At 43.9% G+C, this 72,089-nt stretch overlaps 1 protein-coding gene across 1 annotated transcript; it reads right to left on the bottom strand.

The window, feature by feature from the left end:
- Positions 1 to 33,443: 33,443 nt before the first annotated feature.
- Positions 33,444 to 59,284, bottom strand: LMNTD1 (lamin tail domain containing 1). Its single transcript, XM_075416111.1, is given in 9 exon segments — positions 33,444 to 33,464; positions 36,447 to 36,541; positions 43,142 to 43,180; positions 43,183 to 43,313; positions 44,601 to 44,818; positions 46,129 to 46,248; positions 48,674 to 48,860; positions 55,069 to 55,276; positions 59,227 to 59,284. Coding segments are annotated over 9 exon segments (1,077 nt in total).
- Between the last annotated feature and the right edge of the window lie 12,805 nt (positions 59,285 to 72,089).

Genomic DNA, 72,089 nt, shown 5'->3' with positions numbered 1-72,089 from the left:
GGAGGGGTCACAGTTTTGGACTGGAGAGTTTTGGTTCCCTCTTGGCCATGCTCTAGGTAGCTACACGCACAATGCAGTCTCGCCCGCAGCCCGACTCCTGCAGGCAGTGCTGTGCCTCAGGCACGTACTGCAAATTGAAAAGGGCAAACAAGCGTAGCGGGCATGTGTGGCTCACTGCTAACTCCATGGATTGCAAATTGTCCGACTGGATCCTGCAAAGGAAAATAGAAGTGAGGCCTCATCAGAGCTGGGGGAACTTGTTGTGAGCTTAGAGCAAAGAGGCTTCTCCCTGCTGGAAGTGTCTGCAATAGCCAAGAAGGGAAAAAAATCTTCTTTGTATACAGTCTTTATAAATAAGTAGGTTACACCATGCTCGTAACTGACTCATGCTTTTGTCATCCAAGGGAAGCAGCTCGGCCAGGCTCTGAACTCTGGCTGCCCGCGCAGGATTACACGGAGATGCAGCTCAACTGGAGGGATTGGATTCAGCCGCACTACGCGACACAAACCCCAGTGCAGCGAGGAGGCCACGGCAAGCTCATCCGTAAATAGCACAGAACTGTAAAATTGCCATCTTCTCCGAGCTTTGAGAGACGAGCCTTGCTGTGCCCGATGCCCTTGCCACATTTCCCACCTGTTTGGTGAGCAGGCAGGGAGGAGAGACCACGCAGCCATGTAGCACAGGAAAGCTCTCCCCAGCCAGCCTGCCTAGGCAGGCAGTTTGCTGGGGGAAGGGACAATCCTTTAAGCTTTTGCCTCATTTACAAATAGAATCATAGAATCATTAAGGTTGAAAAAGACCTCTAAGATCATCAAGTCCAACCATCAACCCAACACCACCATGCCTGCTAAACCATGTCCTGAAGTGCCACATCTACATGCTTTTTAAAGACCTCCAGGGATGGGGACTCCACCACCTCCCTGGGCAGCCTGTTCCAATGTCTGACCACTCTTCCAGTAAAGAAATTTTTCCTAATATCCAATCTAAACCTCCCCTGACACAACTTGAGGCCATTGCCTCTTGTCCTATCACTAGATACCTGGGAGAAGAGACCAACACCCGCCTCACCACAACCGCCTTTAAATGAGCAGAGCATCGCTTCTGTCAGCTGCTCTAATTTCCAGTGACAATATCTACACCAGTAAACCAAAGAGGGTCGGGGCACGGCCTCACGCAGCAACATGCAGCCCTCCATGCTTTTTAACTGTTAGCACGTTCTCTGCCACAGTTTTGGCCCATGACACTCTGGGCTCTCCCAATTGGCAGCCCCGGGGCTGGTCCTGGCCGCAGAAGGGGTGAGCTTGCCCTGTCCTGGGGAGAAAGCCAGGTCAGACCCGACCACACGAGCTGGGCTCCGCGCACTCTGACTTGACCTCAGCGACAGAGAACAGGCCCTGGCCGATGAGCTCGCTACTACAGACGCTGCCAGCACAACTGATTTCTTGGATTGTTTTGCTAGGGAAGGCCTAATGGCACCGCACACCACAGGAGTTAGTTGTCTGATGCCATCCTTTTGACTGCTGAGGTGATCTCAGGGGCTGTCGCTCAATTTGCAAGCCTTCTGCAGAAAGCGGAGCAACCCTGACCTCCGTTTTGGCACCTGCGTGGTACGGATGCCTCCACAGTATCCTTCGAAAGTCCTCGTTGCACGGAGCTGGCATGCGAAGTTGCTTCTGAAGGCAAGTTACAGCGCTGCAGGTACGCAGGCGAGAGAGACGGCGCTTGCGCTGGGCCTGAGGAGCTGCAGCGGGTGAAGGTCTCCCACAGCCCTTCCCTACTGAAGTGTTAATGTGGATCAGAAAAGCACTTTCAAGCACTGTCCCCGGCTGCTCAGCACCGTCAGCTCTCCTGCGTCCTGACCGCCTTTTCCCAAAACTGCTGAGGAAGCACAGTCTGCCCCAGGAAAAGTCCTCAGAAACTTTCCTGAAGTTTAGCTGAACGCTTCACATTGCAAGCTCCAGCTGGCTGACGCGCGCTGCCGGTGGAGGGACGCTTCTGCCCACGTCCCAGTGCTCCCAGTCCAAACAGCAGCCAAGCACCACGCCTCGCACCGCCGCCAGCTCTTTGTTCTGCCAGGGTTCGAGGCCGTGTATCGAGGGGCTGAGGTCTCAAGCTACCTGGCAGGGAGCTGTCCCTTGGCACCAGGCACAGCCTGAGCCGGTCCAGTCCTTCCCCCCCCCGTCTGTCTCCCGCGAAGCGCAGGCTCCGCTCCTGCCCTGCGCAAGCCTAACCAAGGCTTTGGATTGCGAACACACAGCCGCCGCAGCTTTGAACCGAGGGAGGGACCACAGGGTGCCTTTGCAAGGGGTTAGGTTTGCAGCTGTGAAAAACAGAAGCAGCAGCTTAAGCAGGCTTGTTTGGGGCTCGAGAAGCAACCCAACACTTGAAGCCTGTCATGTATTCAGAAGTCTCGCCTCTATCAATGTCACCACCACCTGTGGAGTCGCTGCGTGTTGGTGCTCACGTTCTACGTTGTCGTTTTTTCCCCCCAGCACAACCACTGCATATCAGTGGGGATGTCACAAAATGCCTTCTCAAGGCTGGTGAGAAAGTGCAAAGGGGTGAGGAGCCAGGGAAAGCTGGGCACGGTGCTCCCATGGCATTTGAACAACAGAGCTGTGGACAGCCACCCAAAGCCAGGTTGTTGTCCTCTTTGCTGGTTCTCCAAGCATCTACTGAAACAAAATGAGCCCAGCTACACCCCTAAGGAACTGGCATTAGGTGTGTGGGAAACAGACAGAGGATGTTTAGGGACTTCCAGGACACTACAGAAGTCTCACCTGTTTTCACCGGAATTCAGATTATTTGTAACATACTAGCGATCACCTTGCATCTCAGCTAACAGGTGGTCTGTTAAGGTTTCTTGGATGCCGTTGCAGGAATAATACTTCTAGGCTTTACAAGCAGCATTCGTCATGGCTGGCGAGGTAATTTATGTGTGTCTTAAATACTTGTAATTAGGGTGCCTCATAGCTAGTACAGTGAGGAAGGAACAAAACAGATTTCAATAACACACAGATGAATAATTCAAAGCGCATTCCTTAAGAAAAAGCATTTGTTTTTCTCTCTGTTCCCATTGCCACTTTGAATTCCTTGATCTAAAAGCTGGGACCAGTCTCCCCAGGGTTTGCAGGTCACATAGCTGCCACCCGTCTCCCCGGGAAGTTAGGAATTTCAGAGAAAACCAAAGCATTTAGCAGGGAAAGAAGTTCTGTAATGTCAGCTTCTCTATTCTGGATGCGCCGGCTCCCAGCTGCTGCCTCTCCAATAGGTACTCCACCCAGCCCTCAGATAATAATCACAAGCTATTTTGCCAGCTCTGTTTCCTTCTACATTTTTGCTGTTAACTCCATCAGCTGAATTGATAGCGTGGTGGCTTACAAAGCAAAAGCCTGTTATTTGGGCTCCGGGCTATGAAAATTTTGACCCTTGTTCTGCAAAATGTGCAAGCACATGTCACTTCAAGGAGGCTGCTTGTAAGCATCAAGTTAAGCAGGAATCTAGAAGAAACTGGGCCAAAAATGCACAGGGTGCATTGCCAGGGCAAGCTGATTCGCTAAATAGATGTGGACATGTGCAATGTCACGTTCTTGGGAAAATCGCTGCCATACCCTATCGCTCAGGCTCTCTGGGGGATGAACAACCCTGCTGTCAAAGGGTCCAATGCTCCTGTTTCCACTCAGACAGAAATTCCACAGAGAGCAAGAGTAGATGTGGCTGAGCGAAAGTTGCAAAACTGGATTCAGTTTGGCGTGTGGTCAAAAGCCAGAAATCATAAAACATTTTGATTCCCCCCCCCCCAAAGCATGCATCAGTTTCTGAAGCAGATTTTATTTTTCAGAAGTGTTATTTCCTCCCTCAGTTGCTCATAGTTTCCCTCTTACACAGAATTATTTTAGCAGCCCAAAATACGTATCTGCATGTGCAAACTCCAGCAGCACGTTAAAGAGACACTGCCCAAAACACTTCAGTCCTCGTGAAGCGAAACGCATAGTGTCTGACATTGAAAGTTTCTATTAGTTTAAGCCTGAATAATTCAATCCATCTGTCACAGAGACCTAGTAAGGTTCCCTTTGCTGGACTGGTTTTCTCTAAGGCTTCCCTTCACACGAGCAGGTCTCCAGAGTGGCTCTTCCCGGCTTCCCCTGCCACATTTGCTGCAGACAAACAGCATCCACAGGCAGGACCTGGCATTTCCCAACAAAACTGTCCTCATGAACCCCAGGAGGGTCTTCCTTCTCCACCTACTGACACGATGTGGTTTCAGACCATCATCTCCGAGGGCATCCTGGCATACAACCCTCCTCTGCAGGGACCTGTGGAGCGGAAGAGATGCCTACATTTTTCCAAGGCATCAAAAAGTACTTCAGCCAGCATAGGAAGAAAATGCAAAGAATAATTATATCACATATATAATAGCACAAGAATCTCCTCACCATTTTGAGGGTTTCCTCTCAAAGTCCACTAAAGAGCTTCGCGTACTCTGTCACTCACAAGGTTTTCCTTGGGGTTGCAGTTGCTCAGATAGGGCAGAAGCCCTCAGTGCCCTGGGACAAGTACTCTGCCCCGCTGGCCAAGCGTGCTCTGCAGTAGTGACTGTTCCTTTCAAAAGCACCAGTGCCCTCCACTGGCAGATCCACGTTCCCCGTGTGGCAACCACTTCACCCCTTCCCTGGCATTCGGTGCCGAGAAAATGAATTCACCCTGGGCAGCAGCCATCTCCCCGTCCAAGGGGTCTCCGGCTGCCTGGAACGTCAGCCACGCTCGGGAGCTTTCCACCCGTGCTACCGTGCTGAGTGAAGGCGTTTGCACCTCTCACCTCTGGAGAGCTCCAGCTCGATGTGGCGGGGGAAGAGGTGGTGAACCAACCCTCAAAACTGGGCTGTCCTTCTGCCACAGCTGTGCTGAGAGAGGCCCCAGTATCAAGCAGACTTCACAAGGGCACATTTAGCAAAATCGTCCTTTCAATACCTAACAAATCAAAGCTTGCTGTCGGTCTGTGTCACCTCTTCAAAAGCACGTGCTTAATCTGGCGTAATTAGAAGCAGCATTTCAATATAGCCTTTATACACACCATTTAAACCTACAAATGGTATTTTAGTGGCATAAGTGGTTTCCAGGTGTGGCAGTATTTGGCAGGTAGGGAGAAGGAAACTCTCAGCTGGGTGCAGTCATTGCAGACAATTGGTGGCCGTGATTTTCAGCAACGCGAACACGGGGAAGGTGTCCTAGGCTTCTACCCAGGGCAACGGCGCTCCGGGCTACGTTCTGCCACATTTATTTATGCTGATTTCAATGAGATGAGTTGCAGGCTGAACTGCTTGCTGCAGGTCGATGACGCGCAGGGATGACCAGGGCTAGTCAGAGAGTTAGGCTTTTTCCTAGCTGATAGAAGCAGCTCAGATGTCTCTGTTCAGCTCCCATTTAAGGGGTTACTTGGGTGGGTAGCAGAACATCTTCTGCTTAATCGCATTGCCTGGTTAGTCCTGGTGTCCTATAGCACTGCTTTCTAGCAGCTACCTCGAAGACTAGAGTTTCCCAGCGGGGAAATGATTACAATAAAATCAGCTGCATTTTGCTATTAATTTCATGGCAGTAGGATTTGACTAGAGAAAATCTATACAAGTCTGTGAGTATTTTGGTTGTGTGAAGAGCACACAACTGGAAAAAAGACTTTATTCAAGAAAAATTTGCATAAGCAAAAGGAAATTCAGCTTAAAGTGAGAAACATGAGTCTGAACAAACTCGGAACAGCCAATATCTGCCAGTCTGATTTGTAGGCATGAAGCTCCAAAGATGATTGTTATTTGGTCAAGAACCAGAAGTTTGGTTGTCATTTATGAGCTAGATAATCAACATGAGTTGAGGCCAAGCCCTACAGTTTTTATAAGGCTGGGCTATTTCTTGCTTCACATTATTAGGCACAAGAGACAGAGCTGACTGAGATTTACAAAACCTTGGCTCAGACCCGACGACCATCAGCACGACTGCCGAGGATGAGCGTATTCTCCGTTAAGGCCCCTCCAGCCCTCCAGGAATTGGGACGTTTCACTGAGTTTGAAAAGCCCCACTCCAGCGGGAGATGCAGCGTTCATTTCTACGACCGCATCACTTGTGTGTTACGTTGGAGTAGCGTAAGATGACACATGGGGCGTTTCAGGTTTGGAGCCTTTTCCTAAGGTGGCGGGGGGGTGCTGCCTGTGGAAGTGGTGAGCAGGACTGGACAGGAGCACTGGGGCGGGACGCATGGCAGCAGCGGGAGAGGAGAGGGGGGCGAGGGATCGGCTGCAGGTGTGGAGCGGAGAGGCTCAAGGTCCCGGGAGGAAGGAACAGGGCAGAGAAGCCGGGGTGGGAAACGCTAAGCTGCCCTTGCTCACATTTGTTCCCCTCACCATAACTCTTGTGCTGAACGTGCAATTAATTTGTAGCACTGAAGAACTTGCTCAAATTTCTACCCGTAGTCCATAAATGAGAGTTAATGGCCCCAGCACAGATAGTCATGGGAAATAAAAGAACTACCTCCTCCTCGCAGGCCCTGCGACCCCTCTGCACTAAGCCCAGCGGTGCTCAACTAACCCCTCGTGCAGGAGCATCGTGCCGGTGACAGAGGCTTTGCATCACCGCGGGCTGGGGGAGCTGGTCCACCGCAACCTGGCTGTGGCCCCACGCAAGAAGCAGCGACGGGGCGCGGAGGAGGTGCCCGGCTGCTGATCTGCTCCATGGGTCCTTCACATGGAGTGGAGAAGTTTATTTGCGACGTCCAGCCCTGCAAACCGTCACTGCCATGTCAACGGGTGAGCCTGAGCCTTGGGCACGGCTCAGCCTGAGCTGGAGTGGCACAGTCCGGGCTGGGGGATCCCTCCTGCCTCCCTCCTTTGCTCACCACCAGAATTACCCGGCTAAGCAGCTGGAAGGGACGCCTGAGTCTGCCTTTTGAAGGTCAAAAGAGACCAACAGATCCTGTAGTCTGGCCTCTTGTGTGTGGACTTTCATCCAGACATTCTTCTGAGCTGCACAAGGTGCAGCTGGCCAAAGCCTGCACCCGAGAAAGGCATTCAGTCCAGACCGGTGGTTCCCAGGAATGGGCAATGCACCGTTTCCCTTGATCATTTGTTCCTGTGGGTCATCAGTCATTTTGAGATTAAAATATAAGCATAATCAGGACCTTGGTGATCCAGGATATAACCTGATCCAAAAATGTTTAATGAACAGTGCTTGACAGATATGCTACTAATTCTTTAAAGAAAAATTCTTAAAATATAAAATGGATTATCAAGTACTTACAAGATACTAATTTTTCCAAGGGGCCTGATGAGCTCCAGACACAGAGCAAACCCAACAGCAGGAGTCACCACTTGTTCCCTCAACTTTAACTTATATTCTTGTTGAAACTCAAGCCCTTTCGGGCAATGGCGTACGTTTTACAGAGCTCAGGTTTTAGTTACCCTTTGGAAGCTGTGACCGGGAAATGCCCCTGTAAGACACTGCAGATGGTTCTTTCCACACACTGCCTGGCAGACGCGCAGGAAAACTACGCTGGAAAGTTGGCTCTCAGCTGGGCTTTGCAGTGAGGCACTAACGCACGTGCTGTATCGCTTCATAATGACATGCTTTGGGTTGGGTTTTTTTTTGGTTTCTTTGGCAAATTATAAATGCAGTTGCGAGTTGGAAGCATGAAATCTTCCATCTTTACAAGAAGGCGAGCGGTGAGCTGAACCGATGTCGCCCAACCTGGAGCGGGGTGCTGCCTGCCGGGGTGCAGCTCTCCCCACAGGCACAGGCGCCGGGGCCATGCATAGGTGATAGAACAATGCTGGAGGCCTCCGCAGTCTCCCAGCACCTCCCCAGCCCCTGCATGCTCCCGTTAACCCTGATTTCTCTCGGTTGTTGTAACCCCTGGTCTCCTTCCCCCACTCCCTGTTTCTGGATACCATAGCCTCTCTTCTCTATTGCATTTTTCTGCAGCTCACCAGGACAGCCCCTTCCCCCACAACTGCGGGCTGAGGGACACCAGGATTTTCTTCTTGGCTGATGCCAGCCCCAGTACCCAGCTAACTGGGGACCAGATGATGCAAAATAACTTTCAATAAGGCAAAACACCCACCTGTCGATCTGAGACATAGCAAAATGCGCCGTCGCTTGCCAGGGTTTCCGTGGTCAGACATCAGGCTTCTCCTTGTGGCTGTCGTCAAACTCCCTACAAATATGAGCATTGCAACAGCCCTGCAACATGTCCTGAGGACCCAAAGTCTATCCAGGGAGCTGGGGGAATCCCCTCCTTCCCAAAACTGAAGCCTCTGGTCTGCACGCAGGGCTGGGGCACGCTGATGAGAAGCAAGCTTTGTCTTTGCGGCTGTTTGTCTGAGCCTCAAAGCCACCAGCGCTTTTCCATAGGCAAGGAGGTCCTTTTCCATCCTGCTTCCACTCTCCTCTTACATAGTTTCTCTATATGTGAGGGAGCAACTGGAATGCATTGAGCTTGGCCTGGGGGCAAATGAGGAACGAGTTGAGAGCTTGTGGGTTAGAATTAAGGGACAGGCTCACACGGGTGACATTACGGTGGGTGTGTACTACAGGCCACCTGACCAGGAGGAGGAAGTTGATGAGGCCTTCTACAGGCAGCTGCAAGCAGCCTCACAATCACAGGCTCTGGTTCTCATGGGGGACTTCAACCACCCTGACATCAGCTGGGAAGACCATACAGCTAGGCAGGTGCAATCCAGGAGGTTCCTACAGAGCATCGATGATAACTTTCTGATGCAAGTGGTGGAGGAACCAACAAGGAAAGGCTGGACCTTGTATTAACAAACAAGGAGAGACTGGTGGAGGGTGTGAAGGTTGGAGGTAGACTCGGCTGCAGTGACCATGAAATGGTTGAGTTCAGGATCCTGTGTGGAGGAAGCAGGGTGATAAGCAGGATCAAAAACCTTGGACCTCAGGAGGGCTAACTTTGGCCTCTTCAAGGAGCTACTGGGAGCAATCCCGTGGGCCAGGGCTCTCGAAGGCAGGGGGGTCCAAGAGTGCTGGTCGCTGTTTAAATGTCACTTCCTCCATGCTCAGGAGCGGTGCATCCCCCTGAGAAAGAAATCGAGCAAAGGAGGCAGGAGACCTGCATGGTTAAACAAGGAGATTCTAGCGGAGATCAGGTGGAAGAGAAAGCTCCATGGAATGTGAAAGAGGGGCAGGCCACTTGGGAAGAGTACAGGAACGTGGTCAGAGTGTGCAGGGATGCCACGAGGAAGGCCAAAGCCCACCTGGAATTGAAGCTGGCAAGGGATGTCAAAAACAACAAGGGCTTCTTCAACTACATCAGCAGCAAAAGGAAGGCTAGGGACAATGTGGGGCTGCTGCTGAATGAGGCGGGTGTCCTGGTGACGGAGGATGCAGAGAAGGCAGAGCTACTGAATGCCTTCTTTGCTTCAGTCTTCAGTGCCAAGGCAGGCCCTCAGGAATCCCAGGCCCTGGAGGTAAGAGAAGCAGCCTACAGAGAGGATGACTTTCCCTTGGTCGAGGAGGACCACATGAGGGATCGCTTAGGCAATCTGGACATCCACAAATCCATGGGCCCTGATGGAATGCACCCACGAGTGCTGAGGGAGCTGGCAGATGTCATTCCTGAGCCACTCTCCATCATCTTTGAGAGGTCCTGGAGGACAGGAGAGGTGCCCGAGGACTGGAGAAAGGCCAATGTCACTCCAATCTTCAAAAAGGGCAAGAAGGAGGACCCAGGGAACTACAGGCCGGTCAGCCTCACCTCCATCCCGGGAAAGGTGATGGAGCAGCTTATCCTGGAGGTCATCAACAAGCAAGTGGAAGAAAAGAAGGTTATCAGGAGTAGTCAGCATGGATTCACCAAGGGGAAATCGTGCCTGACCAATCTAATAGCTTTCTATGATGACATGACTGGCTGGGTAGATGAAGGGAGAGCCGTGGATGTTGTCTACCTCAACTTCAGCAAGGCTTTCGACACAGTCTCCCATAATATCCTCCTAGGGAAGCTCAGGAAGTGTGGGCTGGATGAGTGGTTGGTGAAGTGGATTGAGAACTGGCTGAATGGCAGAACTCAGAGGGTTGTCATCAGCGGCGCTGAGTCTAGTTGGAGGCTGGTAACTAGTGGTGTCCCCCAGGGGTCAGTACTGGGCCCAGCCTTGTTTAATTTCTTCATCAACGACCTGGATGAAGAGTTAGAATGTACCCTCAGCAAGTTTGCTGATGTCACCAAACTGGGAGGTGTGGTAGATACACCAGAAGGCTGTGCTGCCATTCAGCGTGACCTGGACAGGCTGGAAAGTTGGGCAGAGAGGAACCTGAAGAAGTTCAACAAGGGCAAATGCAGGGTCCTGCACCTGGGGAGGAACAACCCCATGCATCAGTACAGGCTTGGGGTGGACCTGCTGGAGAGCAGCTCTGCGGAGAGGGACCTGGGTGTCCTGGTGGATGACACGTTAACTATGAGCCAGCAGTGTGCCCTGGCTGCCAAGAAGGCCAATGGCATTCTGGGGTGCATTAGGAGGAGTGTGGACCAGCAGGTCGAGGGAGGTTCTCCTTCCCCTCTACACTGCCCTGGTGAGTCCTCATCTGCAGTACTGTGTCCAGTTCTGGGCTCCCCAGTTCAAGAAAGATGAGGAGCTACTGGAGAGAGTCCAGCGGAGGGCTACAAGGATGATGAGGGTACTGGAACATCTCTCCTACGAGGAGAGGCTGAGGGAGCTGGGCTTGTTCAGCCTGAAGAAGAGAAGGCTGCGAGGGGACCTTATAAATGCTTATAAATATCTGAAGGATGGGTGTCAGGAGGATGGGGCCAAGCTCTTTTCAGTAGTGCCCAGAGACAGGACAAGGGGCAATGGGCACAAACTGAGGCACAGGAAGTTCCGTCTGAACATGAGGAAGAACTTCTTCACTCTGAGGGTGTCGGAGCACTGGAACAGGCTGCCCAGGGAGGTTGTGGAGTCTCCTTCTCTGGAGATATTCAAGACCCGCCTGGACAAGGTCCTCTGCAGCCTACTGTAGGTGACCCTGCTTTGGCAGGGGGGTTGGACTAGATGACCCACAGAGGTCCCTTCCAACCCCTACCATTCTGTGATTCTGTGATTCCTCCAAGCACTGAGACATGTTGCTGCTTTCCAGGGATTCGGGCAACGTGGTGAGCATTGCGTAACATTTAGTCATTTATTCTTATTGCAGTTATTTAACAAACAGGAGCGAGAAACTGAGATCAGCAAAAATATGCAAGGGCAAGGTATATCGTGCCTGCTGGCCACAGGACACTGAAGCCCTGCAAACCCTGATGTGGTGGTCTCGGGGAAAGGTAAGGTCTCAGCTCTTTGGAGCAAGAATGAGGAACACCATCACTAAAAGAAACTGCAAAGGGAATTTTAAATTAAATAGGGATTTAAAATTTTAACAGCATTTAAATTTTAAATAGCTCAGCTCTCAGTAAAATGAAAGCGATATTTCTATTCCAACATGAAATGGGCCAAATCCTCTGCAGCTGTAAGTTGGTGTCCCCCTGCGCTGGAATCAAGGGAACCTAGCTGATTTGTAGCAGCTGACAGTTTGCCAGTTCAGGCTCTCTCCTGGAAATACACTCCTCCAATCTGGCTGGTAGTGCAGCCTTGATGTTTCACTAATTTGCAAGAAAGCTGCTGCCAGGATAGACACACGCTCTGGCAACACAGCTGAAAAAAATAAAAAGGAAAACTACTCTAAAACTTGTTATTGTCTGTCATGTTATTGAAGCTAATTTAAAACGCATTTCCCAGGCTCCCAATCTCAAAGGATCACTGAAGGATGTTGGTTTTCTTTTTGAGCGTATGTTAGGAAACCACTGCTCACATTGTGTTTTTCAGGCTCTGTTTCTTCCAGAAGGGCGAAGGCACGGAGTCAGCAAGGAGGAGTGGGAAAGACCCTTCATGCCCTGCCAACACATGACTATTCCCCACATTCAGAGCTTTGTCCTTCACAGTTTGAAATGACTCATTGATAAAGGTTCCCGCTACTTCCTTTGGGAGATGGTTAAACAGCCTTTTTGGGCTTCAATGTTAGGATGTTTTTCCTGATAGTCAGCCTAGACATTGCTCTGCTCTGTTTCCTCCCATTGCCCCTAGTTACGCTTCGTCCCACCCTAAACAATTTCTTTTCCCTCCTTGCATTGATATTGTCCCTGTGCACATGAGGAAAGGAGGGGTGACCAACACAGAAATAACACATGAGCATGTTTTTAGCCTGCAGAATAATTCGCACTAGCGATCCTGGCACGACACTGAAGCTGGGAGGGTGAGGAGAAAGAGGGGGGTATTTGCCGCTGTGTTGGCTGTGCCTAACCCAATGTGATGCATACTCAAATTACCAGGTTTAAGAGACCTCAGGAGCTTCACAGGTCTGAGCCAAGCTCTCTGTTAGACAGCTGGAGCTTAGAAAAAGGAGCAGCTCCCTTTCACCACAGGCTACCCTCAGCGAAGGTGCAGCAGTGCAAAGCTCCCTGTTGCTGTCCTGCACACAGGAGGGCAGCCAGCAGCAAGGCTGCTGGGGGTCGACACAGCCAGTGTTAGATGGGAGGGAACTCAGCAGTTGTAAAAGACATTTTACTACGTTATCCGTCATCCTTTGGATAAAGAATGAGCACAGGGGTGTAAAATGGCATCAGGGGCCGTCTGGATCAAAGGGCTTAACTCTATCATCTCCCACCACCCACTGTCCATTCCCTTCAGGTGTTGAACACTCACAGTACCACCACCACTAGTAACTGGAGCCTCGTGGTCCTCACTCTTTTTCGTGAGAATGTGGCTTACCATAAAAATTGTGAGTTTGACAGAAGAGAAAAGATCCTTCTGGATGAGCCAGTGTATGGAAAAAAGAATTTAATGGCAACTTTGTATCAGAATCACAAACCAAAAAGCGCTTGAAACTTGTGTTTATTGACTTCTATGCAGCAATAAGAGCCTGGCAAAACAAAAGGGAAGAAAAACTGACAAACATGAGGCTACAAATGCAGCGCAATGTCAAGCACAGAGCAAGCAGGCATGGCTTTAGTGAGGAGAGATGCACTTTTTCTTCCTGGCTTATAGGGAATTCTACTGCTCCCTCTGCGCTATTGAAGTGTAGCAGTATTTTTGGCTTATCTGTTAAAGCTGCTTCCAAAGCTGTGCTTTAAAATATCCATAGGTTTTGGGGCAAACCTCACTGTTCCCAGGTCCTTTCCCTTTCTCAGCTGCACACATCTGTTAGACCCAGTATTGAAAGGCACTTCTCAAAATCCAGACAAAAAAATTGACTTTGTTTTTGCAAATAAACAGCAATGAGAAGTTGAGCTCATTGGCTCAAAACTGATGCACTGTCATATTAGCTGTAAGAAGCATCACTTCTGCAGAGCTGAGATGGACAGGCAAGGAGGAGAGAGCTCGCCTGATGTGCTGGTGCAATACACACACACAGATTTTGGAGGAAAAACTCCAGAATTGCCTATTCACACCTGTTTCTCCATGCTATGCCTTAAAGGATCAGAGCGGGTCACCTGAATGGTGCTGCAGGGGTTAATGTTGGGGTAAAGATTCAAATGCAGGTGGCCGAGGAGAAAGCTGGACTTCAGAGACAGTAAAGGGGAATTGTTTTGCCTTCATCCTATATGACTTCAGCTGAATTTCTCCTCATATTTCAGGGTCATCAGTTGAAAGCTGTGAGCATCTTTGTTGCTGCTATACAGGTCGAGTCATTCACTGGAATGTAAAAATCGGTGAGGTCAACAACGCACCTCTGGGGTTGCAGACTGCAAGCCCTCAACAAGCTCAACATGAGCCGGCAATGTGCACTCACAGCCCAGAAACCCAACCACATCCTGGGCTGCATCAAGAGAATCGTGGCCAGCAGGTCGAGGGAGGGGATTCAGCCCCTTTACTCCGCTCTCGTGAGACCCCACCTGGAGTCCTGCATCCAGCTCTGGAGCCCCCAGCATAAGAAGGACATGGATGTGTTGGAGCGGGGCCAGAGGAGGGCCACGAAGATGATCAGAGGGCTGAAGCACCTCTCCTACGAGGACAGGCGGAGAGAGTTGGGGCTATTCAGCCTGGAGAAGAGAAGGCTCTGGGATGACCTTACAGCAGCCCTCCAGTACCTGAAGGAGCCTACAGGAAGGATGGAGAGGGCCTTTTCACAAGGGTGTGTAGTGATAGGGCAAGGGGGAACGGCTGTAAACTAACAGAGGGTAGATTTCGATTAGATATTAGGAAGAAATTCTTCACCATGAGGGTGGTGAGGCACTGCAACAGGTTGCCCAGAGAAGCTGTGGATGCCCCTCCCTGGCAGTGTTCAAGGCCAGGCTGGACGGGCCTTTGAGCAGCCTGATCTAGTGGAAGGTGTCCCTGCCCATGGCAAGGGGGTTGGAACTAGATGATCTTCAAGGTCCCTTTCAACCCAAAGCATTCTATGATTCTATGATTCTATAACTGTCTTCATCTTTCGCCACTGAGAAGAAGCATAGGCATTTCTCTTGGTGGTAGGAACCACACACCTCTGCAGCGTCCTCCGGGGCAGCTGTTCTCTGTCATTCACGTAAGGGGACGATTTCATAATCCAGAGAAGATCCTCAAAACTATGGGACTTATTTAATAATATCTGTGAAAAAAAATCTGTACAGATCTGCGGAAAGAACTGGAGCAAGTTTTTCTTGCTGACAGCGGGATTAAGGCTCGACCACAGCTTTGCATGTCTGGAGGACAACCAGCCATTTAGAGTTGGGACTCAAATTTCATGAAGTTCTCATAACGAGTAAAATCAACAAGACCTTTGGGATCTCAGCACTCCTAGCTTTACAGGGAGCTGGGATCTAAAAAAGTTGCTTCAAAAGCCAAGCTCTAGATGCGATAAATGTATTCACAGGGACAGATCAGATTAGGAGAGTTCCTTTGAAGGGGAGCCATGATACATATATAGCTTTGTTGGCCGTTATGACTCAGCTAATCTGATCATTACCTCCTTCTGGCCTCGAGGACACCCCACCTGACCAGCTCTACCTACCTATTTGAATATATGAGCAGCTTCCACTCCAGTGGATGGTTTGCCAGTAGCTTATAAGGCTACAGCAGAAAGCAAATGGTGACAGCAGGAGAGACAGTACACTGCAAAATCTTTTCAATATCCCTTGCTTCTGCAGGCAAAACAGATGTTGCTTCTGAAGAGCTCTAGAGGTACAATCACTGACCTGTGCAGCAACATTTTTTTCTCTTAAACTTTGCATACATGCATGTATAGGTAAAAAGTTTATAAACTATACACACCCCAGTGTGCATCAGTACAGATACGGAATTACTGTAAAATGCTAGCGATAAGAACCATTAAAGTAAACTTTATGGGACATACTGGTCTGTACTGATAAGGCTGACGGTCTCTGGTGTCACCACAGAGCCAAATCCCCTCGTTTCTTGAAGTAAAAACCTGCGCAACTGTTTTGCAAAGGATTTTTTTTTTCTCCAAAGGCGTGGATAATCTCTTCCTGTTCGTGGAAGTGGTGCTGGAAGCTAGAGCAACTGATGTGTTTGTAGCATGGAGCTGTAAGATGGAGTGACAAAGTACTTCTGGAGAGCAGTGCCAGCCACGGGGAGAGACCCTACACACATCACTCCACCAAAATTAGGCTGCAAGGAAAAGAAAATCTCTCGTATGTACTGGCAGTGCATACAGCATTCAATTAATAATTTTAAATGATATCCCTGCTGATTTAGTTTAGCTTTCCTCTTAGTAATGTAAATGCTTACAAGTGTTTCTGATTATTTATTCATTATTTGACAGGTCAAGTGACAAGAGAAATCTCTCTTGTGCCAGTCCTGCTGCCTCGGCCCTGACACCAAGGGTCCAACAAATGTCCATTCCGTGCCTGGATCCTTCTCCTGCGACTCCTGTGGGGAGGCTAATTGATGTCAGAAAGGATCATGGTGTTATCTCCATTTGCATTCATTCACTGTGAGTTGGACTGCACATGATTTTATATTTAACACTTCCCTTTCCCAGCTGTAAATGGACCACTACTATTACATCCTATTGGGAAAAAAGTCAGGTTAGGACCCTGGCAGTATAAACATTCCTGCCTTTCCCAGTTCTCTGACCCATATTTGCTCTGCCTAGCTCCTTTCTGGCATTTTATCAGAGCAGAAAATACAAAGCAAAAAGACAAACTGAGATTTTTGAAGGGTACTTCTGACCATAGAGAATGCAGATGGCATTATTCTAACAGGGCCTGTTTTTCAGCGAGTGATGAATTTTCATTTACTTCTGGAAAAATCAATGGTTACTTGAGGTGATCACCAGTTCCTTTCCAAAGAGAAAGAACTTGAACTGTTCAAAATAATGACATTCAGACAACATTCTGAAGCTTGAAAGTTTACATTTTCCACTCTGCCACTGGGAAAAAAAGCATGTCCCAATTTTAGCCACCTCACCCAAGAACTCGTGCCAACAAATTGATAATTTCATCACCTTGCAATCCTTAACCATGTTCCTAAGGTCTGGTCAGTATGCAAGCAGCTGAGGAGAACAAAAGGCATTTTTAGAAGGCTGCATAAAGAAGCACAACGGAAACAAAAAATGTAATTCTTGAACCACTGAAATGAGTATGAATCCATTTTAGAGATGCTATTACTTCTAAAGTACTCATGAAGTGAAGAGCCAAAATACGGAGTTCGTCAAGGTCGATAGGATCTTCCACTGGCTGATATGGGCTTTTGCACCTTAGCAATACTTCACTAAACTGTATAGTGCTTGTTCTTAAAGGTGAAAATGCTGTGTTCTCTTTCTAAGTCAGTGGGCTTTCCATCAGGCAGCTGTAATGTTGAAGATGATGTTAAGTCACTGTGAGCCTCAGATCTCTTTCCTATCCTACGTTCAACCCAGCTGGAATTGCCCATTTACTTAGAGGAGGAGGTGTAAGACACAGGTGAGTTGACACATTTGTCGAAAAATCTTGGCCAAGAGTCACTGATATGCCAAGTATGATGCAAGATTTCTAGATGATTTTTGATGCTTGTAACGATTGCAGTGCCATGACTGGAAATTCATAGAGGAGTAAGAAAGCGACTTTACTGTGGCAGGCTGTGGGCTAGGGGCTAAAGAAGCAGCGGTATTTTCAAGAGAAGTTCAGAGGTTTGTCACTGGCAGAACTAGCTATTTACACTGTCACCTTGAAAAGGTCACATTAGGCATCAGTCTAATAATGCCTAGGACCTAAGGGTAGTTGAGAGGCTTAATTAATCACAGTCTTGAAGTCTCAAATCCACATAAGGGAAGTGAAAAACAGTATTATAAGAATTTGGGCCCTCTAGCTGGTTATGTTCAGAATCAGCTACCTAGAGTGATTTAAGAAAAATGTGTTGGCAGGTGCCACTCCTGCAGTTTGTCTGTTACAATTCCCTGCCGAGTGGCAGTATTTTTAGCTGTAAATGAACCTAGGGTATAAATCAAAGGAGCACAAATATCTCGCGGTGTGAATTATAGGGGGCTGATGATGAATTTAGGAATAGTGCAGTGCTAGATGGCGGGCAGTGATTCACTTCGTTCAATACCCATTCACTGAGAGTGGACAGGACCAAAAGTTCCCAGAGAGGAGGAATCCAAGGCAGAAGTGGGAGTTTGTGGAGCAGCCTCCCCACAGGATGACTCCTGGGCTCAATTATACCTTGTAGTGAGAAGATCTCGTCATTAACCGTACATTGTGGAGGAGAGTCCTCTTTGATCTGTTTTAAATGCTCAGTTTAATTAAATTCCTTTTATTCTTCTTGAGAAGAAAGAATAAGCTGAAGTAAAAAAGTTACCCTCTCTCTACTGTTTTTCCTTTTATTCGTCTCTAAATGACAGCTGCAATCTTTTCAATTTCTCTTCCTATGAACACTTTTATCTAGTCATTTCAACGTCCCATTTCTAGACCTTTCTATTTCCGCAAAATACTTTCAAGAAAAAAATAACCGAGAATGAATACAGTATTTCAGCTATGTCCAGACGCTTGGTTCAGAAAGCAGTGTTGTAATATTTACAGAGCCCATTTTCCATGCTGGGCTGTGCAGTACTCACACAATTAGGTTTTTGGATGACTCTGCATTTTAAGTAGGGGTTTTCACTGTCACCACTGATGACCCACTTTTTTCTGAGTATTTTTCAGCTTTTAAGAGTAGCTGACATTTGGTTTTGTTTCTTTTTTTCCCAAAAATCTGATTATTTTGTATTTATTCAAAACAGAAGACTCTGCTTGCTCTCATATTTTTATCTCACCTTGCTTTCCTAGATTATTCTAAAAGTTTTCATAGCCATCCCTAGTCCTCAGTGGCCTTCAACCATTTTGTGTCATCTGCAAAATTTCCTACCTCACTACTCACACAGTTTTCTGGACCATTAATAAAAACAGCAAAGAATACATCTGACAGTATGGATCCTTAAGACACCTGCTGCTAATCCTTTGCCAGTGTGAAAATGTATAATTTCTTTCACGTGTTATTTTCTCTGTCTATTCTAATTTCTGGTACTGAGTGGTAATTTAACTGTTGTTTAAGATATTTACAAACCCAATAAATAATGCTCAGATATTGGCACTGTGAGATTAAATAAAAAGTGCTTTGAATAAGAACTGCTGCATGAAAAGTTGTCTCTGATGATTCTTATTTTATGATGATATTGTCTATATTATTTATGCTCCTAATGTTAAATTGCATTAGTCCTTAAAATGAAAATATTATGGGGGAATATAAAGACAGCCTGCTGATATTTTTTATCTCTATATTTCAGTGCAATGTGGTCATCAAAACTATTCAGATATTTTTTCTTTATTAAAATAGAAGTCTAAAATATATATCTGGGAAGAATAAGTAGTTTTTGATGGAAAATACATTCTGTTATGTACAATGGCGGAAAACATTATTATCTTTACCTGTTAAACCAGGAGATAAATAATAGGAACAAATCTGCTGGGATTGATATTCTGAACAGATCATTTCTGTACATACATGAAATCACCTTTAAAAACTGTCTGCAAAAAAACCCTAAATCTGCTATATGCTGAGATTTAGTAAGGCTATAGATTCAAGAGGCTTTGACTACACCGAAGCTTTCTGAAACAATCTGATTTTAAGTATATCACCTCATTTCAAAGTGTTGACTTCCTCGGATGAAAGTGGAAGTGACTAAACACAAGCAGGAGACATGTTTGCAAGTAGAAGAAAGAGGGCAGCAAAAGGATACTTCATTCTCATCCAGAGGAGCAAGTTAATTCCAGCTCAGGGTTATCTGTAATCAGCATAGACCTGTATGACGCAAAGCTTTTCTGTATGAGGTACTGACCAAAATAACTCTCTGTGCCGATGCTGTATGCCGGACAAGAGATGCTTTTGCTCTGGAATAATGAGTGCATTTCTAAAGCCAGAGTGATCAGTACAGTCACCATGCTCTCAGAATTGTACTTTTTGGGGGAGGCAGTCCGGTACGGCTATAGTGATTAAAATGAAAATGTACGAATTCTAACACAATGTTGCACCCCACCTCTGGAAAATGCAGCAGAGGCAGTCAATACTCGGAGCTCTGCCAATGTGACCTACTGACTGCGGGAATATCTGCTGCACAGGGATGCGCTCCGGCAGTGGCAACTGCAGCTGAGTGTCCCCAGGTAGATGAGCTCGCATTGCTGCTGCAGAGGGGTGCAGAAAAACTTCATAAAATGTCTCTCTACAAGTCTAAAAAGCATCCTCATTCAGGAAGGATGTTAATGTAAATGTTTAATCTTAAGGAGTTCCAACTTGAATGATTTATTTCCTCATTATCAATTTCTCTCTTATTTACCCTATTCTTGCACCTGGAATCATCAAAGGGATTAGGTGGTCATCTGAGGGAAACAGTGGGGTCCCAGTGGCCTGGCTTATGCCCCTATTGAAAGGACAGAAATAGCTACTTGGGCTATTCTTCTGTATCTGGGACGAATCAGAAAGAAGAAGTAAACATCAGCCTAATATATGGATCAGCTTAATTATTCTGCTGGCCTAGCAAAGGAGACTATCTGTCGACAGCAAAGGGTTTTTTACAGGAGTAATTACTAAGTAGCACATTTAGAAGGTGGGTTGTTCCACTGTACTTTTAGTTACCCATAAAAAGGGAGAAATTAGAATATTTTAATAGAACCCCAGGTGTCAGGAAGTCAGTGTAACAGACTGGATGTGGAACATAACACCGTGCAGTTATAATTTGTCATCTTAGAAGATCCAGAGGGAAACCGCATCTTTCAGAGGCTCTCACAAGATCCAAAAACATGTTGCGTGATAGCTCAGATCCCACAAAACAATCAGCATCCCTGGAGTGGAGAGAGGTGTCCATCTGCGCTAAGGCCGTTCTGCTCCCTTTCATCCACACGTGCATCACCCAGCGCACACGTCATTGCATGGCCAGGTCTTTTCTACAGGGCCTGTTACAAGAGAAGGTTGAGGAACACAGCTGGATGCCAAATGGTGGAAAGACGTGAATGGGCACAGGTCCGTTACACAAATTGCCTCTACTTGTACTGACTGGGGAACAGGGCTGTGAATTCTGGATGACTAGATTTTACCCTTATCTTTACAACTTGCTTAGTGTTTACCACTCACGATGTGTTTGGCCCCAAGGAGTCTCAGTTCTGCAATTTATAGTATGTGGAGGGTTGTTTTACAGTTCACAAAAATCATACAGCTCAGTTCCGTTTATGTCAAACACACCCACATTTCTCAATGGAGAGCAAAATTATACCACAGTGCATACAGATATCACATTCCTTTGGGTAAGAAATTATCTTTACTATCGACTTCTGTCAATTTTGCTACAACCTCATTAGAGCTCTAGTTGGGTCCAAAGCCTTGACTGTAGCAGAGAAGCCACAAAGAAGGACTGTAACCAAATACCTTTCAGCACACCCTTCTCACAAATATGTGACCATCTAAAAGGCAGGCATCCTGTCCAAGTTAGTTATACAGCTTCCCTCGCTGCGTGGAAAGAGAAAGATACTTCCAGGGGGAAAATCATCCAGTCAGTCCTAGACACCTATTTTTGGATAGGACGAATCATCTTCTGAAAGGACCTCTCTCTTCACTGGCTACTGATAGAGCCCAGACTGACACTAGACATCTAATTTTTTTATGCCTAAGGTTAAATGGAGGAAGTCTTACTCTAAATCACAGCATCATTATGTTTCAATCCAAACAATTTGTTGTTGTATCTTCATGGTGTAAAACCAACAGTTTGTCACACAAAGACTATCAAACAGAGATAATGAAACTGATCCTGATAATAAAATGTGAAGCACTAGTTATTCTAGAAATGCCAATTTAAAAGTAGGACTGATCAAGCTTAGGACAATCTTAGGAAAACTAGGTGGCAATGTTAAACCTCAGTAAAGAGAGCCAGACGCTAGCGCCGTGCTTTCACTCTCTCCTTGCAAATACAGTAAAAGTTCTAGTTATGCTTCATGCATTTCCTTGCTATTCCTCGTGCTCGGTACCTAGCATAGTAAACAAAAACTATTTCTAAGTACAAGATTTAAAGTTCTTAACAGACTGCATGTATATAACTTCTTGGTTCCCCTGTCAGTACGTTGAGTAAATAAATCAATCCTGTGAGCTTTTGGCTCCCCTCCGAATTGCCTTCTCATGCAAAAAAATAGAGTCAGCATGGAGTCTGAGAGCATCCCAAACAGGTGTACGCAGTCAAGTCAACGCACACAGCTTTTATAACCGACCACACCACCAGGCAGAAGGCTCTCTGCTCCACGGATATTGTAGCCAGAACAGATAGCATCTGCGCATGTGGGCACAGAGGGTATGGAAAAAGAAACGGTCTAAGAAGCTAACCACTGCTTAGTTAGGGAACATGTAGGTATCAACACACGCAGACCACGTGGCTTGACCCGGCTTTTAGAAGCTTTCCAAGGCTGCTACACACTTCTTGGCAGAAGCCCACCTGCACGTAGCCACCACGTACCTCTTGCCTCATGGGTGGAGGCTGGTTTTCTGTCTGCAGTGTCTGCCGACTCTCTCTACCTCCCCATGAAGTGGCTGCATGAGCTGCCTTAAATCTTTGTATTGCTTACGACAATAGTAGTGCCAATAATTAAAAAACCCACAGAAATGAAACAGAACACCTTGGCTCCAATCATTCGTTTCACAGCCTCGTTCCTCCTCTTTCTGCCAAATAAAGGCAACTTCAATGCACCAGTATTTTCCTTTCCTCTAAAAGCAGGTCTTTTCTTGCCGGAGTTCCAGCCAACTCCAGTGATTTTTTCCTGTCTACTTGATCTCAAACTAATTAAAAAACAGTCTTCGCAAATGCCTCTGGAGGATCACCAAACTTAAAGCGAGTTTTCAAGAGAAGGAATACAGTCCAAAAATGTTCGACGTATATTCCAGTAACAAATTCCCGTGACTTCTGGTCAATTCCTTTGATGGAGTAATCTGGCAAGATTCATTTATGACAACAGAGGTATACTGGTTTATACCAGCTGAAGGTTTCATCCTGCCCTTGTTTACCAAATGAATGTTGAACTTCCAAAAAACAATGAAGTTAATGGGTCACGCAGCCGCAGCCTTCTGTTCCTGATAAAGAGGTGGAAGGGACGTCAATCCCACTTTCCTCCCTTCCCAACAGAGCCCTGTCGCCCTGGTGGTACAGATATGGGGCTCCTTGGGGAGCCTTCTGCACTTATTAGCCTCTCCATAAGTGGGGAATAATTAGATTTAAAGCAAAAACGGGTAGATCTTGTTCATTCAGCAAGAATTCCACAAAAATAGGAACTGATACATTAATAGAAGATAGGTGCCAATGGTAACAACTCAGTATTTAATACTTACGAGAATCAGCAGGACTCAAGATACTTGATTTTGCTTTGAAATTAAAGCAGTTCTGAAATTTGGACCAGATTAGAGACAATGTACACCTATTTCTTCCAGATTCTCAAGTATTCTGCTACATTTTAGAAAAAAAGGAGAAAAAGACTGTACAGTGATTCTCCTGCGTCTTTTTTAATTAGATTTGCAAACAGAGGAGGGTCAAATAAAAATCTAGCCTGTGATTCATTTATCTATTTGAAACATGAACTCTGCTGCTTTGAAAAAACATTATATACACGCTTGTTTCTAGCTGAGGATTTCTTTATAGCAGGAGATTCTTCGAATGGGAAGCTTTATGTGCTTCACATCCCTTTGTACAACCCCACAGAGAGGGGGAGTATCTCAGTGCGGGAGAGTGTGTGCATGTATGCGTGTGGGTGCAAAATCTCAGAGAAGAAGAGCCAAATATATGCCATAGCATTAGTGTAGAACATATCTTATTATTTTGGTCACAAATTACAATAGGGACACAGAGCTACTCCAGCCAGGTGTAGATATTCGTAGCCTTTGTTTACCACCTACTTGGCAGGAGATATATATGGAACTATCTGTATGACACAAGTGGACTGTGCACCACAGTGCTCAATTCAGCCATAAAAATGCTCTAATTTATTGAAATATTGCAGTTGGATAACATGGAAACTAATCAAGCTAGTGATGCCATGACTGCCTGGAATAAATCACCTCTGTGTTTCACTACACTTCTGTTCAGCCCATTCCTCCATCATTTAGAATTAATCTCAGCACCGTTAAAACGTGCCAGAGAAATAGCACTTGAAACTGAAGTTCTCTGCTCTTCCACAGGCAATGTAATTCTCATCTTGCAGTGAGACTGTGCATTATTGCTGCCAACAGAAACAGCATTGCAGTCAGCTCTCCCTTTTCGGTGGGCAGCCTATCTGGCACAGACAGGTTACACCACAGGTCCGGTCAAATCCAAGTGGTTTCTGGTTCATTGCAGAGCACAGTCTTCATGAATGAAGCTACACTACTTTCTCTAGAAGAAACACAGCTGTGCCAAGAGCTGAGACAGAGCAGTTTTGTCCCAACAAACTTGAGCTGGCATCACTTGGTGCTAGTGTGGGTGGTTCTGCCTCATGTACCCGGCTGAAGAGGGCAGGGTGCAAGTACTGGAACAATTCAGAGAAAAGCCCGCCTGAGACAAGCAGAGCTCATGGATAATGCTCAGCATCACTCTGGGCAACCTGAGCTGGCTCCCTGCTGCACCACTCAGGTATCTTTCCAATATGGTCCCTGCCATAACCTATGTGTATAACCTTAATTAGTCTATTAGTTGGACCTTCCTGGACCACCACTGTCACAAATAATGTAGAACCAGCTGTCTTTAAAAAGCACTGCAGCCCTACACACTGTCAATATTATTTTATAAGGGCTTTGAAGTGCAAGGAGATTCTGTCCGTTCCACTGAAACCATGATCTGAAAGCTCCTTTTCCAGCTGCCTGAGCACATGCAATGCCTAAACGGACATCACAACTGAAAAACTGGGCAAGTGAAGGCCGTTATCTCTGGGTGGAGGAAGAGAGTGGAGGAATGAAAGATCATCCACTCTCACTGTAAGCCAGTGGCGTTCTTCTTCCCTTCCAGAGAAGCCCGTAATAAGCACAGCGTATTTTGATCCTCAGATCTTCTCAGGCCTATGGCATCTAAATTGTGCCAACTGTGAGGACCTTTCCTGGCCTCCACCTCCCAACTCATCTCACAGGGTGGTACCTTTATCACGTGCTTGAACTGTAGTAATCAATGTGAAACAACAGGCGGGGCAACTACTAGGCCTCATTCATTATCAGCCACAAGAACATTCAAATCTGCTAGCTGGAAGGGCTAGCTGGCCCACGACCTCCACCAAAGCATGCGGTGTTTCAGTTCTGGGTGGAGTCCAATGCCGCCACTTGGGAGGGCAGGAAGGAGCTGCCTACGGCGCATTCGTAAGGAGGTTTACACTAGACTGAAGCGCTGCCTATAGAGTAGTGCCTTTAAAAGTGTTTGGGAATAACCGCTTGTAGAAATGTTCTGTGGTGTCTCCAGTTCAACATTTCCTTTTGGTGAAAGCGGCAGCAACACCAAAGGGTATGGTTATGACAAAACCAGTGAAATCAGGAAGACAATGTCAATTCCCTGTGGTTTGTAGTTGTAGAGAGTGATGCCATCATACAATCAGAGCAAACCGCAGAGCCTGTAATTTCGTAAAATGTGGCACAGTTGTAAGGCAAGTGTATTTGTCGTGCAACAGAAATGGTTGAAACAATCGTACGTCTTTTTGTGTGCTCAGGCTTCTTCGCAGCGCGGTGCCCTGCTGCTGAATCAATTAACTCTGCGTCCACAGGTTCCTGCAGTAAAACCACACTTTACAGGATGAACATGGCTAGGTGTTTCTCAGTGCTGCACGTTACTTTCCTATCTGCAGCGTTTTCTTTATAGGCCCAGGCTTTGGCTGAGGACACCATGTTCTGGCCCCAAAGGACGTGTCTTTGCAATACATTTCGGGTGAGACTGCATCTGGTCTTCTGGAGAGACACGAGTCTAATAGGCAATCTGCTTGATTTATGTACCATGAAGCATGATTAGAGTATGGGTAGGATTCTCATTCATTACATAATTTCTTTGAAATTATGAACCTGGGATGTTTGTTATGTGATCCAAAACAAAGAGTAAAAGGACATTTTCAAGGTTGGCTTTAAGCTTGTATTTAGCAAATCCTTTCTTGTTGTTCCTCAGACCTATAACAATACTATAGAATTATGTTTTTTCCTAAACAAATAACTTCTTTCTTTTTTCACATTACTTAATCCCCTTTGTTTCATGTACTTTAAAAACAAGCATCATTTAAACTTCATGAAGGCATTACGCCCTGGATTCAAATGGGTAAACTGAGGGAAATGGGCAGCTAAGCAATTCCCTTGAGAGGCTGAGCTGCATATGTAAGTCCAATGGGTTAACTAGCACATTGCTGATCCGTAAGCATCACCCATTTTTCTGGAGTGAAAAAATCAGTGCTGTCATCAAAATATGCTATAAGAAAACACAGTACATTCTTGACACAGACACATTGGCCAGAGATTTCAGTTTTATGAAATTGCTCTGAGGAAAGGAAAACCAATATTTCAAGAGCACAGAGGCATACCTTTAAATAAGTAGTTTCCCAACTGGGGACAATCCTTGTGCAAGGAATGTTTAGGACCTGATCCAAAGTCTACTGAAATTTCACACTGGCTTAAATAAAGCTTGGATCAAGACCTAGTCTCTATATTGTGCAGGTGTATCTCAAATGTGATAAGTGACAGATAATTCTGTGCACAGCTTAAATGAAAGAATAGGGGCAGCAAAGGGAAATAATCTCCATAAAAACAGAGCAATGAAATGGTGGAAGATCACTCAGTTGCCAGTTTCCCTTTTAAAAGAAAATTGTCAGAGAGGAAGGAGAAAGTAGTAATTGGGAAATGACATGCACTCCAGATCTGAAAAGGTAGCGTCCATAAGAGAAGAAAAATCTAACAGAATATTCATTAATAATTACTGTGTCTCCCTCTCTCTCCTGCCAATTTCTAAGTATATCTTTCACTATATAACAATAAATATATGTATTTTTATGCTATTAGAAGTTTTAAAGAAGAGTTTGACAGCTCCCATGCAATTACTGTTTGAATTTCTGAGGCTGTATATTAAATATCTTCAAAACATACTCTACTAGTCTCCGCACCTACTCCTCAACCAAGGTAAAACACCATCTGTCCTCTGAAGCCAGCAGAACATCACAGATTTAGAAGGGGATGAGATCTCATTATGCTGGGTTCAAATTTATACCATGTGTACAACAACCACCACTTTGTAGAATTCAGAGGTGCTTCAGAACATGGAGTCAGCGTGCCAGTGCCTGAAATATGCTGCCCATGGGAGAGGCTGCAGCAACTGGAAAGCATCCCACAGCAGAGCAACCACGTGCTGTATATCTGTGTGGCCATCATGGCAATTGCTTGGGACTATGGAGGAGCAAGATTGTAAAGTAGCAGACTTCCATAACTGCTTTCAAATGTTTAAGCCTCCGCTGCCAAGATTTACCCAAACTTTTCCCAGTGTTTCAGTAATAAAGCCTGGGATCAAGATATTTTCCTTAAAGGAAACACGGTTGATAGAAGCATGCCTTGATAAAGGATGCTGCATGCCATGGGGAGTTCTTTGCTTCTCCTTTAACTGATGCTACAGTCAAGGTCACTGCTTAGTTTATGGTTGTTTTTTATATATATATTGAACATAAGGCAGAATCTGTACACGACAGAAGCAGCAGCTTTGTTCAGAGATAGGTTGGAACTGCTGAATTCAGAGTGCAGAGCCAGACTCCCAGCTGGCACACAGCATACATTGAAGTCAGTCCATTGAAGCTATCTGTAGGCTGCAAGACTTTATATGAATTATTAATGTAACTTACTTTCTATTGAGCATGGGTACTTACATGGGGAGACATGGAGGGCAACGCTTCCCCAGAAAACATAATTCTACTCTTTCTCCGGGCTTTGCACGAAAAGCACTAAATGGGCATCAAGAGACCCCTGATCAGCTGGTCTGCTGCAGCCAGCTTCCGATGTGAGAAATCAGACTTGGACTGAATGAAACAGAAGTTACACAATTTCTGATGCACTGTTTGTGCCTTTGCTCTGGGCTTTTCTTTATCCTATTTTGGCAACTACACCTTCACACTGCCAGATGGCAGAGCAGGATTTACTACACGTTAATGCCCATGGAAGTGGGGAGTGGGAGGAGATGAGCTGAAGGTACCTTCTCAAGCTCCCCACCACCCTCCAGACCAGAGCTCGAATAGTACCCAGCTTGCCACCTCTATTTCTGTCCAGTCCCCAGCACTTTATGTCACCAGTTCCAGCCCTCCGTAACACCTCGATTCAAGACTGTTTGGGGGACTGCAAAGGCCCCAGCCATGATTTACAGGGGACTGGGACAAGGCAGGGGCAGTGAGTCTGTCTAAACTGTCCTGAGTTCGAATGGCTGCCCTACAGACTGCAGAATTGCCTAGGCTCCCCCAGGCTTCATGGCTGCTCGCTACTTTTTATTGAAGGTTCAATCACAGCTTGAAACTAATCTGAACAATCTGGCTCCCTAGAGGACAAAGAATAAAAGGGGCAAGCTCACCAACTGTCTATAAATCGCACGTGGTAATGTAGCTGTGCATGTGTACTGAGTACATTTGTAATATTATTTTGATAACAAACATTACAAACTCACCTGTGTGACTGACATATCTGGGAAAATTACAGCCTGTTCTGAAATCAGCCAAGGCCAAAGTTTATTAGATAATTCACTCTAACTCACCCAGCGCTATGGAAATGTGGTGTAACATGCTTATTTGGTGACCTATAGGAATGATTAGTTGCTCTTAACCCCACTCTTCCCAAGACTTTGTTTACCCTCAATAAAATTACTACACAGCTGGCATTATTTGTGATCTCTTTTGACACTCTCAGCAGAGGCACTTACAAATGAAAGGGCGCAGAGACCAAAGTATCATGAACCTTTTTCAGCACGCTGGCAAGATGATGAGAGGAAACTTGTCCTGCCATTTCTTAGGCTCCCTCTGGTTTGTGGATAAAAGTTAAGTCTCGAGGAAGATCAGTTTGGAAACTCTGAGGAGCCCTGGGTTTCGCATATACTGTACTTTAACGAATTTTGCAAGTATGAAAGGCAAACCCCCATGATTAAAACAGTTGATGGTATTGCACCACCAAAAGAATTTAGTTCATTTATTTTGAATTGTAAAGTTTAGGTTTGTGTATTTGTGATAACACTTCATAGAGGGCCATCAAATATTCTGTAGCAGCGTGTTGTGAAAGCAATGAAATGACAGCAGTTCTGACCACAGTACTCCGAATTCATTACTGGCTGCTTTTCCAGATGGAAATCATCAGGTCTGCAGAAGAACTAACGGAGGATGACGAAGATTTTAGTGTGGCTAGGGGAACTTTGTTTAGATTGTAATATTCTCTGTGTGTGAGCGACAAAAAAAAAAAAACCACAGCCCATAAGTGAGAAGAATTAAAGCATATGCAGTTAAGTGCTGTCAATAAAAAAATCAAGTATCTTCAAAACCAGCTCTAAGGCTCTGCTCCTGTGCACGTACAGAGAGCATACTGCATGTCCTTCACACCTCCTGCCTTGTGTCGTGACAAGCTCACTCTGGTTTGCTGCCTGCACCTCTCACTCTTGTTGTTGCAGTTGCACAGACTATAGAAACAGCTGCTCACAATTCATTTAATCATCATTAGCCAGCACAATCACCTCCCCGTGGTCACTAGGCCAGCCCAGTGATGCAATGTTACAGGCTTATAAAGCACCTCCTGCCCCACATGCCATTTCAAATATGCACACGTGTACTGATCTTGTGCAACTCAGCAAGAACTGTTTCAAAAGATGAGATAGATTGGAGCTATCTTCCAAAAATGTAATTCATAATTAAAGAAAAGGAAGAAACTACTCTCTGTCTAGTTTCTAGCTTGCAGCCATTTGATAGTTGTATTCGGCATACGCTGTGAAATGGTCCAGCACAGGCTACAGCAGCTGCAAGGAAGGCAAACGACAACAGAGCACCCTTAAAACTAACGTCAGCTAATGAAATAAAGCTATTTGCATAGTGTATTTAGCTGCCAGCTGTTTCATAGGCTGCAATTCAGGGTACTTTAGGATAAACAAAAAGTAAAAATAAAGTTGCATTGTAATAGAAGACGACACCAATGTCATCCTGTTGTAACTGTCTGCTCCAGTGAGATCAAAAAGGCTGTAGACAAAGAACAGATAAACACAAGTCCCATGTTTTGAAAGTCAAAAGAGGCATGAAAAATAGTGCACTTCCTGTTGCTTGAGTCATATTGATTCCCTTCAAGGGACTATGGAAAATGAAGTAGCACAGCTTTTGGCAATTAATTTACCAAATCACCACAAGCATAGAGTGATCATTTCAGAGGATTGCTGTGTCTTTACTGTTAGCCAGCACAGTGACCTCTCAGTGGTTGCCAGCGATGATGCCATGCAACTTGTATCATCACTTTTCTGGGATTTCCCACACAGGATTTCCAACACGCACAGAGGTACTGGCCTTGTACACCAAGCAAAAACTGTTTTCAAAGCCAGTGCTGGTGAGAAATGTGATGTAAATCAAAATATTTTGAAGGCAGAGACTATGACAAGGAGTTGGATCGCTGTCCTAGATGACGTTCCATCATAATACTGGGAAGCCCTGGGCTTGCCTGATGGGATGCATCAGGACATTCTGGCAATATAATCAGAACTGAATCCTTATTTTCCCCCTTAGTCGCATCCCACTTAAAACTGTCACTGAAACTTAAAAAAACCCACTGAGCCGAACAGATGAAGCTGGTAGTGCCCTGCACACCTGTACTTAGTCACAAACTACATGTCTGGGCTACCATGTAGTCATCCTTTCAGTGTTTATGGCTTGAGCTTCGAAACTGTAAAGATGTACGCAATGACTAATTTTGGGGGGACTTTAAGTTTTATTATGAAAGTTGCTTTTGGCACCGTGGGGAAGAAAAGGCGATTGTCAAAAGTACAGCCCTTTTGTAAGGTTTTGGGAATGCATTTTCTTTCAGCCAGGTTACAAAGTCGGCTTCTACAGTGCCCTGAGATTCACAGGAACCCCTGTTGTCTTTCTAAGCTCTATTACATCTGCCGTCCTCCTGATAACTGTGGTATAAATAGCATGCGATTCTGCTTTGGTTTCAGAGCTCTAACTAAAGAAAATGTGCAGTGACACATGAACATGTACCAACTCTTGGGGATTACGCACAGTAATATCAACCTACAGATTGGGCAATAAATTTTTAAAACTCCTGTCAAGTCCATGGGGGAGTTCACTGCGTGTTACAGTGTCTCCTGGATGGAGCATGCAGCAAAATTGTGACTCACCAAGTATTTTGTTCAGCAGAAAAAGAGGCAGACTAAAAGAAAAGAGGGCACTCTCCATCCACCGTGTGTTGCCTGTGCACTTTTGTGACCGTGCAGTTACTCCAGAAGGGAGTCATGTCTGTGCTTCTGTTGTTTGGCACTTTCACCTTATGCTCCTGCAGAATGAAGTGCTCAGGACCGAAACCTGTGGGCAAACAGGGCTGGTGCGTGTGACATGATACTGGATGTAAGAACTGGTACCCGGGTGCTGGGGAGGCCCCTGCACCTGCCACACCGTGCACGCGCACTCTTCTGTGCAAGAATACAACATCACCCAACAAGCACATTTGCTATCGACTTTTTAATACACTAATTTTCCAAGCTACTAAAATATTGTAATGAACAAATCCAGTTTTTTCCTGTTTCCCATCAAAACACTTTAGATGCAGCTTGAAATTCACTTCCAAGGGGAATAACTATGTTCTTTTAGTAAGATTTAAAAACCACCAAATAGCCACTAGGTTCACCTTTTCCATATTTCTGTCAAGTCCTGTATACAAGCCAGGGGACCTGCTTACACAGCTTGTCTGATCTCTCCTGAAGTCTAGAGTGCAGTTGGTGCACAAACATCGCCTGGGACACCATCCCTTCTGTGCTGCTGTTTCTAACCACCAGGTAAGGTGGGTGACGGGCAGCTGTATGGTAACTAGGTCAGATGTGCTGCCTTTAGCTGTAACATATAGACATAGGATTAGGAATGAAATTGAGCTCTCCTCATGCTATCAGCTTGTTTTTCAGAACTACTTTTTTTTCTTAACTAATACTTAAGCTTTTTCCAAAACAATCTCCTTCATTAAAGGGTAAGACAGAACGTGGAGTGGCCTTGCCCTACATTACTTAAACAGGATAAATACGGACAGATGGTTTCCACACCATGAAAACTGTAAACTGTACGGAACATGGGGATCAGAGGTAAGGTGCAGATTTAGTTTCCTTGTTTTGAAATACACTGGTTTATTCTACCGTGTCCAAAGAAGCCTTAGGTGGGTGTGAAGAACTGAATGGGATAAAATTACACCAAACCTGTCTCCACAGATCTGTAGAAATGCCTGGGCCTATTTTGGGGTGCTTGACACTCACTTAGCTTGTAAAAGAAGCAATATTCCTAGCCTTGGAGACTAAACTTCATAAATTCATAAATCCACAACACAGCGTAAGTAGCAGAAACAGTGCTTTTATACTACCCATCTAATTTGTCTTAAAACTGTTCCACGGGTTTGTGTCTTGCCTATGCCCATGCAGTCTCTGTCTTTGCTATCAGGATTGCTACTAGCAGCACATAAAGTGGTGGCTTCTCTGCTAAAGACTAAACTGAGACCCAGGAACATGTCCCACACAGGCTGCAATCTGCTTCTGACAACAACTGGGTCACAACAATCCACACTGCTGACACACAGGTGAGAAGGCCTTTGCAATTAAATCCAAATCGTTAGCACCCCCACTGCTGGAGCCATTTAGTTTCAGCACTGAACATGACTGCAAAGGTACTTGGAGTGCAGTGGAAGAAAATGAGAGAATGAAAGGGTACCAGGAGAGACTGCCTGCTCCGTCGTCTCTCTAACAGTAATCTAGAGTGTCACTTGTTCCTGAGCTATTCCAGATGACCTGAAATGCAGTGAGGAGGATATCAACATTAATTCTGCACCACTATTCTGTTCTTCTGTGCCAGGACACAGCTTGTTGGACTGTTTCTGTTTCATTGTTTAAAAAAATACCTTAGAACATAACAATAGCTACTGCAGAAGAACCAAATTGAAAGGTAAAAGGATTGCTTATCAACAACAGGACCTTGCTTGATTTGAAATCTGGATTTTAAATGTATATGTACCAGTTTGCTGGGACTCATCATGAGAAAGAATAATGGGGACCACTACAGTGGAGAAATGGCCAGGTCAGGCGGCATCTCCTTCCTGCAGTCCACACACAGGCCTGCAGATAAGCCAGCCCCTTTTCTCATCCTCTGATTCCCATCAAGCACCACAGAAGAGCTTGAAAGACAGCCAGCCTTGTCGTCTCTACCCTGCATTCTCTCACCCATGAAGCAGACACCTGCCCTGGGATGGACAGCTACACTTCTGATCTGGCCCTGTCAAGTCATCGAATGTCACTTCTCAAATACCCTAAGCTTTCCCAATGCTCCTTTGGCATGGAAACAATCCATTTTCCACCTAGAAAAAAGGCACATTTCAGTCAATCAGCTTCAAGGGTAAACCCTCTTGGTTATTGCAATCAGGTTCTCCTTACATTAAGTGCTATGAAAGACCCAATTCAAGAACAACAGAAACACTCAGGAAGTGCTCAGTAGTAAAGGTAAAGGAGAAAGGAACGAATGTTTTTTAGAAGTGTGATGAGTACCAAGCAACAGACTGATTTTTCATGGTATGGTTTGTTCTGTACTTTCTCCTGCTTAGGAAACACCCAAAACAGATTTATGCCTCTTCTCCTGTCTTGAGAAGCTTAAAGTTTGAGCTCCAACAAGTTAGTCCTTTTGAAGCCAACAAGATGCCTTACAATTTGCCATGTCTCCTTCCTCCTAACAGCTGGTGACTGGATACCACACCCTGGGAAATTCTACTGTTCTCTAGGTATGCATTTCCTCCTCCTAGAGAAAAGTAAAATTGTAGCACATATTAAGATGTGAACATCTCTCTGAGACGGGCTGAACTGGGGAGGCAGATGGGATACTCACATGTGCAATTTTTCTAAGTGAATTTTTAAAGCCTATGGTCATTGCAAGCTTCCTCACTCCATCCCAACATGGTACTTCCATCTTGCTTCAGAAATGCCTCCTCCTGGAGCCAGAGGGGTCAGATGTTAATCTTTTCCCACTCTAATTTTTGCATGTCCACTAGATAGCAAACCAAGGAAAACCATTTATTGTGTTGGCAGATACTGTCCCACTGGAAATTTGAAGGAAGCTCACAGATCCTCTCAATATCAGAGAGCCACTCAGTACTAATCTGAGATGCATTTCATTAGGAAACCAGACGTTTAATGTCATTATTAAGTTATCAGATCAATTCATACTCACAGATATTCCTCTGCAATTAATATATAGTAGAGGACAGGTTGTCTATAGGATACTCTGTGAAGGTGTTTATTAAAGTGGTCTGTATGGGAAAGCTTTCTAAACTAAAAACACCATTGAGGTCACAGGGATTTAACTGCCTCTATAGATGTTCCATTCAAAACAAGAGGGATTTTCTTTGCCTTGCTTAGCTTGTGCCATTTTGAAAGTGAAACAGATGAAGCCAGAAACAGGGCATTCCAGTTTGGAATAAGACTATCCATATAGTACTCACTCAGTGTTTTAATTTTACCTATTCCAGTTTCCCACATTGAAACTACCTTTATATGGGACCAAAACTTTTGAGTCATCAAGCCTCTGGTGTCTCTCAGAATCTCCTGTCTACTATGTGGTTTCGTGACTGAGAAGTCAGGACTACATGAGCATTATGATTGTCTTGATAAGAACATAAGACCATAGTAAGTCAAAAGACCTTACTTTCAAATGCTGTCTTAACATTTGTTACAGCACTACAAATACATATAGCATTTGGGAAAATAATTAACAGCTCTCTGTAACTATCACTAGCAGTAAAATACATAAAATTATCTTTATTCTATAAGGCAAATAGCATGTTGATTTGCTGGTGGATGAGAGGCCATACTGCAAAGCAACACTTGAGTTACTGTGTCTTCATGGGTGTAGTACACACCTCACTTTTAGAAGCATGTCCTATGGTCCTTTAAGCTGCAATAAACTGAGCTGCTCTGTTATTTCTTACCCTGGGCAAGAACTTACAGATCTGCATCTCTCTGCCTCAGTTGGTTTGGACACCTCTTCATGACAAAATGAGCAATCGGCCAGCCCAGATGAGAGCTGCTCTTGGGATTTAAACTAGTGTTCTTCACAATCTTGGCTTGACTGAAAGCCTAGCTCTATCAGGTAAAAGGATTTTGTAAGGAATATCTGAATGAGAACTTGACTCATCTGTGGAGCAGATACGTTTTTAGGGTTCTGCAGCACAGCTGTCACACCAGGGTTTAAGAAGTTGCTACAAGTCAGGTATGTTAGTGTCAAGTCAAACTTTTAACACACTATAATCTGAAGTATGCTTTTAAATCTCTTTTGCTGAAAATAAAGCAAATATCCTTGTTTTCATTTGTTCTGGGAGAACTGTGTGCACAGAGTTAGTTACTGCTAAGAACATTACAGGTCACAGGATGAGTTGTTTTCTGAGCCATGAAATTTTCACAGTGTGAACCGGCATCAAGCCCACAGTGCCAAGGGCTTCCTCCCCATAAAGCTGTAAAATGTCACATAGTTCTCTTTGGCTATTGCAATAGTTCTGCTGAACCCTGATTATCATATGGCAAACCCAGAGATTAGAAAGCAAGTTACGTGGGCTTGGTTTTCTTGAGGTCAGGTCATTTTAATTCAACAGGTTTCTCAGGAACTGTGGGAATCTTAACCAGAAAGCATTTAATCTAGCGTCACTGACAAAAACACTAATTCATTGCACTTCTAAAGTGTTTCTCATCTAAAGGCAGAATAGGCTTTTTACAAACACTGCTGACTCACTGCCCCTAGGAGATACGTGTTATTGCTATCATTTTACATAAGGCAAAACTGTAACACTGATGTATTTATTTGCTTAGGCCTGTACCTGGGCAAAGAGACCCACTTCATGTATACACTGAGCAGACAGGCACAAGCAATAATCCTCCAGTTTCTTTTCTGCTTTATTTCTACCTGATGTAGAGAGGCTGGCTATTCTTTTTCTTATTATTACTTGTACATATATATACAAATGCATATAGCACTTTGGAGAAAATTAACCATTGTAAATAACATCAAAACATATTGCACAATTTAATAATCATAGCAGTAATAATAAGTTGCATATATAAGTTGTTTGATCAACAAAATCCATCAATTCTTACAGCATTTTTAACAGAACCTAAGAAGTAGAGACAGGAAATTGGAATGATATTTAACATGTTGCAAGACATTTCCAACTTCTGTATATCTAATGGCGCTTTGTAGTACAAATATAGAGAAAACATTCTGGATTACAATGAATCATGCAGCAGATATTGAGTAAAATCAAACAACCAACTCCTGGGGATGAGTCTAGAAATCAAGAAGTTTGGAAGACGAACTTGCAACAACACATGTTTGAGGGTCTACATATTTACATACGAGGGCTTCTTTACTGACCCTGGATTCTAAGCCTTTACTGCAAGTAAGAAAGTCTTCAAACAGATTAAAAATTATGTCTGGCTGTGCACTTAAACCTGCTTTTTCCTAGAAGGACTAGTGTAAATAGATTGCAACTTAAAGCAAACACAAGATGCAAACATAAAGTTCTCTAGACTGAGAAGCATGTAGATCTTGTTGCAATGCCTGAATACAGACGCTTTGTATTTGTGGTCTGGTATAGGCCTTTTTCACAGAAAGAAGACTGAAAGAATCCAGCAAAATGAAGAAATTATTGTATTCTGAATTGTGGGGCTTTTTAAGCTCTTCTGTTCTTTTCTTTGTTTATTCTGAAAACTGAATTGTAGCAACTCTACTCACCCCTGCTGACCACGTAGGCCTTCTGCCGCCTTCCCCACTCACACAGCTGGGAACGGAAGGATTTTTCTTCCAGCTAGTTCCTGCATACAGATTGCCTGTTGAAGACAACAGTCATTATTTCCACATACCCACTTTAAGAAGAAAGTCAGTTTCGGGAACAAGCATGCTAACAATAAAAACTCTCTGTTTCCTCTGACCTTATGGAAGAACATTTCAAGTAAAAGCCACCTTGGGATAAATGTACAATCCCATGCAAGGTCACTAGCTGTTACTAAGATACCTTTACTTTAAAGGATCAAACTCTCTCTTGCAGACTTTTCATTGAATTGTATTTCAGCAAGCATGGGTTGGCCAAAATCACAGTCACGCTGGCTGACCATGAACAACATGTACTTCTCCAAACCCTTAGCAGCCTCTGAATGGAGATCACGTTGTTTTCCTCCTCACTGTCACTTTCCCTCCAGCTGATGCTCTCAGACTATCTGCCTTATACCACCTCCACAAGTCTCACTACAAAAGTCATCGTGTCTTTGGCTCCCCATTTTCACTGCCTGCAGTTCTCCAGAAATTCCTAGCAGGCAGGGAACAAGATTTTTCACTCCTTGACCCTGGATTTCTGTCAGTGCCTTGAGCTGTGTTCAAACCGAATCCCAGCCCTAGACATACTTTTACCAGAGAATCAACTTTTAAATGACTCCACGTTTCTACTGACATGAACACCACCTTTAAGCAAGTTCACCTGGAGATTTCAGAAGTGCTAGGTATTGTTATTACATGAGAGCAATTTTCAGAAGTGAATCTCTGGTCTTCATTTTATCACTCCATTATATGACTCAGTCACAGATTATATGCTGTAATGGACAACAAGAAGATAAAGGGCCATCCTTAGTCATGGTTCCTTGACGGTCAGGTTGTTCTGCCAAAATCATCCAGGAGAGAATTGCTTTTTCACAGGCCAACCTGACACTTGCAACCGCAGTTTCCCCATAGCGATCAGCTTGCAAGAGAAGCAAAGGGCAGTAAATGTACTTTTCCTTCTGACAGCTCTGCTGATGTTTCCATGGGATCTGGGCGCTTAGAAGTGTTCACATCTCAAAGGCACTGCAGCTCTCCAGATTTTCCTCTCAGTGGCAACCAGAGTTTGTGAGCACCAAGTGTGTTAGCACATCTCAGCATAGTGACGACGTTTTGTCTGGTAGGTGATGCTAATGAACACCAAGCAGCTCGGCGCTACTGACTTTCTGAGGCAGTTCACAGGACAGCCTGCTACACACACCCTGCGGTCACCTCTGGTCACCCACCCAAAAGTGACAAAGGTATTTGTGTTTCCTACAGTCTTAAGAAAGCCTCTTACCGAATGCCACCTTCTCTCTCTCAACAAAACCACAGATAAATCTTTGGTTTGATTTCAGTTGCATTGAAGTATTCATAATGTATTTATTTGACCGTGATGGAAGAAGGTGAGTTGAAAGAGCTGTGCTTGTTTATATTATTTGAAGATGTTGGCAATAATCTTTAATTCCTTTCCCAATTTCCATACTTGGCCACAGAGGATTATTATTTATCCCCTTGATTTACCCAAGTTTTTCCTTCCTCCAAAATTCTAGGTCAGAATAACCTGTTGGTTTTTTTTTCCCAGAGCACCAAAAATACACAAATGCACATTACATCAGTGTTTTTTAAGCAGTAAACAACAAATAGGTGAGGAAATAATTTTGACAGACTGGCATCCTGCCTGGCAGGTAGGGAAACACAATGTCAGGTCATAAGATACCATGGCTGAGAAAGCAGCAATAAAGAAACCAGAATTACTGTGTTTCTCATAAAATAATGGTACAGTATTTGCCACCTAATAAACAAAGTCAGGGTATTTTGATAGCTTTCTGTCACCAGAGGGGTTTCCTTTACTGGACCATCCTCTTCCTCAGCACCGCAGAACCTTGGAATTCCTGATAATCCATCTGCACCCAGCAAGAAACTGAAAAGCTATTTTAAGATTTTGAGGACTACAGCAGAACTTAAGCTGGCAGAGAACACATAAATGCACTCAAAGGTGCAGACTACTGGAGCACTTCACTGTCAGCCAGAGTGAATGACACTGTGTTGAGCAAGCTGAGACGCTTCGCTTTATGTCCTAGCAATGATAGGAACAGTTCATTGATCGGCACTGGTCAATCGATCTACTGGAGAAAACAGCTGACTTCATTTCTCACCATGGGATATCACCGTAATATCTTGTCTGACCTCTTGCTGCTCAAAAAGTGCATCTCTGTGTTTGAACAACATCATTTATTATGGCCAATGTTACCACTGAGTCTTGCCCATAATACATCAGCATCCTAAGTCAAAAAGAGATGAATCTGCAAATATTTCTCACTGCGAACCAGGAATTACATGGGCAGTCCTGTAGCCTGTGGAAGTCCTTGGCACAAGTCAAGAGAGCAAATGCATCATGATATGAGTGCATCTCATCTCACTCAACTCTCAATTTCTAGGACAAACCCCATGAGAACCAGTGGGAAGAACAGAAAGCTAGCAGGCTTGATCCACTTGGTAGAGAAGATGGTGGTAGGAATTGACTCCTTTTCACTGAAAATGTGTGCTAAATATGTTCCTTGTCTGCAGGTTCAATTTGCCACTGAAAGCTTAATTAGCGTTCCTCAGCCGCAGGGAAACATTCTGATTGACAAAACTCGCTGGTTTTGGCTGAGGCTTCAAAGCGCTTGCTTCACAATACACTCCACAGCTATTTTTAAACTCCTTGCAAAATTCACAGCTGAGCATTTTGATTCAGAGTGAAATTCATCATCAACAACAACAAAACACCATCACCAGAGTGCTGCATTTCTCAGCAAAATGGGAGGTAGGAGCTCAGCTTGAACTTTGTGACCTATGGCAGTAGCAGCTTTTCCCCTGCTATCTCTCAGTCTGAGAAGAAAATGGGGATACCTGGGAGAAGAGGAAACTAAACAGACAGCTCAAAAATTAACGAAAAATACTATAAAGACAGTGAGAAATGAAGTGAAACCATTTGTAGATAACTTTCGAGGTCTTTTGTTGTCAGCACCAAAGAAAACTGTTCAGAACAGCTTCAGGAGGGACTCAGAAGGCAAAGTGGACAAACAGTAAGGTGCCAGTTAAAATTTCATATGGATGGGTATGTGCCAAAAGGAACAGGCCACCACCACACACCCTACCATGGTCATATCAACTGCAACGGCTCAGAAGTAAAGCCACAGGAGACACTGGAATCGGGTAGTGAAAATCCTGTTCTGCAGCAGCTAGAAAGGTAAAAAGCTGAGCTGCGTGAGGAGAGGAGAGGCAAACAGTTCTCAAAACACCATCATGCCAATAAACACACTTCATTCTGCACTGGAATATTGTGGACTGCTGCTACTAACATCCCCCCAAAAAGACTGAAAATATAATGTTTGATTATTATAGAGCAGAACTAGGAGCTAGAAAAGATACAACAGATGTATGAAACGCAAATACCATCAAACAGTATAAACTGTGAGGCCCATCTCTTTCCAGTTTTGAGTGGGCCTTTGTACTTCCGAAATACGAGTATATACTAAACTGATTTTGAAAAGTGAAACTAAGTATCTAAGAGAAAAATGCAAAAATACTTTGAATCACTAATTCTATTCAAAGGCATTAATCTAATTTTGCTGTATTATGGCAATAAGAAAATAGCTACCCATACTTAAAGATACTAGTGATGAAAAGTGTGTTTGTAGAGGAAAACAAGTAAGTTAATAATACTGATTTCTCCAAGTCTCTGATACTATGAAACATTTATGAACAAGTTGAAGAGTCCTTACTGAATAGGGAAGCTTTCTTGGACCAGGACCCAAGCAAGACTGCATTTATGCATATTACTGTGGACCCCAGTTGTTCATGTCAGTTAGAAGCCTACTAGTTAAAATTTTTTAAGCAAGGAAAGAAAAATAAAAAAAGGAAAATAGAAAGTACTCATACATTTCAAAATCATCATTCCACCACCATCAGTAACAATGTCTAGTGGCATACTTGTATAAATCTACCTAAAGCACTTGTAATTTTTGCATTGTAATAAAATAAGAATGATGTTTACATCTCTCTATAGATTCATTTCTGGAAAAATCCAGCAGTAATTTGTACTACACTTGAATATCTCTCAGAGAAAAATAATGGCTATACCGATATTTGATCTTTAATCTGAGATCTTGGATCTTATTAACTTTCCTGGAAGTATCAGGAGGAGTAATTTCATAATTCAGTAGTGAAATGAACTGCAAATGAACCATAAGTAAATAGAGTTGAATTATCTTTTGCAAAGATCTGAGAAAGAAAGACTAAGGGTATGCAGGGTGCATGTGCAAACCTACAGAAAATCGGATATATTTAATGCATGACAGCCCACCTTGCTTTGAGTTCTGCCTTCAGAGTTCCCATACTGAGAAAATAAATTTGCAGGTATGCCCTCTCTGTGCCTGCAGCCCTGGGTCCTGGAACCACATGATTGCATTACAGTCTCAGAGGTGTTTTGTTTCGGTTTCATATTGCTTGCTTTATTGAAAAAGTTTTTAGTCCTAATAGTTGCAAGACAAAAATCTTGAAAACTGAAACCAAATGTAGCTCGTGGCAACTACACTGATCTCCATCTGCGCAGATCGAACAAAAGATGGGAATGTAGGAAAGAGGACTGCGTGCAGCAAACTCCCTTTGGCTTGGCAGAAGTACTGGGGGATGTCCTGCTGGTGGCTGTAGCGCTTTGGGTCTGAAGAGGAGCCCACCCATGGAGTGGAGTTGCCACTCCTCCAACCGCGCTGTGCTCGGGTTCACACCATGGTGCGCTATCAAGTGCACAAGCTGGCTCCCTCTTGAACAAAACCAAGCCAGAAGATGTCCTCTGGAGTGAAACCTCAAGTGCTGTGGCTGCAAGTGGGTATTCAGACAGAAACCACTTTGTGCATGAGTGGGCTACACAGCAGCTTGGGAAGTTTCATACCCGAAAAGGACCCACACCATGCAGAGGTAGGTATCCCCTCGTGGCCTGTTGTACCAGACTAGTGCTGGGACAAAGCAAATCACCTTTGAAATGTGTACGGGGTGGACACCGCAGCACCAAGGGGTTTGCTCTACAGATCTGCCCCTCTTTGTCCACAGCATTTGCTCATGTGAACGCAACCTCTGATGCCACCAGCACCCTGAGCTGGCAGGTGCCGACTCCCCCTGTCCCCAGCTTTTACCTGTCCAGGAAACCAGCAGAACAGATATGGGGGACCCAGCTCTGCAGAAGGCCAGAGTGACACAAAACGAGACAAACTAAGTTTTAGCAAATGAGACAAACTGGGATTACACAAAACAGACACCCAGTAGCTGGTGCTACCAGTTATTAAGACAGAGCAGGAAAAAAACCCTGAAATTAGGTCTCTTACAACTGACTCCATCAGGTTTTAATCTGCTTTGTCTGGATTTAGCAGTTGAAAACGATCTTCCTGACAGTCCTCCCTGGCTGCAGGACACTATTTGGGTGTGTAATGCTAAGCAGGTGCATAAACGCTTCCCTGGCTCAATCTGGCTTTTCCTAGGCTGGCGCTCCTGGAAATGGAGGAAAACTCCCAACAACTGCACAACCACCGATCCACGCCAGCCACAGGATGACCTCTTTAGCATATTCAAATAATTTGACTAGTCTGGTTTTAATGTTAACTAAAGAAAGAATGAGTGTTACAAAGCTGTCTTCAGGGGCTGGATACCTACTTCCTTTAAAATTAATGGCAGTGGTGCACTTAAAACTTGCAAGTGTCTTAAAATACTAAGTGGAGCAATGAGCACAACTGGAGGACTACATTATAGATCATTAAAGCTCCTTTTTATTGACATAATCAACCTAAGCCTTCCTGTGTTTCACTTGGTCGTATTTCTTCTAGTTCTGTTTCCTGGACCTAAGACTGTTTCCTCTCTCACGGTGATGCTTGAACCCCCTCGCATGAGGATCACCTTGCTTGTCCAGCACCCATTTAGCTCTTTTTAGTCCTCATGAATCAATCTCTTCAGACACTTTTTCACTCTGTCATCCTCCTCTGAACTCTTTCCAATGTGTCAACGGCTTTCTGGGTTTGATGTACCTGAATTACACACTGACTTTCTCACCACTGCCTAATTAACAATTCACAGCCAATGTAAGAATCTTTCTCTTAGTGATTCCTAATATTTAGTTTCATTTCCTAAATGCATCCATATTAGTAATGGTAGCCTCCTCATATCTCACTGACATACGCAGCTCTATAGAGCAGTGGTCTTCCAGGGGGAGTGCAAGACAATCTATTAGTGTGCAGGAAGAAAATATTTTTGTAATGTTAATAAAGAAAAGTAAATGTAAACATACTTTTAAAATAGTATTTTCTTAATCTTTCTATCATGCTTTAAAATTCCTATTTATGTGTATGTTTAATAATGTACATAATACATTATTGCAGCAGTAAATGTATATAATTTACAAATAAATAAATGTACATATGTTGGGAGTGCATGTTCAAAAATTTTTTACTGATACAGGTGCACAATTAAAAAAGTGTGGAGACCAGTGCTATGGAAGTAAGGGGTGGTAACATACATGTGTTTTAAGTCTTAAGCTATTTGTGTCAGAAAATCCACCCCATTGCCACTGTGCATGCTATATATACCACATCTGCTGCTGAACTCACCTGGCATGGGGTCAGGCCTTGATGACTGACACCAAGATGTCGGCACAAACTGCTGCCATCGTTCCCCATGGTTAATGGTCTAACCAGAGAAAAGTGAGGGTGTGTGGGAGAGTCTGGACTTTGGCACCAGGCACTCTGATTAGGGAAAAGGGATGTAGAGGTCTTTTTCTCCCTGTAGAGAGAAATTCAATCAAGTTTACTGTATTTCACATTTTGCACAGGCATGTATGTGCACAGGATATAACAAATATGTATATTTTGTCTATTACTGCATTATTTATTGTATAGCATTAGCATATTTATTATTGTATTTTACATAGATTTACTGTGTTTACTGCACACATACATTACATTTATGTGATATACCTACCAAACAGCACACATATATTTGACACATTCTGCATTTAGTTGTAGGTGGACGAACTGCAACTTCTGTATTTTTTGACATATCGTATTATAATTTACCATTTGCCTTTGATTATAATTCTGCCAGACTTGAACTCTTTGCACTGAATTTTTACATAATTGCTCCCTGCTTCTGACTTCATTTCTTTGGAAATTTTTGAGCAAAAGTGATTTAGCTATTTTTAAGAATAAATCTTGTGAAGAACAGCCAGTTCAACCTACGCTGAAAAGTGTTCATCTTCTGAACATCACCAGCCAGAGTCTGGAGAAGAAATTTAGAGAAGAGCAATTACCCCACGTGTGAGAAGGGTCACCCACGTTTTTGTGAAAAATATATATCCAGATTGGCCAACCCTTTATTTTTGAAATACATGTTCTTCTGTCATGAACCTGGCTCAAAAGCCCCTGGAACCAATATTCTGGAGAAGACTGAGAAAAAACCACCAATATTGCATTCCTTATTCAAAACAGTGAATGGCTCAGCTCAGGGGTTCCTGGCTGAGACTTGGGTGCCCAAACGAACCTGTCCGCACGAAGTCCAATGGATCACACTTTTTCATGGTGTTGCCAATTTTAAGTCTGATACAATGGCTGAAGACAGTTCTGAAGCAATTTAGAAAGCAATGGTTATCAGTCCTTAGCCCAGTTCAAAGCGCAGTGGGCTGAGAGAAGACTGAGTTCAGGCCCACCCTTCTCAAGACAAAGGTAAATAGTTCTGTGAACATCAACATTTTTGGCTGAAAGCTTCCCAAGTTGTGGTCTCCAAATGGTGCCATCCAAACACTTGGGGCTCAAAGGATAATATGTAATAATAAAGTCACAGTTTAAGAAGAATTTCATGTGGATTTTACTTTCCAATTAGTCTTGACTGACAATGAACGTGCTCCTATCAGGAGTTTTGGGCTGGATTCCTATTTGAAGGTTAATTCTTATTTTTAAAATTCCAAAGCTTTTAAAAAATTGTTTACAAGATGGTCATTTAAAAGCTTTCACTTACAGAGCCAGTATGGCACGATGCTGCAATTACAGAGTACACACAATGAACGTCAGATACCTTTTAATGTAGCTTTGTCCTTTTTTAATTGTTTGCCGTGGATCAGCCCTCTTCCACTCTGTATCAGTTATTGCAAATTCCTGTTCATTTTCCCAGACTTCTTTTTGCTTTGGTGTTGGGAATGTTGGTATAACAATGTTCTCAAATTCTTCACTTTCCTCTTTCGCCACCCATCCTTGCCTTCTGTTCCAGTAGAGAAAAGTGTACCAAGCCACAGCCTGGAAAAAAAACAAAACCCCAACATATCAGTGTTTATTTATGTTCTGCATTTTTTCATTAAGATCAGTGTTTGTTCTAGACAAACCAAGAAGGGCTGAAAGGGCAGGTACTCCAATATATTTCTGAGTTATTTATCATTTGAAAGATAAATACTAATTGCAGCCACCAAATTCCAGGTTTTTTTCTTTGGCCTTTAAAATCTGTTTCCGGTCTTTAAAATCTGTTTCCAGTCTTTAAATATATTTAGGGTAAACTCATCATCTAAGAGCCTTGAAATTCCACTGCTCCAATTAAGTAAACCAGACAAAGAAGGAGAAAAAAGAAGTCATGACAATTCTGCAACAATGTCAGAGGCTGCTGAAGGAAGAAAAAGCAATCTGTTCTCCATGTCCACAGTTGACAGGATAAAAAGGAAAGGACTGATGCAGAAAAAGTCCAGTTTAGGCACTAGCAAACCTTTTCTAAGCGTACAGAGTGAGGCACTAAAGGAGATTGCCCGGGGATGTGGTGGAGTCTCTCTTACTGAAGGTCTTCCAGAACTGCCTAGGCAAGCCACAGCCAGGAGCAATCCTGGCAGAGGTAATCACGTCTCCAGTTCACTTTCAGCCTCTGATTCCCTGGCACTGATGTAATAGCAAGTATGGCCAAAGTGAGTTAGAAGAGGAGTAAATGTGAAAAGGTGAGACCAAAAGTCAACATTCACTTAACAGTTTGTAAGGTGTAAATTATGCTACCTTGGGGAAATTGTATAACTTGAACTGTTTGTGAAAATCACGGGTCTTTCCACGCTGTCACTAGTCCGAGTTTGTCTAGCTAAAAATTACCAAAACCATAGTTGCCACTGGACAACTACAGGGTAAAGAATGATCTTGGGCTCCTTCTCATCCCCAAGTCAACAGAAGTTTGCCTAAAAATACTCAACACAGTTCCCAAGCTGATGGCAGTTACTAGCAGGCAGGCATGGGCTGAATAGCCCTGGGCATAGCTGGACCTTTCATGGTTGAAGCACACTGGAAGCAGACAGTGGGCTGACAATTCACACTTGAGGAGCCCCTGCTTCAATCACTGTGAGCATGTTAGCCTTTCATTCAACAAGTGGTGTCATCAATCTACTGTTTTTCTTCAGATCCTAATAATTAACATCCACGCTGAAGCAAGGTTAACAGAGAGAGAGCCCAGCTTTGCTGTTTGGATTGCGTGTGCTTTATTCTACAAGGACTTTAACAGTATGATCTCAAATCTCTGAAGGATGTCCAGCGATAGAGCTGTCTGGGTAAGGAAGCATGGTGATTTTGTTCAAGGCACTCACTTGACCACTGGGCTCATAGAGAATGGTAGCACAGGTAAGGCTTGTCCTAAATCTCTCCAGTTCCTTCCAAAGAAAATCTGAGGGACTTTTGTGAAGCACTGTCGCATCTGCTGCCCAAACCTGCAAAGATCAAGCAGCCATTACATTAAAGACAAAATGGCTCCTGGATATTTATACAATATAAGAACTCTGTAAAAACATCAGGTTTTCCTTTTGCTTTTTGATTTTTGTAACACTGGTCACTATTTGGTCTGTGAAATCAAAGCTGAAAGAATTATATTTCAAGACTCGCAGCTTATAGTGATTATTTTCAAGTATCTCTCCTGTGGATTAACAGAGATTAGCAAAGGCACATTTTTCAAGGTGTGATAGTAAATCCCGGGCTTTTTGGTCTGGCTTGCTGAGAGTAAGACTTAAAATAGGCAGTTTCTTGTATTTTCTAAATTACCAAGGGCATTGGAAGAGATCTGTGATATCAGCTTTAAAATTCCAGTCTCTGCTTGATTCTGGATTCCCTCTGTTCAGGGAGAAGCTGTCTCTACTGAAGACTAGAATTTTTTTGTACTATTATCCTTATACAAAAGATTTAACAGTGTTGTGCTTTATAAAGTGAACACAATTATAGGTGACCTTTATCACTAACACAGTAGCCAAAGGACCTGTTAGGAAAACATTTCTCTTACATAAGACAATCACAACATGCTTTTGCAAACGGTGTCCCTAAAGGATCTGGCATTTGCCATCTGTGAGAAAATGTCTTCAGCCATTTCCTGTGAGCCAAAACAATCCTCATTCTATTTTAAAGAAGTATCTTGAAAAAAAAAATGTTGTCTTCCAAAAGTGGTCACCATATGGCACCCTGACAAGGTGTATTTGTGGCTTTTTCACACATACACCAGAAGACAGCATTGACTGTGGCTCTTCTGGGCCCCCACCACCTTGCTTTTCCACCTTTCTTGTAAGAGGGCTCACGCAGGGCTGCATTGACCTGCATTGAGCTTGGTGATGAACATGGACTTTGCCCCCTTGTACTCTGCGAGGCTTCAATTTTCATCTCAGGAGAAGAAACAAGCACTGGTGGTAAAAGAAGCTTCAGGCCATATTCCAACCATCTGCACTGGCATCTAACTTGAGCCATCTTGGTGCATCTGTTGCTCTCACAGGGAGCTGGGGCCTGGAAGTCCTTCCTAGCCGTCTATCTATACATGAATTTTAGATGCAAGAGTTGGCAGCCTGAACATGACCCTTTGAAGTTAATATTCAGCAGAAATATTCTGCTTGCATATACTGAAACAACAGCTGTGGTGGACCTTCTACTTCAGTCAGTCGTTCACCCAGGAGCCTTTTAATGATAATGGGAACAGCAACCTTGTCAATAACTTCAGCACTGATCAGAGCACTTTGGAAAGGACTACTTTTGGGGTTGGTGGGAATCGTTGGTGCATAAAAGCCAGCTAAGGGGAAACCATTTCTGGGGAGATCTGCAAGGTGTCTTGCAGCCAGCCAAGCAGCCAGCATCTTTACCCAGTACAACAGAGGCTGTGCCAGCTGTGAGTGCGGGTACATCCCAGAGGTTGCTGGAAGCCACGTGCAGATACCAGCAGATGTTCCTCAGCTACACCTACAGCTGAGCCTTGGTCACATTTAGTTCACATGTTCAAGCCTTTTTCATTACCATGGCTATCAAATGCATATATTTATTGTTTTCTATTTAAAGCTTTTCTGGGGTATGATGAAGTCATCTGACTCTTTGCATCTTAGATCCTACCTGCCTCTAACTCTTATACGAACTGGCAAAAAGATACATCTGAACTAGCCAGAGGGGAAGTAATTTTTGAAAAGCAGCAGCCCATGCACTGAATAGTTAATGTTATAGCTCTGGCATGACATCAAAGGAGAGCACATCACTTAGGAACCTAAGGCTCAGAGTGTCATCATTTTGCCTAAAGTCATCCAAGGCAATGCCAGGAATGGAGCCCCGTTGCTAGAACAGTGTTTTATGCCTTTCTCTGCTGGATAACAGCTGTCCTCAGACAGTGCGCACAGTCTGGGAAGCAACATCATTTTTCTTTTTATTTTCAGTTGAGACCCTACTATAGATCACTATAGTGATCACTTCAGACTATACACAAAACTATATTAATTACTTCAGCAGCAACACCTAAAACTCGTTTCCTTTCCAGTTCTATTATTTGTGGGTTTCCAATCCAAGGTTCACACCCTCTGTTGGCAAACACTGGCACAACTCAGTATTCTGACAGTATGGGGAGCTTTTTATGGGAGCAATGGTTGGGAAAAGGAATGTATCAAACAAGTACATCCCCGGATAGCTTCCCACTGCTAGGAAACATGAAATGCTGGACTCGTCATGCAAATGCCAAGCTTGAACTGATGACGGACATTAACAGCTTCTTCTGAATTCATCAGTCTTTGTAAGTGTTAGCCTCTCTGAAAATACAGACTTAAGTTTGACTCCATACCATCCAGCTAAGAGTGTACCCTAGTCTGCCTGCTGAGAACAGGCACTCAGACCCCCCACACTCACTGTCACGGTGGAGTTGGGCCCCATCCTGGTCTCAGGGGGAAACCGGAATACAGCCACTGGTTGACTTTGGATGTCCTGCTTCAAAAGATAATCCCCAATGCTCTCCTCTTTTTCAGGTGCACAGTTCATGATCTTTACAAAACGACCACCTGGATCAACTTCAGCAATTTTCAAATTTCCAATAGCACTGAAAGAACAGAAGTTGATTTGAAAGTGTAAAAGCACTACTTAATTAAAAAATACACGTATTTTCTTAAATCAACTAGCATAAATGCCAGTAATTAATGGTAAGTAAACTTACCACAGGCAGACTATTTACAGCACTGCCATTCTACTTTTTATGCAGTGCCTTTCATCTAAAAAAATCCATTTGCATTAAAATTAGTATATTCTGATTCTCTTTCACAGTTAGGTAGCATCCATTACCATCAGAAATTAAAAGATTCATTGTGGGGCAAAAAGTCATCGGTATACCATTTGAACTTGTTTTTGTCTAAATCTATATAAGCTATAACCTCTAAGGCTGCCTTGGGTATTTAGCCTAGTATGATTAGTGGGAGTTGTGCAGCTGACTTCCTTTGTCAGTTTAGAAAATTCCTCCCCACCATAAGTATATCTTTCTCCTCCTGCCTCTCATTGCTTTTCCTTCCTGGAGAAAGACAAATTGTCATTATTAATACTTTATTATTAACTCCAAAAGACTCCATGCTACAAGACTGAGATTTCATCCCTTCCTTGTTTCAGAATCCCAGCAAAGCAGGGTCTGTTTTGCATCTGCAGTAAGATCAGGGAGCTCTTGTGTGAGCAGGGGAACACGCAATCTCCCTTAAGCACTGGAAAACAAATTTATCACTTGAGTGTTCCTTTAAGTAGCGCACATGTCAAGGGAACACTTTTAAACACTCAGTCCCAGACTGTAGTACTCATCATAGGTCTTATTAGATAGGTTGTGAATGAAGTTTAAGAATCATTCAGCTTTTGATGCGGCATATACTGCAATAAATTCCATATTTAGCACTGGTGCAGTGTCTTGTCTATCTTCTGTGTGTGTAACACTTTTTCCCTTGACACATTAGTCTCGTTCCAGTAAGCTTAAGTCATAGACTTCTATGTGTATAGTAAAGGTTGACTCAACAGCCCATACTGCCTATATGCTTGCTTAACGTAGCCAAATCCTCATCGACAGTGTGATAAATACTGCCCACCCACCCCAAATAATTCAGCAGTGCGGTGCAGCAGTGAGTCACTGCTTGCTCACGACAGCCAGGCTGTCTCCAGTCTGCTGCTGGCATTGATAGATTTGGAAGCCGAGCCGCAGGGATCTGCCCCTTCCCTGGCCAGAGAAGACATCCATAGTGAATGTAACACTTGGCTGCCTCTCCTCTGCCTTTCTGCAAACTTTGGGAACTCCGGAGCATCTCCCCTCCTTGCACTCAGTCCTGGTCTATTTGTGCTTCACATCAGCAAGGGGAGACCTGGAGACAGCTTACCGGAGACACAGAGCCTTGGAGGGGCTTTGGCAGCACAGCCAGGCTGAGGGGCTCCTCACCTTCTGACTCTCCCCCTCTTCTGACCGCTTGCTTTCATCTGGCTGTCACAGTTTGGCACACTTCTCCTTCCTCCCTGCTCATAGGATGACGCTCTAAGCTGCAACGCTCAAATAACCCAGTGTAAAAGGTTTTTGGAGGACGTTATTTCAACCTGAGCTTTTTTGGCAGTCTCTGCAAGCTGCTGTATCAGTGCAGCTGAAGGGATGGCCAGCTGCGCTTCAAAACTTTGTGAACTGCTGACGCAGAGACCGATCCTTCAGGATCCCTCGGTTTGTAAGTCATCATTTACATATGCAGTACACACACAGATGTAAAATGCTGCGACTTGAATCCACAGTTGAATTCTACATATATCACTACAGTCCTGGCGCTCCAGCAGCAGCCTAAGACTCCTCTGAGATCTAAAAACAGAATTACACCAGCAACAAAGAGTTTACCCTCTGGAAGGGTGTAGAGCCAGTTAAGACGATGTGAGAAGGCTTTTAAATGATACAGAAGGCAGAGACCTTCCTGATCTCCCATTTATCTCTATATGTGCAAGGAAAGTGAAGGAAAAGTTTTGGGTGCCAAAATGTATCTAGGAGGAGGGCAGGAAAAAGCAGATAGGGAAAGATATGTCCTAAAATGGTCTTAAAAGGCCATTTTGTGATGTAACATTGTAAATAACAGAATCTTACTTGATAAACGAGTGAATAATGAGCATCCAGAGTAGTGTAACTTTCCCTAAACAAGACCCCAGGTTGAACCTAGTGAAGGCAGGGAGACTTGGGAACATAAAATGGGGCTGACAGGAGTTTTTGATACAGCACACAGCACTGGTAAAGAAGCAAAAGATAGGACACAGGAATTTGGTGTTAGAAGCTGCTGAAGCATGCAATGCAGATCTGCCAGCTTGCGCCCAGGCAATCCCGTCTCTCACAGCCACGCTGGCTGAAGGAGAAGGTCAGATCCAAAGCTGCAACGGTTAAAGAGCAAGGTTGGGCCAACCATGCCTAAGGTTGAATCAGGCAAAAGCTGTTACTGATAAAGAGGAGTACATGGGCTTGATCATGCTTCAGTCTCAAATGCTTCTGAATCAATTGGGCGCTCTCCTGAGCCAGCTCAGAGAGCACAGTACTTTTGATAGGCATGGGATGGGAATGCAACATCATGCAACTCTTCTTCCAGGCATGTAAATACAGCCTCCTTCTGTGGATAACTTCCAGTAGCTAGAAGAGGCTAGGAGGAGCTGTTAGCTCTTGATGATCCTGCTCTGGGTGGGATTTCCAAGGTAATAGCTCTCTGGCATCTCCCCTTTGTTCCCCGGAGAAGCCATACACCGGTTCCGTGACTCAGCCCGGGATTAACAGCAATCTTTATTCTCTGCCCGTACATCCCAAGGAGATCCTCGAAGTGAAGCGCCCCTTTTTTGTTAACACATGTAAATCTAAAAAGAACTCCTTAAGAATCAATGTCATTTTCTCAAACAGGCATGGGGTCTGCACATAGCAAAAGAGAGAGAAGTGGAACAAAAGAAAGGAAGGAGAGCAGGCAGGTCCACACCTGACACCAGGGACCTTGACTCCACTCACCACAAAACTTAAAAGCAACTGCAGGCCTGGAATGCCAAGGGTAGGCTGAGATCCCGAGTGCTTTACAGATTAAGGCTTTAATTTAACTCATCCTTAGTCTGTAGCACATGTACTGAGTACAAAACAGACACTGATGATTTTCAATAGCCGTGCACAAAACTTCAAGTATCAGTTTCTATTTTTCTTGTTTTCTGCAAAACAGACACCCCAGAAATGCAGCCGATGTAACACTGTTCAGGTGCGAAAGTCAGGGAAAGGCTTAGGGTGACATTCTCATTGAACACAGACTGGGACTGTCTCTAAGCACCAGTGCCAGGACACGTGTGACAATACATGTGTGACCTGCTCTGCACACAGCTGATAGCTGAAAATCCTAATGCAGTGAATCCTGATGCCACTGGAAACCCTGATGCTGCTGAAAATCCTGATGGGTCAACTCCCATCCATTTCTCAGTATGGTATTAGTTAACAGTCTAATTAAACATATAAACTTCAAGGTGCTTTAAGCACATTCATATATTCTCAAAAGAAAATGGATGTAAATTAAACTTAATTATAGATAATAAAACCAAAATATCCTAGTTGGCCAAACCCACTTATTTCTACTAAGCTTGTGTATATTTGTATTGTGGCTTCACGACAAACCAGGTCCAGACATACTACTCATCATTTCTCTACAGAAGTATTACTAAAGTATGTGTTCACACCATGTACACTCAAAGGATGTTGTATAATGCAGTACCAAATCAAAACATTCGGTATTGTGTACTGCAATATAATTTTACTTATTTAATGTGTGTAACAAGAAAAGGTATAGTTTAAACTGAAATTGAGAGGAGTAAAAAAAAAGTGCTAGTGTGCTGGCACGGTGGAATACCATACCATAAGTGTCATGAATCAAATAAGAATTAAAAGAATTGCTTAATTTATGCATTTAACAAGTTTAACCACACACAAAGCAAACTGTCATCGCCTTTTGCTCTTTATCTTCAACAATTAGCTGAGCTAATGACTTCTTTTCTTTCTGTGTGCGACAAGATGTGATTCAATCCCCACTGGATAAAGGTTCACACAATACAAGGAAATACATCAAGGGGAAGGTGATCTCTTTTATCTTCTCATGTTTATCTAGAGTTTTTCTCCTCAAGCCCAGCCAAACAGTATGGCATGTCTCATTATTTGGAAATGGCTTTAGAGGTCTGAACACAACTGGAGCTTTCATGCTGGCTTTAAACGGTATCTTTTCATGGTTCTCCCTGTAATGTCCTGAGATTTACACAGATCTCTTTCGGAAACATATGCAAGGAACACCACGGGCTTACAAAGACTAAGTCTGTGAGAAAAACGCATATAAACTCAACAGAAGTACAAAATCAATGAGAGCAGGGAGAGCAGCAGGCATCAAAGAGCTGGGAGTCAGGAAAGCATTTGATAAAGTGCCTCTCAAATATTATCTCCCATTGGCTTAGACATAAATACTGTCACAGGAACTGTCTGAAGGACTGCAAACAAGGAATAATAATAGACTAGGGGCTTGCATCTCGTATGTTCCCTATAGGCACAATGGGTAGCTCTCATTTCAGGGAGCATCTCCACTTGTGATGAGTGAGAGGGAATAAAACAGCTGGTTAATAAAATATGTAGATAACATTAAGTTGAGATGAGAGAGTAGGGGAACATAAATGAAAGCAAGAGAAATAATACAAAGAGCCCTAGAGACCTTAGAAATATGGGCAGGAAATAAGTGAGATGCAGCTCTTGGAAAATTGTACACTAATTTATCAGGGGGGAAATAGCATTCACTGGAGGGAAAAGTATGGAGAGCAATAACATTGAACGAAGTCTACGAGGAAGCCAGTGATGCATTTGCAATCCGACAGAACAAAAAAGGCTGTTACAATTTTATGGCACTGTCCTTGTGGAGCAGGGAGCGCGGAGTGGAAGATTCCCTTTGTGCAGCTGTGAAGAGGGGAAGCTGGAAATACTGATTTGATCCTGATATTCATGTACCCCAATGCCTATGTGACCAGGCTTCACTGACTATAAGGAAATTCCTCCCAGGAGTAAATGCAGGTAAATAGAGCTCTCCCACTTCTAATACAGGCAACACAGAATTCATCCACTCCGCACATCTTGCCTGAAGCACCAAACATGAGACATCATCCATGATGCTTTAAGTACTACTCTGCTAGAAACTCTAGCTGGATTTAGGTTGGCATGAGACGAGAGTAAAATGTACTGGGTTCATTTTAGGGCATCTCATTACCAGAAAGATATTGACAATTAATAAGTAATTATAGAAGGGGACAAAAATGATGATCCAGGGTCTAATTTGTGGGGAAAAAAGTACAACAGCTAAAATGCTTGTCTTCAATAGATAATCACAGGGACATGTGATACCAGAATGGGTATAGCAGGTGGGTGGAAAATCCCAAAAAGGCTAAGGCTTTGTGCAGCTGAACTATCACCAATGAAATATCATTATCAAAGGAGAAATGTAGGCTGAGTATTGTGAAATCAATCTTAGCAATAAGCATGTGCAGGCCTATCCACTGAACAACGCAGTAGGAAGCAGTCTGCAGCAGACAGTGTCCACATAGGGGCTAGCCTTAAAACTGGAGCTGTCAACTGTTGTCATTTCTCTGAAGGAGACAGATTCAAGATAGCTGAAACCAGCTGAGGACCTAGGTCTTTCCCACCCTTAGTATACATGAAGTTAAATTAAAGATGGCAAATGCCAGCTTGGTAGAACTAGTTTCTCCAGGAGACAATACTTTATTTCTAATGGGATTTCTAGGTGAGTGTAAACAAGGTACAGCCTAGTTCACTCCTTTGGCTGCCTGTCACGGCCTCAAATAGCTTCATGCAGCCCACATGATGGGACTGTCTGAAGTCGCATGCAACATCAGTTCTATGCTTGGTTTCAAAATTAGCTGGGATCAGCTGAAGGCAAGGCCAAACCAGCCACGAGGTACAGTGTCTCTGTTCCTTTTATGGACTACCTTCACAACGGAGGAATCTTACATGGTGAATGAAGGGTGATTTATCTTTCCTGAAGGTGAAGTCCAATCTGGGGGCATTTGTCCCTAAAGCAGTGAGAGAGATCCTTACATTTCAAAGCCTTTGATGTTCTCCAGTATCCTCCTGGATAATGACCCAGACTCTTATCAAGGGTTTGCTTGTGTTTCACAGCTCCTCTGAAGGAAATACTGCAGCAAACACCATCTCTTCCCTACAAAAATAACCTGATAGAAAGTCCCAGCTGTGTCTATACCTGGATGCAAACTTTCGGTAGTCCTTACAAGCAGAACGTGTCCTTCCATGACTCTCCATGCATCCAAAGCTCTGGGCAACCTTCCTTGAGTAAGTAAACAAAGGGCTGAAGTGGTTCTGGCATTGTCCTGACACCATCTTTGAAATGCTAAGGTTTCTCGATGGAGCAGAGTTCCAGTTTGGCATTTCAATACTGTCTTTGGGCTGAGCTGATGAGCAAGCAAAAGACAAAGACATTGAGTTATACAATATTAACAGAAAGACAAATTATGAGAAACAAATCTCTTTTGGTAACAAAAATGGAACATTTAATTTTCTCTTTGCCTCTAACTGCAAAGCGATACTTCACAAATGCTTCTCTGAAAGCATTAAACCTATGGCTATAAAATAGAGCACAGCTGGTAAACTGAGTATTTACTTACTGACATGTAGATTTATTACCTCATTGGAATTACCTTGGGTAACAAAAAAACAATAAATTATGCCATCAGTGGTATAATTGTCATCCTGCAATTTCAGTGCTGTTAGACAGCATAGCATCAGCTGGGAGCAGATAATGAATATCTCAAGACTCCCTTCCAATTACAGAATGAAAGTGATAACATCTCTTAACCCCCTTTTTGTTGTCCTTTTTAAATACAAGTGTTCAAGAGGGACTATGAGGGACTTCTCGTCCCGGCAAAGGCAGGGAGAACCAGAAAGAGGGAACGTGCCCTGTGAACCCATCTTTCACCTGGAAAACTTCTCTCGTCTCTTACATCAGTCTCCCCAACAAACTAAATCCTTTTCAGTGCCTGTTTCGCAGACTATGCATCTGAGCTTTCCTTCAGGATTTGGAGTATTGTATGAGACTCACTCCACCAGGCAATCTATCTCTAACCAGATCTGGTGGGGCAGCCTAAATTTTGAGAGGAAGATGCATCCCTTGGCTCATCTTAGCTCTGAAATGCCTGGAGCACACATCAGCTTTGCTTGGATGAGTGTCTGGGTCAGATGGCATTGCTGCAATGCAGATTAGCTTCATCAGTTCCCTAAGAGGATTGTCTACAGCATTACTTTTTTCCTTATGAGTGTCAGAAATCCTGTAGTCCCTTCTCCCCGTGCATTCCGTTGTGGCATGGTGGTGGCACAGCATCAGACACTCTTCCAGAGTCATTTGTAGTCCCTTCCCTTGCGATACCCAGGGAAGCACTGCTCCAGCCCTGGGAAAGCAGCGCTGGTTCACCTGCCTATGTTAAACAGACAGTTAGCGGCAGCCAAGTGTAATAGCACAGGGGTAATAAGGAGGTGAAACGCTACAGCGCAAGTGGTCTAAAGGGAAAGCTACAGCTGGCATCCAGCTTAATGGAATGTGACTTTGGTTGAGAATGAACCAAACAAGCAAACATTAAAAATGGTATTCGGGCTTTTGGTGGCAGAGAAAACAGCACAAGGGGCACCGAGCTCCCTAAGCCAGGAACAAGAAACACCGGGCTTTGCTTTTCTGGGCTGGAGCCTTTGCTAGATCAAACACTCAGAGCGGCAGCCGAACTGGCAGCCGCAGGGAGAACAGACTGTGTTGATGCTGCTTGTCACTGATGTGTCAACAAGCCAGTCTGTTCCTGAGATCAGACCTATGGTTGTTTTTGCTGTTGCTAGGATCCAGCATCCTTACAAGGAGCTTTTGGGGAGCCTCTAGGAGAGGCCCTGACACTGTTGAAATTCAGTGGGATCAAAGGACTAATTCCCTTCTTTTACTTTGAAAACTATTGCCTGAACTCCACAAACACTCAGCAGGGAAAAATGCTGTGGTAGAAGCCTCCAGGAGAGCATCTCTTGGTCAAAGTCTCCACTCCTGTGGCACCCTGAACTCTGGGAAACCCTCTCTCCATCCATCATTAAGCTGCCTTAAGCAGTTCACCCTGGGCACCAGCTCCGCCCTGTACGCTCTCCCTTCCTTTTTTATTTTGTGCCATTTTTTTTGCTGTGTTATGCCACAGCAAGGGACATCTATAGCCTAAAATTCATAGTGGAGTGCTTAGAAAGCTCTCCTAAGAGAGAAAAGGCTCTGAGTTCAAACCCACCATATCCAAATCAGAGCAATGATTTTCATCACAGTTTTCCACTTAGGAGGCTGGATTAACTTCCAGGCAATGGTGTGGAGGGGAGAATGGGTCTGTCAACAAATCCCACTGTCTCACCCGCATCATTGTTCACCGATACACACACGGGAACAGGAGGGAAGGACTTGAGGCTAGTGGCTAGCTCACGCTCCAAAGTGTGGAACAGCAGGGGCCCGCTGCTGTCCACATGTCTACCCCGTATCGTATGTACAAACATGCCCAAACTGGCTTGAAGCAGGTCATTAACTAAAGACACAGATGGGAGGACAGACAGACAAATGTGAGCACACACAGACACAGAGGGAAGTCATATCAATGCCTTTTCCCTAGAAGACCAGGCACAACTTCTTTTTCCCTTCAGATAGCTGTTATGGCAGGAGGACATACACTCCTTTCGGACAGCAGACAGACTGAGGTCTTTCACCGTTTTCTAACACCTGAGGTGAAGTCCATATTAATCCATGAATACATTGGAGATGATCAACGTTGCACGTTTGGAGAAAGAACATCACCCTCTCCCAGCCCTTGGGCAGACAAGTGCTGCTGGAGTAAGCTGCAGCTGCTCCCTTCCAAGCCCTTCATTACAGCGCTTCACCAAAGCAAAGTGTTTGGATTTGGTTCAATAGGCAGGAATGAAACATTTCAGCTGAAGAATGTCCAAGCATTTTGTTTAGGTCAAATGAAACATGTCGACCTTTCCAAACACGCTGTTCCCTCAGCAGCTGAATTAATGAAGCCTGGTTTCTAATGACTTTTTCCTTTCATTCTGCTTCCTCATCCCCCTGCCCTAGCATCACGTGAGTTCTCTGATGGCTAATAAATGGGAATGAGGGAAGGACATATCAACCTTTCCTTCAATAGAAGCACTAACAGTATCTCTCATGCCTGACCATCAATTTTCAGAAAACTGGTAGGACCTCATCCCTGAGGACACTATCCTCATGCCAACCTGGGAGAGAGAAACTGGTCCATGTACTCCAAAGTCATTAAGGTTAGAAAAACAGGTGCATATGCACACAGAGCAGTAGCTAGGTACCACAAGAATAAAAAATCCAATTCTTTTTGTTTCCCCCCAAAAGTCAGTGTTTCCATATTTACACTAATCCAAATGCCAAAATATCAGAATTGCCCACTGACTATAAACTGTAGTCATAAGTGTGTTTCAAGAGCTGTGCTGCATCCCCTTTTTTGCTAGATGTTGTTCAAACCCACTAATATGATTGGCATCATTGCTCTGGTCTGCGTCGAAGTAACTAAAGAGTGTTTAAAAAATTACAGGGAAAAATATGCTCTGCTTCACTGCAGATGCATGTAACAGAGATTTGTCCTCCCTCGCACAGAGCAGCATTCACAAATCCCCACCCAGCATCAGTTTCTTCTTGGACTTGCCTTGTCTTTCTGTGGGAGCCAGAAAGATCCGGTGGCCAAGTGCAAAGCCTGGGCCTTTGCCCCATCAGCAGCACCCTGTTGCAAGACTGCTACTGTCACTGCCCTCTGTGTCGCAACACAACACTGGAGAAAATGACACAGGGAGGGAGGCAGAGGGTGCAGAACCTCTGCTGACATCGGGACTGTCTCAGCCCTGGCTCTGATTTGGAAACGATCACAGCTGCTACAACAGGGAAGAGCTGGGTGCTCACTGTTCAGCAGTTTATTCTGTGCCATTCATGGCTCCCAGCACATGTACACACATCTTTCCACAAGCCTCCTCCAGGCTTGGAGCACTGCTTGGAGCACAGCTGCAGATTTTTCTACATGGAAAAGCTAAGCCTACTATAAGACAAGGCATGAAAACAACACTTAGTTCATGGAACACAGGCATATTCTCTACCACCTGAAGCCTCCCCTGCCACTCTCATGTTTGGACACATGATCGGTCTCAGACAGAGACTGGGATGTGAAATGAGATGTGGGCTGCTCTATTCCATTAGCTGAGATATAACCAAAGCCTCCTCTCAAGCTATAGGGTTATATTTGCATACTGTGTGCATATGGACAAATAAAGGTCTGTGTTTTTCTGTCCTAAATACAAATCAGTCAAGTCTCCAGAGGCTTACCTATGGCTGTCTTTTACAAAGCCTGAGTTAGGCCAGAAGATCGTGCCAGACCAGGCATCTCTGTGGTCCCCATGACAGAGGCAGGATGAGATAAACCCACAAAGGACATGTCTGAAGAATACATTGACCTACCTGCTGCGGAGCTTGGAGTGATGGAGCCTGTGACCAGTAGCTCAGAACACAGCTGGGAGGATGTTGTCTCTGCGCTGTATGAAAAAATGACTCTTTAGAAATTTGTCAAGAAAATGATCTTTAAAACCAGACCAAGGCATACACTGGTGTCTTTCTCTACTAAATATATAAGCGAGAGCAGGATCTTACATGGGGACAAGTCATATCAATGTTAACCCAGAGAATGATATCCCAACCTCTTCCTCATTTTAAAGCGGACACAGTCCTAGATGAGCAATACTGCATCACGATACAGTCAACAAACCCATCTTCAGCTCTGAGCTTGTACCATTTAATCTGTCTGCATGCTGGGTTGACTATTTGTCACATCCTGCCATCAGGGCAGGTCCCTATCTGTGATGAGATCTTTGCATTCTTGTAGGCTGCCTCAGCTGCCAGGTTTGGCAGCTTTTGGCTGAAATCTGTAACTCTAATTCTCTTCTGCATGCCACCATGGGCAGGAGCAGACATGAGCTGAGCATGTAATGCCTGCTCCCTGGGCCAGATGAACCTAAGCCAGTTCCCACCTGGAAGCCACCTTGCCAAGTCAGCACAGCACTGTGTCCTAACTAATACACTCACTTATCATAACACAGCTATGCAGGTTTTGGACCAGAGTTGGCTTGTATCCATCTTGCTGGGAGCACAGACAGAGAGATTTGGATTTGTCTGCACTTTTTTCAACCTATACATGCTTCTAAGTGCCAGCTATGTGGACTGCTCCCTTAGAAGGATGACCAGTGGTTTGAGAGGCTCCTGATAATTTGCCAGTGCAGCTAGCCCACAGGGCCACAAGGTTTTCAAACATATTCCACAACAATTTTACAGGAATTGCTGAGTTCCCCATATTGAGTCCTGCAGAAGAAAGTCCTTGTCCTGCTCTTGAAGTTAAATAATTACGTGGTTCATTTGATTTGAGAGGCAATAGCCTCAAGTTGCATCAGGGGAGGTTCAGATTGGATATTAGGAAAAATTTCTTTACTGAAGGAGTGGTCAGGCATTGGAACAGGCTGTCCAGGAAGGTGGTGGAGTCCCCATTCCTAGAGGTGTTCAAAAAACGTGTAGATGTGGCACTTCGAGATAGGTTTAGCAGGCATTGTGGTGTTGGGTGGATGGTTGGACTTGATGATCTTAGAGGTCTTTTCCAACCCATGATACTATGTCATTCAGGGGACCTTGCAGAATTCCTTACTGTGGCACTGAGAGTTGCTGCTGCAGAGTCAGGACAGCAAGAGAGGTTCAGGGAAGGGAGGAGATGAAGTATGGTGTTGCCCCTCATCCAGCCTTGCCTCAGGGGACAGGTTGTGGGGGCTCTTCCAACAGCCTAAAAAGGATGTCAGCTGCTTGTCTTGTGAGGACAGTGTGCTGCCCAAGCAAGAGATACTGTTCTCTGAAGCACAATTTCTCTGTTCCACTAAAGGCATCAGTCCTTTGCATCACCTTTTTTAAGGAATGTATGTGATTGAAGACAATGTGCCTGTAAACGCAGAGGCTCCCCCTGCACACATACAGCAACCAGCACTCTCAGGACTTCGCTGGATCTATGCTATGAAACAGGATAGCAGAAAAAGTGCCACAGTTCATATGACACTGACACATATAGGACCTTTTTTAATTAGAAAACTCCAAGCATAGCAGCATCTGTTAAAACCCTCAAAGGAAGAAAAAGCGGGTGTGTATTCATCCTTGTAAATATTCCCAAGAACGCTATTTCTGGTCATGGCAACACAGCTGAGGCTGACCGTATACAAGCTGGCGGCTTTTAGGCCACTTTGGCAGGAAAAGAGTTTCCTTCCCAAGCATCTGGCTTTCATCTGGGCGGATACACTCAGTCAGGCCGTTTATTTTATGAACTGCACCTGCATGTATGTACCTATGCCTCTTTGTCTGTGTGGGCGGGTAGGGCTGAGTGTTTGCTGTATGCTGAAGAATTTCAAAATGAACTTAATTACCTCCTGCTTCCAGCTACAGCGGTACAAGTCCAGAGCACTTTCAATAACTTCAGTGAAATTACTTGTGGGTTTATACAGCTGTCAGTGAGGGCACAACTGAACCCAGAGCAAGGCCCTTCTAAGCACCAGCTCATAGGAAACATCCACAGAGACTGGCAACCTGATGCCAATATCCAACAAAAACCCTGCTTGTGCAAGGGACGTCATCCACAAGAATTATGCATTAAACTACATTACGAAATCTAAAATACGGATAAATTTGTTGCAATCTTCATACTAGATAGAACAAGAGGATGTTAAAATGCCCACCCCACCTTGTCATTGCTCAGAGTACAAAGCTCAACACCTGCACTATGTGTTGTGATTAAACAGAGCAGTGGACCAAAGTTTCCCTGCATTAGAGGCGGCAGCTAATTGCAGCAGTAGTACTAGGGATGACACATCATAACCAAAACCACTCAGACTTGTCTTCCACATAAATCTCTGTAGTTTCCAGTTAGAAAGGCAAAAGGTGAGACTGTGTTGATTAAAATGGCTGGAGAGCTCTTTCGTTTATCAACTAGCAAATGGCTCAAGCAGGCAGAAAAGCATAATCTATATGGCTTGCTTTATGCAATACATAAATTATATTTATAATATGTTAATTATGTTATGCTACACTACATTATATTATCTATTTTATTTTATGCACGTATGCATACAGATACCTGTACAGACATATGTCTGTGAACAATTGAGTGGCCAGCAAGATTCAGTAGCCCATGCACTCCTGCATGAAATCAACACATTATACCAGTGTAAAAAACACCATTGGTGACAGGGAGATCAGATCACTGAAGCAGATTTATTTTTGAGAATTTGCTCTTTGCTCCTCTAAACTTTCTAATCAAAAGAGATCAGATGGGCCTGTATTTGCTGATGTGTATGCAGCTCTTACATTTTCCTCCAAGCTATCCATTCCTTCAACAGGATCTTTAATTTTGTGGGTTTTGGCACCACACCTGGCTAATGAACCCCCTTCCTTCCACTCTAGTTTGCAGATCTCAAGCATATGCAGTTTCAAACTACAGGGAGTATCAAGAGAACTGCATCAGTGAAACTCTTACCCACTTCAGAAAACTTCAACACAGTTCAGCTACTGACTGCTAGATGGAACCTGAGTGAACAGTTCATGGTAAGTGGACAGAGAAAGCAGAATGAAAATTGGTCATTTCAGTAATTTCTCTCATAACAGTTCTTCCTCTGTTATACATGCAGGGAGCAAAATAAGGTGATATTGACCTAGGTTAGGAGGCTGGGTACAAGCTTCAACAGTGCCAGGTGATGGTTCCCACTCTCAGAGTCTACTTGGAGAGATAAAGAGCTCTTTGAGTTCAGTCAAGAGTAGCTCAGAGACAGATGGGGTGAGGTCGGGTTGGCAAGTCTACATAGGCTGCTTTGCCTTGGGCAAGTCTCTGTGCCTCCGAAAGGATTTCTGGTAATTCAGTATGCAGGGGACTGGAAGCTGGCTTGGAAGAATACAAGGAAGAAGCTAAGAGAGCTAGCTGGAGCCTTTCTGGGCTTTACAAAACTACATCCCCCAAAGGGAAGAGGTATGAACACATGTTCCACAAAGCAGAACCTGTTTAACTGAGCAGGGAAGGGAAACAGAGCATGGCAAAGAGTGAGAGTACACATAGTACTGGAATTAAAATTGCTGGACTCAGGCAAATTTGAAGCCTGAGAAAACTGGAGATTCGATGCAAGCTCTACCACATAAGCTTATGGGTGCTTCTGAACTAAACACAGACAAAAGAGCCAACAGATGCGGACACCATGCTCTGCTCCAGCAGGTTAGAGGGGTAATAATGGGGCTCTCCAGAAAGGAAGAACTGGTAGGAACACAAGAGGCAAAATTGTGTCTAGCACGACATGACAACAACACAACAAAGAAATGCTATGTCATACTCATTCAGTGACGCCTTTACAAATCTGACATTCATTTTCCTGAGGTAAATGACTAATGAGTTGTGAGAGGTGGTGGCACAGACCTTTCTTTGGCTACTCTTAAACTCAAAAAATCTGGGATGTGACTACTCAAATACAGTTTTAAAAGAGATGTACAGCTGAACAGGACATAAGGTAAACAGTAATTGATTTTTTCAGTTACCTCTCCCACCTCTTTCCTCCTCCAAGCACCTCTCTGTGTGACTTGATTTCACTTTCCAGGAAGATGTAATTCTCCCAAACCTCCTTCAGTGCTTCCTTCTTGGGAAGAAGATCTTGTGCCTCCTAAGAAAACAATCACATGAAATCAGACGGAAAATGGTTTTGAAGCTTATGGTCATCACACCATGTAGCCTAACATGGACTTCAGATCTGAAAACCAAAAACTTTGTTCATATTTTGATTGTTGTGCCAAAGGAACTTCAAATGTTTTATTAGTTTTGCTACCTATAAGATTGATTTTATAAGCCAAAGAGGATGGTGCCCCTGTGAACTGCAGTCTTTCAAAAATGAACCTACATTCATTAAATCTTAAAAATTCAGCCATTGGCCATTAGTTTCTCAGGTAATTGTGTGTCTGTATTTGTCATATAAGTAATGGCAAGATCATTTATAATCAATAGTCATTGTAGTTAAACACACTGCAGAGTAGATAAATAGAGCTAATATTTTGGATCTAACTTGATTGTATAAGGTTGGAAGCTCTCTCATACATACACACACACAGAAAGGAAGTTCCTAAAATAACCATATAATGCCTTGCACTTTAAAGACAAAACAGAGAACAGCAACCCCAAATCCTACCAACACAAACTGACCTCTTGACTCTCAGCTAGGAAAAAGCTGGAAGAACTGACATCTCCACACACACAACAGCTGTGCCACTCTGTGGGAAGATGTGTGAGTCAGGTGCGCTATCTCGGATGCACACCCAAACGTGCACTGTGTTGCACTGAACAACTGGACAAAACGTGCTGCACAAAAGTAGAGACATCTCTCCACAAGTTATCCACTGACCACTTCTGGAGAAGGTTAATATCACTGCTCTTAGTGGGTAACAAAGTAAATCCAGGCACATGCAATCACATTGGGAAAAGAAGTTCCCCGGGCTCCTGGGAAATTACCACTCTCCATTACTGAGCATGGAGAGCAGCACAAGGCAGTCTCTGCACGGCGCATAGAATCATAAAATCATTTTAGGTTGGAAAAGATCCTGGAGATCATCGAGTCCAGTCATAAGCACACAACCCTTCTGACACACTGCAAGTCAGGAAGCCATTTACCTCTCCCCAGGCAGGGCCAATAAATCTCAGGGTTAACTGGGGCAGGGGGCAATGGGTGTCAAATCAAAACACACCACGGAGCTTTGCATGGACAGGGCTCTGGAACAACCATTACACCAGAGTATCATTTGACATGCAGGAACAATTTGCTTATCGAGTGTTTTGACCTTCTTTAGTCTCTGTACAGAAGGCAACATTCTCATAATCTGCCAGTGAATTCAGCTGCTTCTTAGTCTGAGTAGGATAGGTCAGTGCCCCATTGCTGAGCACCACATCCTCATCTTTCCTTTACCATGAGAAAAACTTCCAGAATTTTATTACAGTGGCATCCCAGATGATTTGTGCAATCAGCAACATAAACTATGGTTTCAAGCATTAAGAGACTCCATATTAATTATGTACACACGATACATGGAGGTTGAAACATTTCTGGAAAACAAATCCTAAATCAGACTTGTTTGCCTAGTCCCTGGCAATCTCGTACATCTCCAGAATGATTGAGAAGGTCTGCTGGCATCTGTGTGGTTTGATTGCTGCCAAATCAACACAGATAAGAAGTGAACTTGTGACTGCTACGCTACACTGGATTTGGGACCACAAGCTTTGCAATATAAATATTTTTTAAAAAGAACAACCATCTCAATGCTAAAATAATATAACTTTGGTCTGGGTTGAGGAACTAATGAAGGAAATTTTGCAACATACAATCCAACAGTGCCACAACACACTTATAAACAGAACTAGTCTGAGCTAAATGACATATCCTGAATGCTAAATAAATACTTCTTCACATATAAACAGAGAAAAGAAATAAATGTAGGGAGTCATGATTTCCACTTTGAGGAAAGATGATCTAACTAGCTAATGTAAAGAAAGCATTGCCTTTGCTCAATTGGCACAACGCCACTTATGACCTCATTCTAAAAAATAAATAAATAAAAAATAGACTATTGTTCATGTGTTTCTGAGTCACTGAGATAAACCAAACGAAGTTAACTGGTGTAGCCTTTAGAAGAGCCAAACCCAAGCACGTCTGCGGCTTTTCCTTCACCAGAGGTTTTCCTTGATGTTCCTTCTGCAAAATAATGACAGCATGTCTGCAAAGGCCCGGCCAAAATGCTGCTGCTGCCGGGACAAACTCCTCTCCCTGTGGGAGGAGTGGTTCAGGGCCAGATCTGGCTCGCGGCTCACGTTCAATCAAGCAATCCCTGTTGACAGCTGTCTCTGATACAGGGACCTGGAGGAGTTTCCAGCCTGCCTGCTCCACTGCCTGCCAGACTTCTCCTCGCACATGCTTACTCATTTGCTTGACCAGCAAGAGACGTTTCCATTTGGGTTTAAAAGTGCTGTGCGAAGGAAGTGAAGGAATTTGTTGAGAAAAACATGCCCTGCTCCATCTGTGTGGCCGCTGCATATTTTGTGGGAACACTGGCAGAGCTGGAAACACAGGTGCCCACCAGCTCCTGCCACCAAATCTTGAGTGTTTGGAGAAAACTCCCAGTTTTGGGGAAAACGCTGTCCCTGTCACCTGGCTGCAGGTGAATAGCAGAACAGAGAGATGACACCAGACTGGTGCTGCTCAGCAACTTCCAGCTCAGCCCACACCTACACTGCTGCCTAGCTGAAGGCTGGGGGAAGCCGCAGCCTCCCCGAGCCACACCACTCACACATGGCAGCCACGAAGCTGGTGAAGACACCAAGCCAACCACTCCTACACAGAGGGGAAAGTGACCTTTGGCTGCTGCATCACTCCAGTGCCACCAGCCTGCGAGGACTGTCCGCTGGCTATGGGGCAGGTGTGCTGCCGATGCCAGGGCTGGGGAGTGAAGAAATCCCAAAGCCCACCTATCTTTCCCTTCCTCTTCCCAACCTGGACTAGGGGGGGGGGGACTCCACAGCAATATCCGTGGGTCAGCATAGTTTCCGCATTAATAAAAAGCATCCTCGAAGGTTTTGATTTCTTCATTCTACACTGCAAATTAACAAAGGGGACAATAATAATTAACCCTGCCTCCTAAATATTAATTACAAAGGCATATGTCTGATATTAAAAAGTCAATTTCTAGTGAACTTTAATTAACCTCAAAGCCTAGTCTTATTTTACTTTAAAATTTATTACTAGACAGTAGAAAAATTTCTGATATTTAGATCTGAAATACAAATGTACTCTAAGGACAGATGATTTGCAAGGTAAAGGAGTCATCTGTTTGATACAAAAATATTTTGCTTTAACACACAGTTATCTCATTTTTATTTAGTATTTTTGAGTTGTCATTATTTACCAATTTGGCTAATACTTTATTACCTATAGGACAGTTCTTGGGAGAGTCATACATGACAGGACTACCATATATATATTTAAAACCTACGTATACGTCTTCACCTAGGGGACAGCTCAGGTTAATCGAATGCTGATTGAGCATTGAGTTCAGCCGAACACCCCAGACAGGTCTACATTCATCACTTCCAGGCTGAAAATTCATCTTGCTTTCACTAGTTGTTTCCTAATCATCTGACTGCTCAATTCACTTGATTGCTCCCTCTGACCATCCTACGGCTGGCTGATTCCTTTGCCTCCCAATCATACTAATTGACCTCTTGATCAAAAATATTCCAGGTTTCTGTGCTCTGCTCACAGCTAATTGCACCCTAAGAGATAATTTTGGCTGAGCTTTTAATGCATATATCCAATATAGGTACTGAGAACAGTGTCTTAGGAGGCATTTTAATTAGTGTATTAGTGGAAATAATTTGTATGAAGGCACCGCATGTGGTCACATGACCACACACTAGCTAGCTAGACAGGCACAGCAACCAACTTAGGGGTTTATCCAAGAGTTTGGGCAGGGGGTGCAGTTCAGTGCACATAAAATAATCACAGTAGCTCAAACAGCACCTTATCAACCCGGTTCTGTGTTGTCTGCTGCCAGAGCTGTATCCAGCCATGGAAAATTGTGGACCTCTTAAGTCCTCCCTCCCAGTTAGGTTCTGCTAGAACTCTGCCACGCTGCCCATGGCTAGTGGAGAGAAGTTAACTCCAACACCTCGGCTGACCACTGCTGCGTGACATTCACACAGGGACCCGTGCTCTTCAGAAGTGCCATCCAAAACGAGAGTTATTAGGAGCCAGCGAGACCTGGATTAGGCTATAATTTAAAAGCATAGTGTCAAGTAGTCACTCTGCTGTCATTAAACATCAAAATAATACTCTGTGTACAATTTGCACAAACAGTAGGGAGCAATTTGAATAGTGCTCAGAAACTTGTCTTTGTCAAGAAAAGTATGTGTTGTCAGAAAACAGGAATTAGTTTGGAAAAGTGCATTCTAGTCAACACTTTGTTTCCATTATGTACTGCTACAATAAATTAAGCACCATGTAAAGTTTACCCAAGACTTTTAAAGGCTTGTTTGCTACCAAGAAATTAGTTTCTTAAGACTAACCATCTCTGAAAGATCAAGGAAATTCAGCATGTGAAAACAGCAAGTAGTTTTCTTACTGAAAAAATCTAATGTCCTCTATATTTAGAGATTTATCTAGGGTTTTGTTATGGATCTATTTTTAAAGGCATACAGTTTTACATATATGATCCTATTTCAGATGTCTCTCTTGAACTGTGAAGCACGTCAGACAATGAGCTTAGGAAGCATGAAAACTCAAAATCTGAAAAGCATTATCTCTGCAGAGCTTTCCCAAGAGATTGTCTTGTACTATTCTGCACTGAGTGTAAGCCCAGAGACTCCACCTGCACGCTCAAAGACAGAGCTACCTGAACCCCTCCCCTGCAAGGCAATGCCTTCCCTGGGGCAGGCAGCCATGCAGCCAGCCCTGTGCAAGGAGAGCCAACACCTCTCTGCAAATTGAGGGAAACACAACAGGGGGCTGAAAAGGATCTGTGCTGTGCTTGCTCCCGCAAATGCAAAGGTTTGGATCCTCGGCTTTGCTAGATAAGACTGATATAAACCTCAGCTTATCTGTGGGGTGCCTTCATCAGCTATAAACAGGGCTCTGTACTCCCTGACAAATGGGACTTCAAATCCTCAGCAAGAATCCTTTGTTTTTATAGCTCTTTCATGAAACATAATGGTAATTCTTCAGGACCTTGAGTTACATTAAAAAATAGATGCTTTTGTGGATTCTTACATAAGGACAGAGGCAGAGCTTGGCAGGCCTGCCAGTTTGAAGGGAAATGCGACAGCAATATTGTACCAGTGTGTATCATTCTGTGCATGGCCTTTTGGGAAACATTTGCAAGGAAAAACAGAATCTGATACCTTCATTCTGATTCAGCTATTGAACTTCACAGCAATGAGCTTTCAGTGACTTTCCCTAATACCCAGCAATCACAGTTCAGATACAAAACTAACATTTGGTTCAGACTGATTTTTAAAGAAGGACACTATTTTGGTTCAGAATATTTCTTCTTAGTTTTCATATAATCATTAAATTAATATCAGTAATAATAATAACAATAATATTTTGACAATACATCTTCACTCCACACTATACGAAGGGACAGCAGAGGGCATATGTGGCCTTACTACCAAGAAATATCTATTTGATAGACCAAGTTTCAGAAGTGTAAACTTTGGCATCTTCTCCTGTGATATTAAGCACTGGGAGAAAAGAGCTATTCTTGTCTGCTTAATTATAACTTGGTAACAACAGTGAGGCTGTCTTTAAAGGTGCTATCAGAAATTGAATGGACAAACCAGCTTTATAAAACCATGTGTCAACAGCAGGTCAAAAGCAATATATTAATTTGAGTGCTCATCATTCTGAGACAATTGAAAACCCAGCTAACAACCCTCAGTGAGACCTCGGCTCAGCTAACACAAGGTCCAGTGGTCAGGCCGGCGTTGTGCCCCAGGATGCAGGGTACCCAGCTGAAGGAGATGGATGAGACCCCCAGCACCCACTGGTGATCAGCCCTGTTTATAGCTGATGAAGCCTCAGGCTTCCTGGAGCAGAATCTGGGTCAAGAAACATGTATGTTTAAAGCTTGCCACTGGTGCTAGGATCTTCAGAGACAGGCTGTGGCATCCCAGTATTTCAGGCATGCCTTCTCCCATTGCCAGACTGCCATCATTTAGACCTGTGAAATACTTTAGATGCAGATGCTTTGCTAAGCTGAGGACTTAAGCACAAAGGAAAGGGACCAGCCAGGCTAGAGGGAGGAAAAGTATTTGGGACTGAAAAAATATCTTATCATATTGGGGTTTTTTTTCTAATTTAGATGGATTTTCTCAACAGAAAAATGCTGTAGTTTTTCAGGATCCAGTGTACAAGTGGAAGTAGTGGCAGCTTTGAGAACGTGTTTATCACACAGTCTCCATATTTATCCAGCTCTCTGGGTGCATGTGCAGGTCCTGTTGAGCCCCGTGTTGCCATGGCTACTCCTGTCGCAATACCTGAGCCCGCTGTCTGCAAAAGACAGCCCAGGAGTTGTCTATGCGAACCACAATCAGCACAACTAACGTAAGGCAGACCCATCCTCAGCTGTGATGGAACAGCGACTGCAAACACTCTTTGGGAAAGTCACGATCTGGGACTTACAGTCCTACAAACACCTCTTCAGAGAGAAAAGCTGCAAGATTTGGTTCACTTTTCTTGCAGTTCAATTTCAGGTGGTACAAAGAGACAGCTCCGGGTTGAATGCAGCATGCCATGCTGGGTGAGACAATAATGTACCAGGAGCATCTTTAACAATGCTGCTCAGGTGCACACCTGATTGCATGTGCATTTTTTACACTAGCACTCTTTTTTTAACTTCTGCGTTTTAGAGTTGGCTTACTATCACCGCACACTACCTGGCCTGTTTTGGTTTTAGTCCTCCACGGGCATTCAAAAATTATATTAATAGTTTTAGATCTGAAACCTATAAAGCTTGAAGTCAGACTGAAACCACTACTTTCAGGTTGTGAAAACACTATTTTCAATACTCAGGTTTGCAGGACAAATGTATTCACAAGCACATATCCAAGTAGGATCAAGAGTAAAATTCCAAGATATTTTGGTTTTCTGTTTTTAAGTATTCTAGACTGTGAAGGTAATACTTCAAACTCAGAGGACAAAAAGGGGCTTTACATCATAACAGCAAAATGTACTATTTAAGTCCAAACTTTAACACCTCTGCTGTGGGTCATTTCTGCCTCCCCCAAGCAAATCCCTTCACTTCAGCTCTAATTCTCACAAGCAAGGAGTGAAAATTGTCTGGGCTTCCAGACTGATACTTACTTCATGATCCAAACCATCTTTTTGTGTAACATTTTGTCATGGGGGCAGAACTTGATGTTGGTCCATAGTTTTAAGTCTATTATGGCCATGGAAAGGCAAGGATGATCTCAGGACCCATGGCTTACAGGCTGACTCAGAGCCGGGACTGAAAACATGACAGCTGATTTGTTTTGAGTTCCCTGTTGCAATATCAGCACAAATTGCCTTATGGTTAAGCACACATTTCAGGAATGACAGAAAAGTTATTTTTCAGAACAAAAACTAAATTTTAAAAACATCATTAAAAGGTGATATGCAGATAAAGTCCTTATGTAAAGCAGTCATTGAAATATATATATATATACACACAAATAAATAAATGGGAACTCGATAGATTGTGCCACGACTCTGTGTTGCTGTTACTCAAGCCAGTTAAGAAATGACTACAGTGCTGAGAAAATTTTTAGTGTTGTTTTTTCTTTGAAAACCACTAAGTGAAAAAAAATATGATCCTGACCAAAACTGTTCACTGGAAATCCCAAACTAGCATTCACAAACAAACATTGACAAAGACCACTTTCTCCTGAGATCAGTGGGAACTTCTCTGGTCTCCTGTAGATACGAACACATGACAAGAACTTCTACTTTTCAGAACAAAACTGGATGCCTGACATTATCGAAGCATTTCCCTACCTCCCTTCCCTGCCTGATTCCCACAACAGTTGCCTTGAATATGTAATCATTTAAATGGACTGTCCTCTCCTAAAATGTATTCTTCTCTCTGATGTTGCTATTTATATTTTATTAGTTATTTCTCTGATGGAATAAAAATTCACATCATAGCGTTGTAGAAAGCTATTACAATGTTAATGTCTTTGCACTGTGTTTGGTTACACTGTGGCAAGCATGTTTTAAAATATGAGAAATTTTTTGTGCATTATTGCTCTGAAGATAAACATTATTATTATTATTTATCTTACATTTAGTCTTAGAAGCCCTGCTGAGATTGTACTAGGCAGTTTTGAAATCCACAGTATGAGACTTAGTGACAGACATTTTTCCCATCCTAACGCACAAAGCAAACAAAAGCAGAGACGCAACTTAGACACAGAGACTAATGTAGCTTCCCCAAGGGTGGTACCTGAAGGAATAAAAACACATGTCCTGACTTGGATACAGTCCTCATTCACCAAACTGTGATTTATCTCTGCTTCTACTCTGTATCTTGAGTTACTTCTGATAACTTTTACCATGAAA

The sequence above is a fragment of the Opisthocomus hoazin genome, chromosome 1 (genome assembly GCF_030867145.1).
Source record: "Opisthocomus hoazin isolate bOpiHoa1 chromosome 1, bOpiHoa1.hap1, whole genome shotgun sequence".
NCBI classification, from domain to species: Eukaryota; Metazoa; Chordata; class Aves; order Opisthocomiformes; family Opisthocomidae; genus Opisthocomus; species Opisthocomus hoazin.
This window is presented reverse-complemented; position numbering and strand designations above follow the sequence as displayed.